This window comes from Rutidosis leptorrhynchoides, chromosome 7, assembly GCF_046630445.1.
Source record: "Rutidosis leptorrhynchoides isolate AG116_Rl617_1_P2 chromosome 7, CSIRO_AGI_Rlap_v1, whole genome shotgun sequence".
NCBI classification, from domain to species: domain Eukaryota; kingdom Viridiplantae; phylum Streptophyta; class Magnoliopsida; order Asterales; family Asteraceae; genus Rutidosis; species Rutidosis leptorrhynchoides.
The window spans coordinates 138,889,797-138,961,885 of NC_092339.1; positions in this window are offsets into that span (position 1 = coordinate 138,889,797).

Below are 72,089 nucleotides of genomic sequence, written 5' to 3' on the forward strand. Positions count from 1 at the left end.
TCAGATAAGAATAGTTATGAGAATATATTCAGAAATATCGAGGATATTTAAAATGAAAGATACGATAATATCTTTGAATATCTAAGATCAGAGGATGACGAAAACTATTTTCCGCAAGAGTTTAGAGTAAGGAGCAAGATATTCGCTAAAGACTTCAGCAGGCATTGAATCATTTGGATTCTTTGAAGTCAAACTTATTCTTTGTGATTTGTCCATGGCTTCTTTCATAGTTTCGCATAATCCGCTTTTCAGTACTAAATTTTTCTATCGAGCGTTCCTAACACTCCATTCTTTATCATTAAACTTTTGACAGTTTAAGGTCATTTACAGTTGTCTACAGTTTCTGCTACTTCATTCAGCTTTTTCAACATTCGGAGTATTGATTTGTAGACTGGGTGCTTTTCAGAACTTCAGAATGGAACGTCATAATTCTAGGAGATAAATATTATATGTATACATATAACTGTTGATGTAGACATGCTGTGAGGTTTCAAAATACTGATTGCTGATTCTCGGTATTTGGTACGAAAATTCTTGTTACCAAATGCAGATGAGTAGATAATAGGATTTCAATGAATATAATAACTTTTCATAAGGTCGAAGATCAATGAAGTTGCTGGTAAGTTTACTGCTAATGTGGTGAGATATAAACAGTTTCCCGGTATCGATGACGAAAGACAACTTATATATCAGGGTTATAATAAGCTAATCCGAGTGAAAAGTCGAAGTTGACTTGTTGAAGCTGTGACAAAATTGTCTAATTTGAAAAGGGATTGCAAAGTTATTTTGGGTAATAATGACACTAAAGAAATTAGCACAGCTACGCGTTAAACGTTTACTCAGTTTCCGAGAGTTTTTCAGGTGCAATACTATATGCATCAATCTTTCTTTCTCGTATATGAAGTGCGGTTGGTTTATCCTCTTGATTGAGGTGTTTTCAAGAATCCTGAAAGGTTTGAACGCAGATTGTAATCGTCAAAATACAAATGAGGTTTAAGATGAAATCAAGTGGCAAACTTGAAGAATTGTTTAGTTTCATATGTTATAATCAATATTTTAATTCATTTTAATTGTCCAATCTTATTAGTCCACAGTCGATAGTCCGCAGTTGACAGTTCAATAATCCATATAAAGTTTAATATATAATATTCGAATTAATTAATACGTATCGTGACCCGTATTCATCTCAGACTCGATCACAACTCAAAGTATATATATTATTATAGAATCAACCTCAACCCTGTATAGAGAACTCAATCATTACTGCATATAGAGTGTCTATGGTTATTCCAAAATATATATATATATATATATATATATATATATATATATATATATATATATATATATATATATATATATATATATATATGAGTCTATATGATATGTCAAAACCTTGTATACGTGTCCCGATATTTAAAGTGCGTAAAATAAATACAGAAATTAAATGACGATAAATAAAGTGCGTAAAGTAAATAACAGAAATTAAATGACATTAAATAAAATTGCGAGAATTAAAATTGTGATAAAATAAATTGCGATAATTAAATTGTGATAAATAATATGTAATATGGAATTAACAGTTAGCTAGGAACAGTTAGTTAGGATTTTGTTAGCGTGGTTTCTTAACAAAATTTCATATTGTCAATTAGTCTGTTTCTAATCAATTTTTATTGTGTCGATTATTTCTTCATTATGCCACTTGTTGGATTCTGATAGGTCAAAATCCAAATATAAAATTGAATGAAAATAGTTATTGTGTGGTGAACGGATTCGTATATCGGTGGATGTAAGTAGGATAGTATATGACTGTTGAAACAGATTCTAAGAACATACAATGTAACTTATTAATGTGAAATTTAAATATTCCTCGGGTATTACCTACCCGTTAAAATATTTTCACCATTAACAGTTTGTACAAGAGAATTTTTAATTACAATCTTTATGAAAACATATATACATATATATTTTCTTCAGATGTATTCATGGATTTAATGAGTTAATATGATATTAAACTCATTTGCTTTTCGGTTAGAACTAGAATAAATAATCTCTAAAACTTTAGAGATTACATATTCGGCATGTCGAACGAAGATAAATGAGGTAGAACGATACGTAGAACGAAGATCATACTCAAAGTACAGATGATGATATTGAAGCATGGATTGTTGATGGTACTGGTGCTGTTATTGATGGTACTATTGGTGCTGGTGATGTTGCTGAAGCTGGTACATTTTGTACCATATTCTCCGAATTGATTATTCGAGCGCGAAGTTCGTTGACTTATTACTCCAGGATGATTATCGGTCGAAACGAGCGGATGAATAAGGTTCAAAATTGTGGATAGAATATAATCTTGTCGAGTTACCCTGGAAATGAGACGGAAAATGGTGTCTCGAATAGGTTCGCCGGTAAACGCTTCAGGTTCATTGTCAAGAGGTGAATTCGGTTGGTGGAAGGGATTGCCTTCTGCGCGTTTCCATTAATTAAGTCAACTACGAACCCATCAGATGAATTGATAATGGCTGATTGGTTGATACATGCCGGTGACGCTGTTTTCGGAGCTTAGGTGAACATCTATGTCGGAATAGCTGTCGGAATAACTATCGGAATAGCTATCGGAATCTGAGGGACTCGAAGTGGTTGCAGGATTCATCTCGTACGATTAGATGAAGGATTTTCGATAAGAAATAGATTATAGGAATTAGATTAGTACCCTGCAATACATACTTACATATGCATATATAATACTAAAATCCCATAAGTTACGGAGGAAACTACGGAAGTTGTCAGGAAAAGTTACAGTAACAGATACGCTAAGACATGAAGCAGCAGATACGCTAAGATATGAATTTTGTCTATACATTATTCATGCAGTCAATGCAGTAAAACGTGTCTAGACTAAGAATGATAAGCAAGTGATTCTCTAAGAATGATAAGCAGGTAATTTTTGACACGAAATGATAAGCAAAACTTTTGACATGCAGATACGGTCGAAGTCCAAACTCACTAATGCATCCTAACAACTATCAGTTAGACATACTAATGCAAGACCTGGTTCACTAAGACCACCGCTCTGATACCAACTATGAAAACCCATCCTAATCCATCCAGACGAAGTCCATATCGATTATAAACGATTCACAACAGTTGATTACATCGCGAGGTACTTGACCTCTATATGATACATTTTACAAACATTGCATTCGTTTTTGAAAAGACAATCTTTCATTTCATCGAAAGTTGAGGGCATGCATACCATTTTATAATATATCTACTATAATTGACTTAATAATAATCTTGATGAACTCAACGACTCGAATGCAACGTCTTTTGAAATATGTCATGAATGACTCCAAGTAATATCTTTAAAATGAGCAATTGCACAGTGGAAGATTTCTTTCGTACCTGAGAATAAACATGCTTTCAAGTGTCAACCAAAAGGTTGGTGAGTTCATTAGTTTAACATAAATAATCATTTTATAATTTTAATAGACCACAAGATTTCATATTTCCATTTCTCATAAACATACGTCCCATTCATAGAGACAAAAATATCATTCATATGGATTGAACACCTGGTAACCGACATTCACAATATGCATATTAGAATATCCCCATCATTCCGGGATCCTCCTTCGGACATGATATAAGTTTCGAAGTACTAAAGCATCCAGTACTTTGGATGGGGCTTGTTGGGCCCGATAGATCTATCTTTAGAGTTCGCGTCAATTAGGGTGTCTGTTCCCTAATTCTTAGATTACCAGACTTAATAAAAAGGGGCATATTCGGTTTAATAATCCAGCCATAGAATGTAGTTTTAAGTACTTGTGTCTATTTCGTAAAACAGTTATAAAAGTAGCGCATGTATTCTCAGTCCCAAAAATATATATTGCGAAAACATTTAAAAAGGGATTAATGAAACTCACCTAATGTATTTTGTAGTAAAAATACATATGACAATATTGAACGACGCAGGGTTGGCCTCGGATTCACGAACCTATATCATTTGTGTATATATATTAATATACATAATCGTAATCGAATAAATATATATAACTTTTTTAGTTATATCATCTTTATGTTAATAACTTATATGTTCTATGTAATTATTATATATATTTTAACTAAATAAGATATTAAATTTGTTATGTTTTATATATTAATATATATATATATATATATATATATATATATATATATATATATATATATATATATATATATATATATATATATATATATATATATATATATATCATTTATTTGTTAAAACAGTATTTTAACAATATCAATATAATATTTGAATTAATACAATGTTAATACCAATATTAAATATAATGATAACATTAGTAGTTTTAATAAGATTGATAATTTAATAATAATGGTAACAAAATTAATAATTTAGATATCATTACATAATACTTAATAATAATAATAATTATAACAATCTTATTACTAGTGGTAATCCTAATAATAATACTTTTATTCATAATAATAATAATAAGTCTAAAATGATACTAATACTAATATTTATGAAAATAATAATAATTTGTATTATTTTCCTAATACTATTATTAATAAACCTTTCCATCATAGTGACAATAATATTGAAGTTTTGAAATTACCAATAATATCAGGATAATACTCATAGTAATAATAATAATAGATCTAATACTTTTAATTATGATAATAATAAGAGTAATTATGATACTTATAATAATATTTATAATGTTAAATTGTATTATGTTCATAATAACGTTAATAATAATAATAATAATAATAATAATAACAATAAAAATAATGACAATAATAATAATGAAATAATAATAATAATAATGAATAATAACAACCTTTGAAGAAAGCCCTAAAAAAAACGTCGCTGACGGGACTCGAACCCAAGACCTCTCGAACACCCGAACTAACACTTAACCATTGAGCTGCGGTTCATATATCTATTTAACTCTACCCAGTAATATATTAAAAATATCCTAGTCTGTTTCCCTTTTCTTTCTTCCCTTCCATTGAAATCAATCGACCAAGATCATTCAATTACTCCTCACGATTTGATTTTTATAATTTTGTGACAAAACATAACAGCGTATAACTGCTATATCGAATTAACAATCATCAGATAAAAAAAAAAAACACAGCCTCAATATCTGAGGTTCTGCTCGTCGCTAGCAAAAGAAGAAAAAAAAATGATTTTTGATTTGTGGTACATTTTAGCCAAAGGTTACAACATCAATTACTTTTCAAATTACACTTAGAATCTATAAAAATTATCAATTTAGTTTGATACCTAAAAATAAGTACGAATTTCTTCATGAACAAATTCATTGACTTTTTGATAAATAACTTTGACTCCAAAATTAGCGTTCGTTATGACGAATTGATAGCTCAATCTTTACAGAAAATTTGAGTGAATGCTTCCTAACAGAACTGTAATTCTAATTTTTTAAATTGATTTGAATTTAGACATTTGATAAAAAATAAAAAAGTAATACAGAGGTATCGAGCTGTGTAACCCTTTTGTTTCTGTTTTTAAATTTTCAATTTGCAAAATAGATAGCATCTTAGAAGGTTATAAATCGAATAATTGATGCAGAGACAAGATTTGATCAAAAGTTATTTTGTAGTGACAATTTTGAAATCGTGGTTTGTCATATGCAGAAGAAAACGAGAGAGAGGAAAAAAAAGGCAATGATATAAGACAGGTTCATTCATCCAATTTTTTTAATACATATATACAATTAATATGGATAATTATAAAATATAAAGTAAAATATATTAATAATAACACAGACTATTTATTAATAATAAGATACTACTACTAATAGTATTAAATGATAAAATAATTAATAATATTAATGTACCTAATAATACTAAAAGTAATAATAAGATTAATCATAATATCAATATAATACAAATTATAATAAGAATAATGTTAAAAGTAATAAAATAATGATAACAAAAAATTATAAATGAGAATGATGATTTTTAGTAAATATAATATTAAAATCATAATAATAACTAAATTATAAATTTTACTACTATATATAATAATACTAGTATTAATAATGATAACAATAATATGATAATATAAATAATAACAATAATGATAATACAAATAATAATTAGGATATAATAAGTTACATATATCAAATCTCATATCTATATCTTTTGTATTTGAAATAATAATAATATCAGTAATATGGATAGCAATATTAATATTAAACTTAATATTAATACTAATAATGTGAATAACAATGTAACAACTTTTAAACTTAAAATTTTAATATATTAACTTAATAATTTGTTAAGTATGTAATACTTAGTTTATATAATAAGATAATTGAACGTTTAATATTTATGTATTTTATATATACAGTACAATACATATAATATTAATTACATATAAATGTCATTTTAAATAATACTTTAGTTGTGTTTATATATTAATTTATATTTTAAATTATATCTTATTATTTCAAATTAATATATACACTTTTATTTAGTTATATATATGTATATATATAAACAACAATTGTTCGTGAATCGTCGAACACAGTCAAAAAGGTAATTGATTACATGAGTTAAATTCCAAAACTTTTAAGACTCAATATTACAGACTTTGCTCATTGATAGTGCTCCAAATGAACATATATTTAGTAGCAATATCCTCCCAATATGTAAATTATTTAGTTATAATTGTCCTATTTTAAGTTGTAATCATTTATATTAAATAAGTGCGAAGACAAAAGGCGAAAACGACGATTTGAAGACGCAAATGACCAAAAAGCTCAAATGTACAAGATACAATCCAAGTGGTTCAATTTATTGATGAAAAACGTCTAAAAATGACAAAAGTACAAGTTTTGGAACGCAAAGTACAAGATATTAAATTATACGAAAGGACGTTCGAAAATCCGGAACCAGGACCTGAGCCAACTATCAACGCTCGAAGCAACGGACCAAAAATTACAAGTCTACTATGCACAAGAATATAATATAATATATATATAATTATATAAATTATATATATATATTATATATATTTATATATTATGTCGACAAAGAAGAAAACAAGCAAATGTTGCTGGATCCAGCTGGCCATGCGATCGCATGGCCAGAAGGCACATATCCCATGCAATCGCATGGCCCGATAAAGTTGGTCAGGTCCTATAAATAGCCATCTTATTCGACAAGTTTTAAAAATAATAATAATAATAATAATACTCCTCTAATAATAATAAATATATATATATATATATATATATATATATATATATATATATATATATATATATATATATATATATATATATATATATATATATATATATATTATAGTATAAGGTAGTTTTATATTAGATTAGTTTTGGGTTATGCAAAGGTTATTTTACGGGTTTTAAAGTCGGAACTCTGTCCGTGTAACACTACGCGATAAATAATCAATGTAAGCTCTGTTCTCCTTTTTAAATTAATGTCTCGTACTTAAATTATTATTATGCTTATTTAAAATGAAGTAATCATGATGTTGGGATAAAAATATTAAAATTGTGTAATTGGGCTTTGTACCATAATTGGGGTTTGGACAAAAGAACGACACTTGTGGAAATTAGACTATGGGCTATTAATGGGCTTTATATTTGTTTAACTAAATGATAGTTTGTTAATTTTAATATAAAGATTTACAATTGGACATACCTATAAATAACCATATACACTCAATCGGACACGATGGGCGGGATATTTATATGTACGAATAATCGTTCATTTAACCGGACACGGGAATGGATTAATATTCTATGGACTTATTAAAACAGGGGTGAAATTATGTACAAGGACACTTGGCGTAATTGTTAACAAAGTATTAAAACCTTGGGTTACACGCAGTCGATATCCTGGTGTAATTATTAAACAAAGTATTAAGACCTTGTTATAGTTTAAGTCCCCAATTAGTTGGAATATTTGACTTCGGGTATAAGGATAATTTGATGAGGACACTCGCATTTTATATTTATGACTGATGGACTGTTATGAATAAAAACCAGACGGACATATTAAATAATCCAGGACAAAGAACAATTAACCCATGGGCATAAAACTAAAAATCAACACGTCAAACATCATGATTACGGAAGTTTAAATAAGCATAATTCTTTTATTTTCATATTTAATTGCACTTCTAATTAACGCACTTTTTAATTATCGTATTTTATTTCATCGCACTTTTATTTATCGCAATTTCATTATTGTTATTTACTTTACGCTTTAAATTAAGTTGTATTTATTTTTAATATTTTACATTAGGTTTTAACTGCGACTAAAGTTTTAAAATCGACAAACCGGTCATTAAACGGTAAACCTCCTTTTATATTATTATTATATATAAAAATATATATTTTGTACAAATATAGTTGTTTAAAATATAGTGTAAAATAAGTCGTCTCCCTGTGGAACGAACCGGACTTACTAAAAATTATACTACTCTACGATTAGGTACACTGCCTATAGTGTTGTAGCAAGGTTTAGGTATATCTCATCTGTAAATAAATAATTAAAACTTGTGTAATCTGTATCGCTTTTCGTATCAAAAATATATAGTATTTCACGTACACCTCGCACGACATCAAGTTTTTGGCGCCACTGCCGGGGAATTCGGCGAAACACTATATTTTATAAATATATTTGTATATCATTTTTAGAAAAACAATTTAAAAAAAAAAATTAAAAACACTCGAGTCCTGTACTGTAGCAGCCCAGTGTCTGGCCCGATACCCTAACCCATGCGATCTCATGGCTGGATAACTTAGGACTCATGCGATCGCATGAGCCCTGCTGACACGCCAGAGTTGACTGAGTACTGCATTAATTACGGATTATAATTATTATTATTATATTTAAACCCTAATTAGGTTAGATTAGTTAAATATTTAATTTAGTTATTTATTTAATTTGTTTTTTTAAGTTTAATTAGTTTTATAAAATATAAAATTAATACTTTTATAAAATAAATAATATAAAAATAATATTTTTATAAAAATTGTATTTTCATAAACTTTAGTTTTATTTTTATATTTTGTACCTTTTTAATCGTTTTAGTGTAATATTTGTATTTTTCGCTCATACTTAGTTTTAGTCATAGTTTTTGCCATAGTATTTTTATTTCTAGATTTTTAGGCTTTGCCGTAAAATCCCTTAAGTGCTTTTTCTTTAGACTAAGATTTAGGTGCTTTAGATATTTGAGACGCCGTTCTAAGTTTTTAGTACCTTTTTAAGTTTTTGCCATTTGGGATATAGTATTTCTTTTAAGCTTTAATATTTTTTTAGACGCAACTTTTAATTCTTAGTTTTTAATTTTTTTTTTTAAGTTTCGACGCGCTACTTTCTAATTTTTATTTTTTGACGCCTATTATTTTTCGACCTTTTATTTTTCAACATTTTTCGACGCGCTCTTTTTCTTTCTTATTTCTCGCCATTCTAGTTTTAGGACTTAGAATTTTCTCTATTTCTTCTCTAATAATTCAAAACGAAAAATTATTTTAAGCGGTTAAATTGATAGACATCCAAATTTTCTGCTTCGTAGTAATAGTTGGATTTGTTAGTGGCTGAGTTGTGAGCTTCGGATTTAAAGGGTTCTGGCTCCCTGCTGCATCTATTGGCTATTCAAAACGTGGGCAAAAGCAGAAAAGTCTATTAATTTGATAACTTATATAATTTTTATTTTATTTTATAACTAATAGGATAATTAAGTAAATGCACCACATTGTAGCTAAAATTTAGTAAAAAAAAAAAGAAGCGCATTATGGAAAATCTCGAGAATATTTTGGAAACTCTTTATAACATCCGAAATCAATTTAATCAATACTCTCAAACGGGTGTTGATGACAATTCGTTCGGTCAATCTTGGATCACGAATGACGAAACAATAACTGGTTGTGAAATCTGTGGAGATTATCACTCAACATGGGAATGTTATTATTACGTTCCTATGGAAAATTATGCACCCATGGAACCTGAATGGAATGATTATGAAGAATACAATTCAAATTGGGATTATTCCCAAGAATATATCCAAACTCAACAACCAGAAGACGAGGAGAATTATGTGTTTGAAAATCTTTTAGACAATATGAAAATCAAACTCGAAGAACTTGATGCTCAAAATGAACAAATAAGAGAGTTTGTAAATCGGCAAGCTGAAACTCTATCAAATTACACACCTGTTGATCTGAGGAGTCGTGTGCAAGAAAATCTCATAACATCAAATTTTGATGAATTCGAGAGCTCCGAAATCACCAATTATCTCGATGATACTTTTTATTCAGCTTTGCCAATTTCACAACATATCGACACATTAGCCTCTACCGACAAAATCAACGATCCATCAATGGATGAAGAAGAAGAAGTAAGGGTGACAAATTGGTACTCTTGGAAAAATGATAACGTTGAAAATTTTACCCCCGAGACCAAAATGGTGGGACCGATTAATGAAGAAGAATTTGCTTTGATCCCGAAATTCACCATTCCATAACCTTCCAACCCAATATTCTCAATAGACGAGTCATCTACCAAAGATGAACTACAAGCTGTAATAGATATTGACACCTCGAATTTCACCCAATTGGGTAATAGAGGTGAAAACTTTGATCCCGAGAATAAACGGAAGAAAATGTTAGGAATTATCCACCCTATAGAAATATGTATGTCGGTGTATATCGATCCATTTGACCAAGAACCAGAAAAGAGACATATCCATTTACTAAAACTTACAGCTAAAAAAGAATTAAGTAGTGACGATCGGGTGGGTCTAAACTTTAAACCCATTGATATATTTTATACCACCCGAGATGTAAATAACTGGCTCACTATTTTAATTCGTGGAACTTATTTTACCGACTTCACATGTCGTCAGCTAAGTATGGGGAAGTCTAACCCCACTTAACGTTAAATTAGGGGTTCGGGTTAGTGCATAACTCGTTAATAAAAATTCATGATGAGTTAGGGTAAAAGACGTATTTTCAAATATTAGATAACAGTTCAGAAAAGCAACCGTTTTTGAAGAAAAACATGTGTGATAAAACAAGAAGGAATGAACGATGAGGCACGCCATCTATCATTCGATGAGCTTTGTAATTACAAACTGGGTATTTTTAATCACTTTTCTACACTTATCACCCTCATGAATTTATAACTATAGTCTGATTTCATGCAAATGAGGGCATTGCATGATCTCAAGTGTGCAATGCCCTCAAGTGTGGAGAAGGGTTATAAATTCTCTCGGGTTTATACTTGGCTTATTTTCTAAATATTGTGAAAATTTTAAAATTTTTCAACTAAATGAATTCAAAAGCATGTTTATACATATTTATGAACGATAAAACTAGGTGTTAATGCCGAAATTATTGTTACCTCAGAAATGACATAAATTGAGAAACAACTAAAACGCTAGAATTTATTTATTAAATATAAAAAGACGCATGATAAAAGCCAAGTGTGGGGAGAATGTACCAAGTTATTCAATTAAAAACTATCTATCATATGTTTCTGTAAAGTTATTGCATGTGCTTCTGTTTTGGACTAAATTAACTGTTTTACCCAATTTATTGTAATTCTTTTGAAAGAATAGATGGATCTACACGATGAATCAATTCCATCATTAAAAGGAAATAAAGTCTTTCGAAAAAGACACGCGCTTCTTGATTTAGGTCAAGAAGTTGTCGTCCAGACCAACTGTTGGTTGATAAAAAATCTAGAAAAGTCATCTCTAAAATCAGCAGGAAATCCACGGACCTCAGCATAAAACAGGGTCGCCAAGTGGTCAGATTTATCCTAACCATGAGTAGGATTTATCTCGTACAATGGGGGGGGCACCGTGCAAATTAGCTTGATAAGACTAATAAATCAGATCCTCAGAAAGGATAATCTCCTTTAAAGATCAAAAATCAGCTTTTAAGACTGATATTACTCAATCCTAGAGATGGACCTTAAAGATTGAGAATTACAAACTCATGGAATTCAATGATATCTAAACTCGAGCTTGAACGAGAAAATATTTTGATCAAATTATAAACCGATTTGTTTTCTGAAAACCCATTTTCAATGCGTTCATTACCATTGAACGTAAAATCCTAGGAATTCACCTGGAATTCATTAGGTCACCTGAACCAAATCGGGTGTCAACCGTAAGAACGGTGGTTGCATGGCATGGTCAAAGACAGGACCTTGTATTGCTCCTACAAAGGATAGTAATTGCATCCGACATGTCATAGACCATGAACAAATGCATGTCATTAGACATTGCCTTAACAGTTTCTTGTTCATCGCTTTCCTTTACAACCGGACGGTAGTTTACCGAAAGGTAATATACGGAGCAAGTAATCTGGACGTGTTGCTTTCCTAATACAAGGTTAGCAAGTGGGTGACACAAAACCGCAAATGTTGAGCTAAAATTTTCAATTATGAAACTCACAAAACCCACAAAAATAATTTGCAAACACTGGTGACGGGTTATTCCGGAAAACTTATCTAGGGTAAAAGCTAGATTGAATTTTCAAAAGATCAAATGTTTTCATAAAGATCCAATTTCCTTAAAGGATCTAAATTTTCATAGTCATGTGGGACTGTAAACCACATCGTTACTATCATTTTTATACCGCTGTATTAAAATCACTGATGTATAAAGTGTGAGAATAAAAAAAGTGATTCGAGTGAAGTGTGATTTTATTTCAAGTTATGTATTGCTTGAGGACAAGCAACGTTCAAGTGTGGGGATATTTAATACTGCTCCAAATGAACATATATTTAGTAGTAATATCCTCCCAATATGTAAATTATTTAATTATAATTGTCCTATTTTAAGTTGTAATCATTTATATTAAATAAGTGCGAAGACAAAAGGCGAAAATGACGATTTGAAGACGCAAATGACCAAAAAGCTCAAATGTACAAGATACAATCCAAGTGGTTCAATTTATTGATGAGAAACGTCTAAAAATGACAAAAGTACAAGTTTCGGAACGCAAAGTACAAGATATTAAATTATACGAAAGGACGTTCGAAAATTCGGAACCGATACCTGAGCCAACTATCTACGCCCGACGCAACGGACCAAAAATTACAAGTCTACTATGCACAAGAATATAATATAATATATATATAATTATATAAATTATATATATATTATATATATTTATATATTATGTCGACAAAGAAGAAAACAAGCAAATGTGGCTGGATCCAGCTGGCCATGCGATCGCATGGCCAGAAGCACATATCCCATGCGATCGCATGGCCCGAAAAAGTTGGTCAGGTCCTATAAATAGCCATCTTATTCGACGAGTTTTAAAAAAAAAATAATAATAATAATAATACTCCTCTAATAATAATAATATATATATATATATATATATATATATATATATATATATATATATATATATATATATATATATATACATACATTATAGTATAGGGTAGTTTTATATTAGATTAGTTTTGGGTTATGCAAAGGTTATTTTACGGGTTTTAAAGTCGGAACTCTGTCCGTGTAACACTACGCGATAAATAATCAATGTAAGCTCTGTTCTCCTTTTTAAATTAATGTCTCGTACTTAAGTTATTATTATGCTTATTTAAAATGAAGTAATCATGATGTTGGGATAAAAATATTAAAATTGGGTAATTGGGCTTTGTACCATAATTGGGGTTTGGACAAAAGAACGACACTTGTGGAAATTAGACTATGGGCTATTAATGGGCTTTATATTTGTTTAACTAAATGATAGTTTGTTAATTTTAATATAAAGATTTACAATTGGACATACCTATAAATAACCATATACACTCAATCGGACACGATGAGCGGGATATTTATATGTACGAATAATCGTTCATTTAACCGGACACGGGAATGGATTAATAGTCTATGGACTTATTAAAACAGGGGTGAAATTATGTACAAGGACACTTGGCGTAATTGTTAACAAAGTATTAAAACCTTGGGTTACACGCAGTCGATATCCTGGTGTAATTATTAAACAAAGTATTAAGACCTTGTTTCAGTTTAAGTCCCCAATTAGTTGGAATATTTGACTTCGGGTATAAGGATAATTTGACGAGGACACTCGCATTTTATATTTATGACTGATGGACTGTTATGGACAAAAACCAGACGGACATATTAAATAATCCAGGACAAAGAACAATTAACCCATGGGCATAAAACTAAAAATCAACACGTCAAACATCATAATTACGGAAGTTTAAATAAGCATAATTCTTTTATTTTCATATTTAATTGCACTTCTAATTAACGCACTTTTTAATTATCGTATTTTATTTCATCGCACTTTTATTTATCGCAATTTCATTATCGTTATTTACTTTACGCTTTAAATTAAGTTGTATTTATTTTTAATATTTTACATTAGGTTTTAACTGCGACTAAAGTTTTAAAATCGACAAACCGGTCATTAAACGGTAAACCTCCTTTTATATTATTATTATATATAAAAATATATATTTTGTACAAATATAGTTGTTTAAAATATAGTGTAAAATAAGTCGTCTCCCTGTGGAACGAACCGGACTTACTAAAAACTATACTACTCTATGATTAGGTACACTGCCTATAGTGTTGTAGCAAGGTTTAGGTATATCTCATCTGTAAATAAATAATTAAAACTTGTGTAATCTGTATTGCTTTTCGTATCAAAAATATATAGTATTTCACGTACACCTCGCACGACATCACTCATCGTGTCAAAACCATATAAGATTCAAGTTTTAAATTTGGTCGGAAATTCCCGGGTCATCACAGTACCTACCCGTTAAAGAAATTTCGTCCCGAAATTTGAGTGAGGTGGTCATGGTTGACAATAAAAATGTTTTCATGACGAATATGAGTTGATAAATAGAGTTTTATCATCAATGAGTAATATGGATAAAATGATTCGATTAATCGAAGAGCACGAATGAAGCTATCACAACAGATTGAGATAGAGATTTAACTTTTGGCGTAGTCACGGTGGAAATTAGAAAAATAAGGTGCGTCTTAGCTTTTGACGTTGACTTGGTTGAATTCCGGAATTTAAGGGATTTAAAGAAAATCTTCAAAATCTAAAAGATTTGATTCTTCAGCGAGTAAGGAAATTAAGATCTCTATAATTAATTACGGTGATCTGCCTCGATTACTCTGACTGATATTTCTATTATAACTTAACTCTTCCATTCCATTATTCTCACCATTCCTATACTTTCCTTCTTGTTTCATACATCTAAAAGATTATGAAAATGCTTAATCCAGTTCTGATCTTTGTCCTTATCCTTACTATCGCAACAATCATTCTCCTTTTCCAACTTCCACCAGAGGAATCTGCTAACTTCTGCTTTGCCCTTGGGGTTATAGTACTTTTAATTCTCCCGTGTCTTTATGTTGCGATAAACATTAATATACACGGTTTGTAGTTTATGTGTTGTTATCGGGCTTTATATCTTCCCTTATACTTTGAAATCCTTGCTTCTGCTTTCTATAATCATTGTCATCCCCAGTTAATACTTCCTCTTATTTGCTGCGATTTATACTCCAATTTCTATTTCGGAGCTTTGTCCCTTCGTTTCTTCCTCTTGCGATTGGGCATCTCTTGTAATGGTCCAGAATTCGTAGATATAAGTTTCAGAATGAACATTGTTAATGTTCTAAGAAAGAAACGGTAATAGTACAATTTGACTTGTCAAATTACCAGAATTCAAAAGAAAGATAGGACTATCAAGAAAATACGTTCTTGATATGTTTGAAGGTTAAATAGAATGTAGGAGTCGTGTAACATGGCACATAATGATGTTAAGACTCTGTGAATCATCACGTTTCATTAGGAACTCAGCATGACTTAATGTAATATAATCACGTTGATCAAGTGTCATTATATTATACTAACTGATGCATCAGTTCCCAACATTACTTCAATAACATTTATATTTTAAACTCGAAAGTTTACAGAATATAGAAACTAACAGTTTCTATATGATGTAACACTGGTAGCACTAATAGATTAATGATTTCAGATAAGAATAGTTATGAGAATATATTCAAAAATATCGAGGATATTTAAAATGAAAGATACGATAATATCTTTGAATATCTAAGATCAGAGGATGACGAAAACTATTTTCCACAAGAGTTTAGAGTAAGGAGCAAGATATTCGCTAAAGACTTCAGCAGGCATTGAATCATTTGGATTCTTTGAAGTCAAACTTATTATTTGTGATTTGTCCATGGCTTCTTTCATAGTTTCGCATAATCCGCTTTTCGGTACTAAATTTTTCTATCGAGCGTTCCCAACACTCCATTCTTTATCATTAAACTTTTGACGGTTTAAGGTCGTTTACGGTTGTCTACAGTTTCTGCTACTTCATTCAGCTTTTTCAACATTCAGAGTATTGATTTGTAGACTGGGTGCTTTTTAGAACTTCAGAATGGAAGGTCATAATTCTAAGAGATAAAGATTATATGTATACATATAACTGTTGATGTAGACATGCTGTGAGGTTTCAAAATACTGATTACTGATTCTCGGTATTTGGTACGGAAATTCTTGTTACCAGATGCAGATGAGTAGATAATAGGATTTCAATGAATATAATAACTTTTCATAAGGTCGAAGATCAATGAAGTTGCTGGTAAGTTTACTGCTAATGTGGTGAGATATAAACGGTTTCCCGGTATCGATGACGAAAGACAACTTATATATCAGGGTTATAATAAGCTAATCCGAGTGAAAAGTCGAAGTTGACTTGTTGAAGCTGTGACAAAATTGTCTAATTTGAAAAGGGAGTGCAAAGTTATTTTGGGTAATAATGACACTAAAGAAATTAGCACAGCTACGCGTTAAACGTTTACTCAGTTTCCGAGAGTTTTTCAGGTGCAATAATATATGCATCAATCTTTCTTTCTCGTATATGAAGTGCGGTTGGTTTATCCTCTTGATTGAGGTGTTTTCAAGAATCATGAAATTTTTGAACGCAGATTGTAATCGTCAAAATACAAATGAGGTTTAAAATGAAATCAAGTGGCAAACTTGAAGAATTTTTTAGTTTCATATGTTATAATCAATATTTTAATTCATTTTAATTGTCCAATCTTATTAGTGCACAGTCGATAGTCCGCAGTTGACAGTTCAATAATCCATATAAAGTTTAATATATAATATTCGAATTAATTAATACGTATCGTGACCCGTATTCATCTTAGACTCGATCACAACTCAAAGTATATATATTATTATAGAATCAACCTCAACCCTGTATAGAGAACTCGATCGTTACCGCATATAGAGTGTCTATGGTTATTCCAAAAAATATATATATATGAGTCGATATGATATGTCAAAACCTTGTATACGTGTCCCGATATTTAAAGTGCGTAAAATAAATACAGAAATTAAATGACGATAAATAAAGTACGTAAAGTAAATAATAGAAATTAAATGACATTAAATAAAATTGCGAGAATTAAAATTGCGATAAAATAAATTGCGATAATTAAATTGTGATAAATAATATGTAATATGGAATTAACAGTTAGCTAGGAACAGTTAGTTAGGATTTTGTTAGCATGGTTTCTTAACAAAATTTCATATTGTCAATTAGTCTGTTTCTAATCAATTTTTATTGTGTCGATTATTTCTTCATTATGCCACTTGTTGGATTCTAATAGGTCAAAATCCAAATATAAAATTGAATGAAAATAGTTATTTTGTGGTGAACGGATTCGTATATCGGTGGATGTAAGTAGGATAGTATATGACTGTTGAAACAGATTCTAAGAACATACAATGTAACTTATTAATGTGAAATTTAAATATTCCTCGGGTATTACCTACCCGTTAAAATATTTTCACCATTAACAGTTTGTACAAGAGAATTTTTAATTACAATCTTTATGAAAACATATATACATATATATTTTCTTCAGATGTATTCATGGATTTAATGAGTTAATATGATATTAAACTCATTTGCTTTTCGGTTGGAACTAGAATAAATAATCTCTAAAACTTTAGAGATTACATATTCGCCATGTCGAACGAAGATAAATGAGGTAGAACGATACGTAAAACGAAGATCATACTCAAAGTACAGATGATGATATTGAAGCATGGATTGTTGATGGTACTGGTGCTGTTATTGATGGTACTGTTGGTGCCGGTGATGTTGCTGAAGCTGGTGAAAGGACCCGTTCATATACATTATAAACGATTCACAATAGTTTATTACATTGCGAGGTATTTGACCTCTATATGATACATTTTACAAACATTGCATTCATTTTTAAAAGACAAACTTTCTTTACATCGAAAATTGACTGGCATGCATACCATTTCATAATATCCACTATCCAACTATAAATTGATTTAATAATAATCTTTGATGAACTCAATGACTCGAATGCAACGTTCTTCGAAATATACTATGAAGGACTCCAAGTAATATCTTTAAAATGAGCAAATGCACAGTGGAAGATTTCTTTAACACCTGAGAATAAACATGCTTTAAAGTGTCAACCAAAAGGTTGGTGAGTTCATTAGTTTATCATAATCATTTATTTCCATCATTTTAATAGACCACAAGAATTTCATTTCCAGTTCTCATAAATATACGTCCCATGCATAGAGACAAATAATCATTCATATGGTGAATACCTGGTAATCGACATTAACTAGATACATATAAGAATATCCCCTATCATTCCGGGATCCTCCTTCGGACATGATATAAATTTCGAAGTACTAAAGCATCCGGTACTTTGGATGGGGTTTGTCAGGCCCAGTAGATCTATCTTTAGGATTCGGGTCAATTAGGGTGTCTGTTCCCTAATTCTTAGATTACCAGACTTTAATAAAAAGGGGCATATTCGATTTCGATAATTCAACCATAGAATGTAGTTTCAATTACTTGTGTCTATTTCGTCAAACATTTATAAAAGCGCATGTATTCTCAGTCCCAAAAATATAAAGGGTAAAAAGGCAAATGAAACTCACTATACTGTATTTCGTAGTAAAAATACATATAACATCATTGAACAAGTGCAAGGTTGGCCTCGGATTCACAAACGTATCAATATTGAGATTCAATATTGCAGGAAAGGTACGTAGACGCAACAGAAATGATAAACACTATATTGACCTCATGAGCATACCCATGAACCATACTCAATCACCTCCATAGCTATAACCCGTAATTTCCTTAATCCTATCCCACTCGAAAAACAATTTCGAAATCACTCGGACAGCACTCCGTCGTAATATTTTATGTATACTAATAATATCTTGAAATAATACGGAGTAAATATATTTATGTAAATCGATTGAGAGAGTTTAGAGAAAAATATTTTCAAGTTTCTATGAAATAATGAAACCTATTGAATTATATTTATAATAGATTTTTGAATTATTAAAGTGAATTATTAAAGTATGAATTATTAAAGTGAATTATTAAAGTATGAATTATTAAAGTGAATTATTAAAGTATATGAATTATTAAAGTAAATTATTAAAGTATAAATTATTAAAGTTAATTATTAAAGTATTAATTATTAAAGTGAATTATTAAAGTTAAAGTAAAGTAAAAATAAAGTAAAGGTAAAGTTTAAGTATAGTAAAAGTATAAAACTATATACGTATAATACGCGTATAAATATATATAATATTAATTTAAATCGTTATATATATTTAATAAAATAAAATATAAATATCGTTATCTTTATCATACTAGTTAAGTAATGAGTTGTCAAAAGTGGTTGTAGATATTTATAAAAGTTATATACGTTTTAATAATAAAGTTCTTTTTAAATTGAAAACGTTTTTGTACGTTTAAAACTAAATAGATCGATCGAGTCTTTATGAGATTCAATCTTCGACTATCCTTTGTCTAGTTCTCAATGATTGACAATTTGTTCTTATTTATAAATCACTTTACCATTTTCCGAATATTGTTAAAATGGAAAGATTTCTCAAATCAACGTGGGCCTTTCAACAGAGACTTGTAATCATAATTTAATATATCTGATAATTCAATCATTTGATCTTATCTTCTAATTCCATTGATAAACATTTTGAAACAGATACAATCATATAAAGTATTTAATCTAATATTTTGTTTACGTTTCAAGTTATAATATATATACACATATACATATATAATCATATTCGTTTAATGGTTCGTGAATCGTTGGAACTTGGTCGAGGTTGAATGAATGTATGAACATAGTTTAAAATTCTTGAAATTTAACTTAACAAATATGGCTTATCGTGTCGGAAACATATAAAGATTAAAGTTTAAATTTGGTTGGAAATTTCCGGGTTGTCACAGTACCTACCCGTTAAAGAAATTTCGTCCCGAAATTTGAGTGGAAAGGTCGTGAATAATAATAAGTATGTTTTCATGATGCATACGGGCTGAAAATTAGAGTTTTATCATCAGCGAATAATTTGGATAAACAATCCATTTATATGAAGAGTACGAATGAAGCTAACATATAAGACTGAAATGAGTAAGTGTAGATTCATCTTATCATTTGACGTAGATATGATTGATTCCCAGATTTCAAGGGATTTGAAGAAAATCTTCTTAATAAGATTTGACTCTCCGGTAATCAAGGGAATTAGGATCCGCTTTAAATACGATCGTCCATTTTAATTGTTTTGTCGAAGATTTTCTTATAAATTCACCTCCTTCGTTTCCTTACAACTCACACCTTCTGTTGATGCATTTTATGCAAATCCCTAGACATCTACCCACGTCCATTGCAGGTACAACAGTTTACAGGCCACCATGATTGCTCGTTATTATCCTATCTGTGTTTGTATGTGGTTACAGGAACTGCAGGAACGAGATTTAGATGTTGGACTATGTTAGACTTAGTCAGACGTACGAGTGAAGCCTCACTAGTACGGCTGATAGGTTCATACGCACGGTTGATGCTGAGCTAAGTCACAATTATAACCTAAATGAGAAGACACTAGTGGGTGATCACCCGTACGGCTGATGAAGCCAACTTGTACGTGTGATGAATGAATCGTATGGGTGAGTCAACAGCAGGGTATATAAAGTCTTATGTTCTTCATTTTAGGTTAAGCCTCTCATTTGTTACACACAATCAGATCTAGTGAGCTCCTTCGATTCTCTCTTAGTCCAAATCACCCAGGTGGTGAATAATAGCTCTAGGTGTTGATCTAATCACACTTGATTTAGTTGTGGTTTGACTAAACTAATAAAAAAAAAACTTAACCTATTCACTAGAGGGTTTGATTCACTTATTCCGCCATTGTGTGAGTTAAATCTGTTGATTTCTAAGTTCCTAGTCATGTTTCATCACCTTCTATTCTTTCCCCCTCAACTCATATTTTAAAGTATTCATCAATATGCACCATCCAGTTCTGATTCTCGATATACTTCTAACTTTCATATCGGTCATTCTTCTTTTTCATCTACCACCGGAAGAATCTATTTACTTCTACTATACTCTTGGATTTATAGTGTTTCTAGTTCTCCCGTGTCTTTATATTGCTATATGCATCGATATATATGGTTTATAATTTCTGGTTTGTCGTTGGGCTTTATATGTTCCCTTATATTTCAAAGTCTCTGCTTCTGTCTTCAATAATCATTATCATTCACAGTTAATGCTCTCTTTTATTTGCTGCAATTTATACCCCAATTTCTATTTCGGAGTTTTGTCCTTTCGTTTCTTCTTCTTGCGATTAAGCACTGCTTGTAATGGTCCAGAATTCACAGATATGAATTTCAGAATGAACATTGTTAATGTTCTAGGAAGGAAATTGTGATGGCACGATCTTGACTTGTCAAATTACTAGAATACCTTGGAAAAGGCCGAATCACCAAGAAATATTTTCTTGATATTTTAGAGGTTAAATAGAATACAAGAGTCGTATAACATGGCACATGATGATGTTATGATCTGTGAATCATCACGTTCCATTTAGAAACTCAGCAGGACTTACTGTAATATAATCACATTGATCAAGTGTCATTATATTATACTAATTCATGCTTCAGTTCCCAACACTACTTCAAAATATTCCTATTTTAAACTTGAATGTTTCAGAATTTAGAAACTAAAATAGTTTCTTTTATGATGTAATACAGATAGCTCGAAGAGGTAAATGATTTCAAATAAGAAAAATTAAGAAAATATCTTCAGAAATATGGAGGATATTTATAATGAAAGATATGATGATATTTTAGAATTTCTAATATCAGAGGATGATGAAGAATATTGTCCGCAGGGGTTTAGAGTCAGGAGAAAGGTATTCGTTAATGACTTCAGCAGGTACTGAATCATTTGGATCCTTTAAAGTCAGGTTCAGTCTTTGTAATTTGTCCACAGTCACCTTCCTACTTTGCTCAATCCGTTTTCCTGTTCCAAAACTTCTCTTTTTCTGCGCTTTGCCAGCACACTTCATCATTATCATCCAGCTTTTACCGTTTAAAGTTGTTTATAGTTTTTGCTGCTTCATCAGCATTTTTTCCATTTTCGGAGAACCAATTCGTAGTTCGGAGTGTTTTTCAGAAACTTCACATTCAAATTAAGTCCAGAAGATAGACGTTATGTATACACATATAACTGTTGGCGTAGACATGCTTCGAGATTTCAAAATACTGATTGCTAATTCCCAATGATTCGTATGGCAATTCTCATTACAAAATGCGAATGAGTAAATGATGGGGTTTCAATGAATAATTATAATGACTTTTTGGAGAGGCTAAATGAAATGTCCCGTTCTTATTGATTAAAAACGTTCCATAATAATTGATTTCGTTGCGAGGTTTTGACCTCTATATGAGACGTTTTTCAAAGACTGCATTCATTTTTAAACAAACCATAACCTTTATTTCATCAATAAAGGTTTAAAAAGCTTTACGTAGATTATCAAATAATGATAATCTAAAATATCCTGTTTACACACGACCATTACATAATGGTTTACAATACAAATATGTTACAACAAAATAAGTTTCTTGAATGCAGTTTTTACACAATATCATACAAGCATGGACTCCAAATCTTGTCCTTATTTAAGTATGCGACAGCGGAAGCTCTTAATAATCACCTGAGAATAAACATGCTTAAAACGTCAACAAAAATGTTGGTGAGTTATAGGTTTAACCTATATATATCAAATCGTAACAATAGACCACAAGATTTCATATTTCAATACACATCCCATACATAGAGATAAAAATCATTCATATGGTGAACACCTGGTAACCGACATTAACAAGATGCATATATATAAGAATATCCCCATCATTCCGGGACACCCTTCGGATATGATATAAATTTCGAAGTACTAAAGCATCCGGTACTTTGGATGGGGTTTGTTAGGCCCAACAGATCTATCTTTAGGATTCGCGTCAATTAGGGTGTCTGTTCCCTAATTCTTAGATTACCAGACTTAATAAAAAGGGGCATATTCGATTTCGATAATTCAACCATAGAATGTAGTTTCACGTACTTGTGCCTATTTTGTAAATCACTTATAAAACCTGCATGTATTCTCATCCCAAAAATATTAGATTTTAAAAGTGGGACTATAACTCACTTTCACAGATTTTTACTTCGTCGGGAAGTAAGACTTGGCCACTGGTTGATTCACGAACCTATAACAATATATACATATATATCAAAGTATGTTCAAAATATATTTACAACACTTTTAATATATTTTGATATTTTAAGTTTATTAAGTCAGCTGTTCTCGTTAGTAACCTATAACTAGTTGTCCACAGTTAGATATACAGAAATAAATCGATAAATATTATCTTGAATCAATCCACGACCCAGTGTATACGTATCTCAGTATTGATCACAACTCAAACTATACATATTTTGGAATCAACCTCAACCCTGTATAGCTAACTCCAACATTCACATATAGAGTGTCTATGGTTGTTCCGAAATATATATAGATGTGTCGACATGATAGGTCGAAACATTGTATACGTGTCTATGGTATCTCAAGATTACATAATATACAATACAAGTTGATTAAGTTATGGTTGGAATATATTTGTTACCAATTTTCACGTAGCTAAAATGAGAAAAATTATCCAATCTTGTTTTACCCATAACTTCTTCATTTTAAATCCGTTTTGAGTGAATCAAATTGATATGGTTTCATATTGAACTCTATTTTATGAATCTAAACAGAAAAAGTATAGGTTTATAGTCGGAAAAATAAGTTACAAGTCATTTTTGTAAAGGTAGTCATTTCAGTCGAAAGAACGACGTCTAGATGACCATTTTAGAAAACATACTTCCACTTTGAGTTTAACCATAATTTTTGGATATAGTTTCATGTTCATAATAAAAATCATTTTCTCAGAATAACAACTTTTAAATCAAAGTTTATCATAGTTTTTAATTAACTAACCCAAAACAGCCCGCGGTGTTACTACGACGGCGTAAATCCAGTTTTACGGTGTTTTTCGTGTTTCCAGGTTTTAAATCATTAAGTTAGCATATCATATAGATATAGAACATGTGTTTAGTTGATTTTAAAAGTCAAGTTAGAAGGATTAACTTTTGTTTGCGAACAAGTTTAGAATTAACTAAACTATGTTCTAGTGATTACAAGTTTAAACCTTCGAATAAGATAGCTTTATATGTATGAATCGAATGATATTATGAACATCATTACTACCTTAAGTTCCTTGGATAAACCTACTGGAAAGGAGAAAAATGGATCTAGCTTCAATGGATCCTTGGATGGCTCGAAGTTCTTGAAGCAAAATCATGACACGAAAACAAGTTCAAGTAAGATCATCACTTGAAATAAGATTGTTATAGTTATAGAAATTGAACCAAAGTTTGAATATGATTATTACCTTGTATTAGAATGATAACCTACTGTAAGAAACAAAGATTTCTTGAGGTTGGATGATCACCTTACAAGATTGGAAGTGAGCTAGCAAACTTAAAAGTATTCTCGATTTTATGTAACTAGAACTTGTAGAATATATGAAGAACACTTAGAACTTGAAGATAGAACTTGAGAGAGATCAATTAGATGAATAAAATTGAAGAATGAAAGTGTTTGTAGGTGTTTTTGGTCGTTGGTGTATGGATTAGATATAAAGGATATGTAATTTTGTTTTCATGTAAATAAGTCATGAATGATTACTCATATTTTTGTAATTTTATGAGATATTTCATGCTAGTTGCCAAATGATGGTTCCCACATGTGTTAGGTGACTCACATGCTAGTTGCCAAATGATGGTTCCCACGAGGATGTAATTGTAAGCATTTTTGTTAAGTAGAAGTATTTTGATAATTGTATTGAAGTCTTTCAAAAGTGTATAAATACATATTAAAACACTACATGTATATACATTTTAACTGAGTCGTTAAGTCATCGTTAGTCGTTATATGTAAGTGTTGTTTTGAAACCTTTAGGTTAACGATCTTGTTAAATGTTGTTAACCCAATGTTTATAATATCAAATGAGATTTTAAATTATTATATTATCATGATATTATCATGTATGAATATCTCTTAATATTATATATATACATTAAATGTCTTTACAACGATAATCGTTACATATATGTCTCGTTTAAAAATCATTAAGTTAGTAGTCTTGTTTTTACATATGTATTTCATTGTTAATACACTTAATAATATATTTACTTATCATTTAACATAATTAACCAAGTGTATCAATATCTTAATATGATTCATATGTACCTAGTAAGACGTTGTTATAACGATAATCGTTATATATATCGTTTTCGAGTTTCTTAAATTAATAGTCTCATTTTTATGTATATAACTCATTGTTAAAATACCTAATGAGATACATACTTATAATAAAAACATGTTAACTATATATATAACCATATATATGTCATCGTATAGTTTTTACAAGTTTTAACGTTCGTGAATCACCGGTCAACTTGGGTGGTCAATTGTCTATATGAAACATATTTCAATTAATCAAGTCTTAACAAGTTTGATTTCTTAACATGTTGGAAACATTTAATCATGTAAATATCAATCTCAATTAATATATATAAACATGGAAAAGTTCGGGTCACTACAGTACCTACCCGTTAAATAAATTTCGTCCCGAAATTTTAAGCTGTTGAAGGTGTTGACGAATCTTCTGGAAATAGATGCGGGTATTTCTTCTTCATCTGATCTTCACGCTCCCAGGTGAACTCGAGTCCTCTACGAGCATTCCATCGAACCTTAACAATTGGTATCTTGTTTTGCTTAAGTCTTTTAACCTCACGATCCATTATTTCGACGGGTTCTTCGATGAATTGAAGTTTTTCGTTGATTTGGATTTCATCTAACGGAATAGTGAGATCTTCTTTAGCAAAACATTTCTTCAAATTCGAGACGTGGAAAGTGTTATGTACAGCCGCGAGTTGTTGAGGTAACTCAAGTCGGTAAGCTACTGGTCCGACACGATCAATAATCTTGAATGGTCCAATATACCTTGGATTTAATTTCCCTCGTTTACCAAATCGAACAACGCCTTTCCAAGGTGCAACTTTAAGCATGACCATCTCTCCAATTTCAAATTCTATATCTTTTCTTTTAATGTCAGCGTAGCTCTTTTCTCGACTTTGGGCGGTTTTCAACCGTTGTTGAATTTGGATGATCTTCTCGGTAGTTTCTTGTATAATCGCCGGACCCGTAATCTGTCTATCCCCCACTTCACTCCGACAAATCGGAGACCTGCACTTTCTACCATAAAGTGCTTCAAACGGTGCCATCTCAATGCTTGAATGGTAGCTGTTGTTGTAGGAAAATTCTGCTAACGGTAGATGTCGATCCCAACTGTTTCCGAAATCAATAACACATGCTCGTAGCATGTCTTCAAGCGTTTGTATCGTCCTTTCGCTCTGCCCATCAGTTTGTGGATGATAGGCAGTACTCATGTCTAGACGAGTTCCTAATGCTTGCTGTAATGTCTGCCAGAATCTTGAAATAAATCCGCCATCCCTATCAGAGATAATAGAGATTGGTATTCCATGTCTGGAGATGTCTTCCTTCAAATACAGTCGTGCTAACTTCTCCATCTTGTCATCTTCTCTTATTGGTAGGAAGTGTGCGGATTTGGTGAGACGATCAACTATTACCCAAATAGTATCAAAACCACTTGCAGTCCTTGGAAATTTAGTGATGAAATCCATGGTAATGTTTTCCCATTTCCATTCCGAGATTTCGGGTTGTTGAAGTAGACCTGATGGTTTCTGATGCTCAGCTTTGACCTTAGAACACGTCAAACATTCTCCTACGTATTTAGCAACATCGGCTTTCATACCCGGCCACCAAAAATGTTTCTTGAGATCCTTGTACATCTTCCCCGTTCCAGGATGTATTGAGTATCTAGTTTTATGAGCTTCTCTAAGTACCATTTCTCTCATATCTCCAAATTTTGGTACCCAAATCCTTTCAGCCCTATACCGGGTTCCGTCTTCCCGAATATTAAGATGTTTCTCCGATCCTTTGGGTATTTCATCCTTTAAATTTTCCTCTTTTAAAACTCCTTGTTGCGCCTCCTTTATTTGAGTAGTAAGGTTATTATGAATCATTATATTCATAGATTTTACTCGAATGGGTTCTCTGTCCTTCCTGCTCAAGGCATCGGCTACCACATTTGCCTTCCCCGGGTGGTAACGAATCTCAAAGTCGTAATCATTCAACAATTCAATCCACCTACGCTGCCTCATATTCAGTTGTTTCTGATTAAATATGTGTTGAAGACTTTTGTGGTCGGTATATATAATACTTTTGACCCCATATAAGTAGTGCCTCCAGGTCTTTAATGCAAAAACAACCGCGCCTAATTCCAAATCATGCGTCGTATAATTTTGTTCGTGAATCTTCAATTGTCTAGACGCATAAGCAATCACCTTCGTTCGTTGCATTAATACACAACCGAGACCTTGCTTTGATGCATCACAATAAATCACAAAATCATCATTCCCTTCAGGCAATGACAATATAGGTGCCGTAGTTAGCTTTTTCTTCAATAACTGAAACGCTTTCTCTTGTTCATCATTCCATTCAAATTTCTTCCCTTTATGCGTTAATGCAGTCAAGGGTTTTGCTATTCTGGAAAAGTCTTGGATGAACCTTCTGTAGTAACCAGCTAGTCCTAAAAACTGGCGTATGTGTTTTGGAGTTTTCGGGGTTTCCCACTTTTCAACAGTTTCTATCTTTGCCGGATCCACCTTAATACCTTATTTGTTCACTATGTGACCGAGGAATTGAACTTCTTCCAACCAAAATGCACACTTTGAAAACTTAGCGTACAATTCTTCCTTCCTCAATACTTCTAACACCTTTCTCAAATGTTCACCGTGTTCTTGGTCATTCTTTGAGTAAATAAGTATGTCATCAATGAAAACAATGACAAACTTGTCAAGGTATGGTCCACACACTCGGTTCATAAGGTCCATGAACACAGCAGGTGCATTAGTTAAACCAAACGGCATGACCATAAACTCGTAATGAACGTAACGTGTTCTGAAAGCAGTCTTTGGAATATCATCTTCTTTCACCCGCATTTGATGATACCCGGAACGTAAGTCAATCTTTGAATAAACAGACGAGCCTTGTAGTTGATCAAATAAGTCATCGATTCTCGGTAGTGGGTAGCGGTTCTTGATGGTAAGTTTGTTCAACTCTCGGTAGTCGATACACAACCTGAATGTACCATCTTTCTTCTTGACAAACAAAACAGGAGCTCCCCACGATGATGTGCTTGGTCGAATGAAACCACGCTCTAAAAGTTCTTGTAATTGGCTTTGTAGTTCTTTCATCTCGCTGGGTGCGAGTCTGTAAGGAGCACGAGCTATTGGTGCAGCTCCTGGTACAAGATCTATTTGAAATTCAACGGATCGATGTGGGGGTAATCCCGGTAATTCTTTCGGAAATACATCAGGAAATTCTTTTGCTACGGGAACATCATTGATGCTCTTTTCTTCAGTTTGTACTTTCTCGACGTGTGCTAGAACAGCATAGCAACCTTTTCTTATTAGTTTTTGTGCCTTCAAATTACTAATAAGATGTAGCTTCGTGTTGCCCTTTTCTCCGTACACCATTAAGGGTTTTCCTTTTTCTCGTATAATGCGAATTGCATTTTTGTAACAAACGATCTCCACTTTCACTTCTTTCAACCAGTCCATACCGATTATCACATCAAAACTCCCTAACTCTACTGGTATCAAATCAATCTTAAATGTTTCGCTAACCAGTTTAATTTCTCGATCCCGACATATATTATCTGCTGAAATTAATTTACCATTTGCTAATTCGAGTAAAAATTTACTATCCAAAGGCGTCAATGGACAACTTAATTTAGCACAAAAATCTCTACTCATATAGCTTCTATCCGCACCCGAATCAAATAAAACGTAAGCAGATTTATTGTCAATAAGAAACGTACCCGTAACAAGCTCCGGGTCTTCCTGTGCCTCTGCCGCATTAATATTGAAAACTCTTCCACGGCCTTGTCCATTCGTGTTCTCCTGGTTCGGGCAATTTCTAATAATGTGGCCCGGTTTTCCACATTTATAACAAACTACATTGGCATAACTTGCTCCGACACTACTTGCTCCGCCATTACTCGTTCCGACACCATTTGTTCCTTTCGTTCTATTAACCCCTGGTCCGTAGACCTCACACTTCGCCGCGCTATGACCATTTCTTTTACACTTGTTGCAAAATTTGGTGCAGAACCCCGAGTGATTCTTTTCACACCTTTGGCATAGCTGCTTCTGATTGTTGTTGTTGTTGCGGTTATTATTGTTGTTGGGATGATTGTTGTAGTTGCTGTTGTTGTTGTTGTTGGGCCGTTTGTTGTAGTTGCGATTGATGTTGCGATTGTTGGGATAATTGTTGCGATTATTGTTGTAATTGCTGTTGTTGTTGTATTGGTGATTCTTATCACCGTTTTCCTCCCACTTTCTTTTGACTTGCTTCACATTGGCCTCTTCAGCAGTCTGTTCTTTAATTCTTTCTTCAATCTGGTTCACGAGTTTGTGAGCCATTCTACATGCCTGTTGTATGGAGGCGGGCTCGTGTGAACTTATATCTTCTTGGATTCTTTCCGGTAATCCTTTCACAAACGCGTCGATCTTCTCTTCCTCATCTTCGAATGCTTCCGGACACAATAGGCACAATTCTGTGAATCGTCTTTCGTACGTGGTAATATCAAATCCTTGGGTTCGTAACCCTCTAAGTTCTGTCTTGAGCTTATTGACCTCGGTTCTGGGACGGTACTTCTCGTTCATCAAGTGCTTGAATGCTGACCACGGTAGTGCGTACGCATCGTCTTGTCCCACTTGCTCTAGATAGGTATTCCACCATGTTAACGCAGAACCTGTGAAGGTATGCGTAGCGTACTTCACTTTGTCCTCTTCAGTACACTTACTTATGGCAAACACCGATTCGACCTTCTCGGTCCACCGTTTCAATCCGATCGGTCCTTCGGTTCCATCAAATTCCAAAGGTTTGCAGGCAGTGAATTCTTTGTAGGTGCATCCTACACGATTTCCTGTACTGCTAGATCCAAGGTTATTGTTGGTATGTAGCGCAGCCTGTACTGCGGCTATGTTTGAAGCTAGAAAAGTACAGAATTCCTCTTCATTCATATTCACTGTGTGTCGAGTAGTCGGTGCCATTTCCTTCAAAATAGTCAAATGGAACAAGTTAATCATACAGAATATTAAGAGTAGTTAATAGTATTTCGTAGCATAATATGAACTCATTTATAAAAGCTTTTTCTTCATATTAGCGTTTTATAAGTTTAAATTCGGGTAGTACCTACCCGTTAAGTTCATACTTAGTTGCTAATATACAATTCAACTACTACAATTCTATATGAAAAACTGATTATAATAATATTTCGCGTTCAAACTTTTATACAATATTTTACAAACTTACAATACCGCTTATTTTACATAAAGCATGAAATATAGCACACAATAACTTTGATACAAGATAGTTGTGAAGATAATTCTAGCTAGTACACAAGTCGTTCAGCAAAGGCAATAAAGACACGTAATTCATACGTCCAGAAATAAGTCATGCATTCTGGTTTTACTAGGACTACTTCCCATCCTTGGTCTTGTGCAACATAACCGTTATGGCCGTTGATAAGACAGCGTGTTGTAACGTCGTCAAAGGGACGAGGGTTACGTAATGTCCAACAGTCCCATAACAATCTAAAAACCTCATTTCTTACCCCAATTACCGACTCCGTCACTTGTGGAAACGTTTTGTTTAATAGTTGTAGCCCGATGTTCTTGTTCTCACTTTGGTGAGAAGCGAACATTACTAATCCGTAAGCATAACATGCTTCTTTATGTTGCATGTTAGCCGCTTTTTCTAAATCACGAAGTCCAATATTCGGATATATTGAGTCAAAATAATTTCTTAACCCGTTCCGTAAAATAGCATTTGGGTTCCCCGCAATATATGCGTCAAAGTAAACACATCGTAACTTATGGGTTTCCCAATGTGATATCCCCCATCTTTCAAACGAAAGTCTCTTATAAACCAAGACATTCTTGGAACGTTCTTCGAATGTCTTACAAACTGATCTCGCCTTAAATAGTTGTGTCGAGGAATTCTGACCGACTCTAGACAAGATTTCATCAATCATGTCTCCGGGTAGGTCTCTTAAAATATTGGGTTGTCTATCCATTTTGTGTTTTTAAACTGTAAAATAGACAAGAGTTAGATTCATAAAAAAATACTTATTAATACAAGCAATTTTTACATATATCATAAAGCATAAGCACACTATATTACATATATTACACCACACGAATACAACTATCTTATTCCGACTCGCTCGTTTCTTCTTCTTCGGTTTTGGTTCGTTTTGCCAAGTTTCTAGGGATATATGATGTTCCCCTAATACGAGCCGTAATTTTCCACATTGGTTTAGAAAAACCTGGTGGTTTAGAGGTTCCCGGGTCATTGTTACAACTTAAGGACTTCGGGGGTTGACGATACATATAAAGTTCATCGGGGTTGGAATTAGATTTCTCTATTTTTATGCCCTTTCCCTTATTATTTTCTTTTGCCTTTTTAAATTCAGTTGGGGTAATTTCTATAACATCATCGGAATTCTCGTCGGAATCCGATTCATCGGAGAATTGGTAATCCTCCCAATATTTTGCTTCCTTGGCGGAAACACCATTGACCATAATTAACCTTGGTCGGTTGGTTGAGGATTTTCTTTTACTTAACCGTTTTATTATTTCCCCCACCTGTTCTATTTCTTCATCCGGTTCCGATTCTTCTTCCGGTTCCGATTCTTCTTCCGGTTCCGACTCTTCTTCCGGTTCCTCTTCGGGAACTTGTGAATCAGTCCACGAATCATTCCAATTTACATTTGACTCTTCATTATTATTAGGTGAGTCAATGGGACTTGTTCTAGAGGTAGACATCTATCACATAATATCAAACGCGTTAAGAGATTAATATATCACATAATATTCACATGTTAAAAATATATAGTTTCCAACAAAATTTGTTAAGCAATCATTTTTCAAGTAAACACGGTCGAAGTCCAGACTCACTAATGCATCCTAACAAACTCGATAAGACACACTAATGCAAAATTCTGGTTCTCTAAGACCAACGCTCGGATACCAACTGAAATGTCCCGTTCTTATTGATTAAAAACGTTCCATATTAATTGATTTCGTTGCGAGGTTTTGACCTCTATATGAGACGTTTTTCAAAGACTGCATTCATTTTTAAACAAACCATAACCTTTATTTCATCAATAAAGGTTTAAAAAGCTTTACGTAGATTATCAAATAATGATAATCTAAAATATCCTGTTTACACACGACCATTACATAATGGTTTACAATACAAATATGTTACAACAAAATAAGTTTCTTGAATGCAGTTTTTACACAATATCATACAAGCATGGACTCCAAATCTTGTCCTTATTTAAGTATGCGACAGCGGAAGCTCTTAATAATCACCTGAGAATAAACATGCTTAAAACGTCAACAAAAATGTTGGTGAGTTATAGGTTTAACCTATATATATCAAATCGTAACAATAGACCACAAGATTTCATATTTCAATACACATCCCATACATAGAGATAAAAATCATTCATATGGTGAACACCTGGTAACCGACATTAACAAGATGCATATATATAAGAATATCCCCATCATTCCGGGACACCCTTCGGATACGATATAAATTTCGAAGTACTAAAGCATCCGGTACTTTGGATGGGGTTTGTTAGGCCCAATAGATCTATCTTTAGGATTCGCGTCAATTAGGGTCTCTGTTCCCTAATTCTTAGATTACCAGACTTAATAAAAAGGGGCATATTCGATTTCGATAATTCAACCATAGAATGTAGTTTCACGTACTTGTGCCTATTTTGTAAATCACTTATAAAACCTGCATGTATTCTCATCCCAAAAATATTAGATTTTAAAAGTGGGACTATAACTCACTTTCACAGATTTTTACTTCGTCGGGAAGTAAGACTTGGCCACTGGTTGATTCACGAACCTATAACAATATATACATATATATCAAAGTATGTTCAAAATATATTTACAACACTTTTAATATATTTTGATGTTTTAAGTTTATTAAGTCAGCTGTCCTCGTTAGTAACCTATAACTAGTTGTCCACAGTTAGATATACAGAAATAAATTGATAAATATTATCTTGAATCAATCCACGACCCAGTGTATACGTATCTCAGTATTGATCACAACTCAAACTATACATATTTTGGAATCAACCTCAACCCTGTATAGCTAACTCCAACATTCACATATAGAGTGTCTATGGTTGTTCCGAAATATATATAGATGTGTCGACATGATAGGTCGAAACATTGTATACGTGTCTATGGTATCTCAAGATTACATAATATACAATACAAGTTGATTAAGTTATGGTTGGAATATATTTGTTACCAATTTTCACGTAGCTAAAATGAGAAAAATTATCCAATCTTGTTTTACCCATAACTTCTTCATTTTAAATCCGTTTTGAGTGAATAAAATTGCTATGGTTTCATATTGAACTCTATTTTATGAATCTAAACAGAAAAAGTATAAGTTTATAGTCGGAAAAATAAGTTACAAGTCATTTTTGTAAAGGTAGTCATTTCAGTCGAAAGAACGACGTCTAGATGACCATTTTAGAAAACATACTTCCACTTTGAGTTTAACCATAATTTTTGGATATAGTTTCATGTTCATAATAAAAATCATTTTCTCAGAATAACAACTTTTAAATCAAAGTTTATCATAGTTTTTAATTAACTAACCCAAAACAGCCCGCGGTGTTACTACGACGGCGTAAATCCAGTTTTACGGTGTTTTTCGTGTTTCCAGGTTTTAAATCATTAAGTTAGAATATCATATAGATATAGAACATGTGTTTAGTTGATTTTAAAAGTCAAGTTAGAAGGATTAACTTTTGTTTGCGAACAAGTTTAGAATTAACTAAACTATGTTCTAGTGATTACAAGTTTAAACGTTCGAATAAGATAGCTTTATATGTATGAATCGAATGATGTTATGAACATAATTACTACCTTAAGTTCCTTGGATAAACCTACTGGAAAGGAGAAAAATGGATCTAGCTTCAATGGATCCTTGGATGGCTCGAAGTTCTTGAAGCAAAATCATGACACGAAAACAAGTTCAAGTAAGATCATCACTTGAAATAAGATTGTTATAGTTATAGAAATTGAACCAAAGTTTGAATATGATTATTACCTTGTATTAGAATGATAACCTACTGTAAGAAACAAAGATTTCTTGAGGTTGGATGATCACCTTACAAGATTGGAAGTGAGCTAGCAAACTTAAAAGTATTCTTGATTTTATGTAACTAGAACTTGTAGAATATATGAAGAACACTTAGAACTTGAAGATAGAACTTGAGAGAGATCAATTAGATGAATAAAATTGAAGAATGAAAGTGTTTGTAGGTGTTTTTGGTCGTTGGTGTATGGATTAGATATAAAGGATATGTAATTTTGTTTTCATGTAAATAAGTCATGAATGATTACTCATATTTTTGTAATTTTATGAGATATTTCATGCTAGTTGCCAAATGATGGTTCCCACATGTGTTAGGTGACTCACATGGGCTGCTAAGAGCTGATCATTGGAGTGTATATACCAATAGTACATACATCTAAAAGCTGTGTATTGTACGAGTACGAATACGGGTGCATACGAGTAGAATTGTTGATGAAACTGAACGAGGATGTAATTGTAAGCATTTTTGTTAAGTAGAAGTATTTTGATAATTGTATTGAAGTCTTTCAAAAGTGTATAAATACATATTAAAATACTACATGTATATACATTTTAACTGAGTCGTTAAGTCATCGTTAGTCGTTATATGTAAGTGTTGTTTTGAAACCTTTAGGTTAACGATCTTGTTAAATGTTGTTAACCCAATGTTTATAATATCAAATGAGATTTTAAATTATTATATTATCATGATATTATCATGTATGAATATCTCTTAATATGATATATATACATTAAATGTCTTTACAACGATAATCGTTACATATATGTCTCGTTTAAAAATCATTAAGTTAGTAGTCTTGTTTTTACATATGTATTTCATTGTTAATACACTTAATAATATATTTACTTATCATTTAACATAATTAACCAAGTGTATCAATATCTTAATATGATTCATATGTACCTAGTAAGACGTTGTTATAACGATAATCGTTATATATATCGTTTTCGAGTTTCTTAAATTAATAGTCTCATTTTTATGTATATAACTCATTGTTAAAATACCTAATGAGATACATACTTATAATAAAAACATGTTAACTATATATATAACCATATATATGTCATCGTATAGTTTTTACAAGTTTTAACGTTCGTGAATCACCGGTCAACTTGGGTGGTCAATTGTCTATATGAAACATATTTCAATTAATCAAGTCTTAACAAGTTTGATTGCTTAACATGTTGGAAACATTTAATCATGTAAATATCAATCTCAATTAATATATATAAACATGGAAAAGTTCGGGTCACTACACTAAAGTCAAAGGGTAATGAAGTTGTTGGTACATCTGCTAATAATGTGGTGGAATGTAAAAGGTTCCCTGGTAACGATGGTGTATATCTCAAGGTTATAATAAGGTTAGTCTGACTGAAAAGTCAAAGTTGCCTTGCTGGAGCTTTGACAAAACTGGCTACTTTGAATAGGAGTCGCAAAGTTATTTTTGCTAATAAATGCCAAAGAATCTGACGCGGATACGTTGTTTAAACTTTTATTTGTTTTCAATAGTTTTTCGGGTACATAACTATGGGTAACATATGGTTGGATCATCATCTCGATTGCTCATCATTCGAAGTGTCTTCAGAAATTTTTGAAGGGTTTGAACACAAATTGTAATCGTTAACATACATTTGATGTTCTAACACTGTTTTGAAGTCAAAATATAGCTTGTGAAAGATGTAAGGATCTAAGAGTGATGATTTTGGTCATATCTCAAGTTGAATTTTGAGATTTCAAAATCAGAATATGTAATTAAATTTTAAATGAGTATGGTTGTTTTGATTTCTATAAAAGAATGTATATTATTGTGAAAGTAGGGAGTATAATGGATGATTTGCTGAATCAAATTCGAAGAATGTAACATATTAATTGTGAATTTATATATCTCTCAGGTATTACCTACCCGTTAAAAAAAAATTTCAAAATTAATATTTTGTACAAAAGAATTTTATTACAGTCTTTATGAAAATATATATATGTATATTTTCTTCAGATGTAACATAGATTTAATGAGTTAATGTTAAATTAAACTCATTTGATTTACGGTTGAAACTAGAATTGAATAATTCCTAAAGGCTTTAAAAAGTACATAACTTTTACGCAGTATTTCTTTAATGAAATTGAAATTATGAATCAATACTTCGTTATTTGTTGATGTATGATGTTCGGTTCATGGAATTCTTGTGAATTTCGCAAAGTACGAATGATGTTATCTGAAAAGTTTCGGGTACATCGATGATGAAAGTGTAAAATCAAATATATACTTGATTTATTATGAATTGGAATTTGTTGAATTGCGATAGAGATTGTAGTTAACGCTGGTTAAGTTGCGGCCGAAGGACGTACATTATTGCATATTTGTAATATGAATTAACCGAGTAGTTAAGATTCACACACAATAGCTTAGCACGGAAAGATTTATTTCAATATATATATATATATATATATATATATATATATATATATATATATATATATATATATATATATATATATATATATATATATATATATATATATATATATATATATAATACATATAATTTCTTCAGAGGGAATGAGTTAATTCTTCATAACTCGTTGATACAATATACACGTTATTGATTCGTAATGATGTCCACAGTGATTCTTGAACTGACGGAGTTTGTGATGTTATCGGTGTTGTTGAATCGGATGTTGACTGTACTGACAATGCTGGTAACACTGATGGTACTGTTGATGATGTTGGTAAAGCAAGTTTAGCTTGTTAATCACACACCATTTTTGTCAGGGTTTCTACTCTTATTTCTATCATTTTGGTTCGCTTAACTGATTTATGGTTAGGGCTAGATTAGATAATCTCTAAGACTTTAGAGATTACATAATCGCCGCGGAATGTTTCTCCAATGAAGTTATGAATTAATACTTCGTCAGTTATTGTTGTTGGTACTCCTTGGTATCTATGGTGCGTATGACGTTGATGCTCGTGGGACAGATTGTGAAGTTGAGGTTTACGACGCGGTTGTGGTTGGAGGTGGTAATGGTACTGTTGGCGTTGATGATGGTGGTACTGGTTATGCTGCTGATGCTGCTGCTGGTGTTTGTAATCTCTGCACCATATTCTCCAAAGCCACTACCCGAGCGCGAAGCTCGTTGACTTCTTCTATTACACCGGGGTTATTGTCGGTTCGGACGAGTGGATAGATAAAATCTAAAATTTGATGTAATATATAATCGTGACGAGATACTCTGGAAATGAGCGAGAACATGGTGTTTCGGACAGGTTCGCCGATAAGTGCTTCAGGTTCTTCGTCAAGAGGGCAATGTGGTGGATGGAAGGGATCACCTTCTTCTTGTCTCCAATGATTGAGGAGGCTACGAACCCATCCCCAATTCATCCAGAATAGGTGATGACTGATTGGTTGATCTATTCCGGTCACACTGCTTTCGGAGCTTGAATGGGATTCCATTTCGGAATCTGAGTGACTTGAACTGATGACGAATTCCATTTCGTACGATTAGATAAAGGATTTTTTTTTTCCGATGTGAAATGATTTTGGCTAACGGATGGTATTCTAATTACATAGAATATATATATATATATATATATATATATATATATATATATATATATATATATATATATATATATAGATCAAAAGATTTCGTAGATTACGGAGGACTTTGCGGGATATGTCAGGCAAAGTTTAAAGTAACAGATACGATAAGATATGATTTAGCAGATATGCTAAGATATGAATTTTTGTCTATACACTATTCATGCAATCAATGCAGCAAGACGTGTCTTAGACTAAAAATGATAAGCAGGTAATTTCCTGAGGATGATAAGTAGTAAATTTTCGACACAAAATGATAAGCAAAACTTTTGACATGCAGACACGGTCGAAGTCCAGACTCACTAATGCATCCTATCGACTTATCAGTTAGACACACTAATGTAGACCTGGTTCGCTAAGACCACCGCTCTGATACCAACTGAAAGGACCCGTTCATATACATTATAAACGATTCACAATAGTTGATTACATTGCGAGGTATTTGACCTCTATATGATACATTTTACAAACATTGCATTCATTTTTAAAAGACAAACTTTCTTTACATCGAAAATTGACAGGCATGCATACCATTTCATAATATCCACTATCCAACTATAAATTGATTTAATAATAATCTTTGATGAACTCAATGACTCGAATGCAACGTTCTTCGAAATATACTATGAAGGACTCCAAGTAATATCTTTAAAATGAGCAAATTCACAGTGGAAGATTTCTTTAACACCTGAGAATAAACATGCTTTAAAGTGTCAACCAAAAGGTTGGTGAGTTCATTAGTTTATCATAATCATTTATTTCCATCATTTTAATAGACCACAAGAATTTCATTTCCAGTTCTCATAAATATACGTCCCATGCATAGAGACAAATAATCATTCATATGGTGAATACCTGGTAATTGACATTAACTAGATACATATAAGAATATCCCCTATCATTCCGGGATCCTCCTTCGGACATGATATAAATTTCGAAGTACTAAAGCATCCGGTACTTTGGATGGGGTTTGTCAGGCCCAGTAGATCTATCTTTAGGATTCGCGTCAATTAGGGTGTCTGTTCCCTAATTCTTAGATTACCAGACTTTAATAAAAGGGGGCATATTCGATTTCGATAATTCAACCATAGAATGTAGTTTCAATTACTTGTGTCTATTTCGTCAAACATTTATAAAAGCGCATGTATTCTCAGTCCCAAAAATATAAAGGGTAAAAAGGCAAATGAAACTCACTATACTGTATTTCGTAGTAAAAATACATATAACGTCATTGAACAAGTGCAAGGATGGCCTCGGATTCACAAACGTATCAATATTGAGATTCAATATTGCAGGAAAGGTACGTAGATGCAACGGAAATGATAAACACTATATTGACCTCATGAGCATACCCATGAACCATACTCAATCACCTCCATAGCTATAACCCATAATTTCCTTAATCCTATCCCACTCGAAAAACTATTTCGAAATCACTCGGACAGCACTCCGTCGTAATATTTTATGTATACTAATAATATCTTGAAATAATACGGAGTAAATATATTTATGTAAATCGATTGAGAGAGTTTAGAGAAAAATATTTTCAAGTTTCTATGAAATAATAAACCTATTGAATTCTATTTATAATAGATTTTTGAATTATTAAAGTGAATTATTAAAGTATGAATTATTAAAGTGAATTATTAAAGTATGAATTATTAAAGTGAATTATTAAAGTATGAATTATTAAAGTGAATTATTAAAGTATAAATTATTAAAGTTAATTATTAAAGTATGAATTATTAAAGTGAATTATTAAAGTTAAAGTAAAGTAAAAATAAAGTAAAGGTAAAGTTTAAGTATAGTAAAAGTATAAAACTATGTACGTATAATATGCGTATAAATATATATAATATTAATTTAAATCGTTATATATATTTTATAAAATAAAATATAAATATCGTTATCTTTATCATACTAGTTAAGTAATGAGTTGTCAAAAGTGGTTGTAGATATTTATAAAAGTTATATACGTTTTAATAATAAAGTTCTTTTTAAACTGAAAACGTTTTTGTACGTTTAAAACTAAATAGATCGATCGAGTCTTTATGAGATTCAATCTTCGACTATCCTTTTTCTAGTTCTCAATGATTGACAATTTGTTCTTATTTATAAATCACTTTACCATTTTCCGAATATTGTTAAAATGGAAAGATTTCTCAAATCAACGTGGGCCTTTCAACAGAGACTTGTAATCATAATTTAATATATCTGATAATTCAATCATTTGATCTTATCTTCTAATTCCATTGATAAATATTTTGAAATAGATACAATCATATAAAGTATTTAATCTAATATTTTGTTTACGTTTCAAGTTATAATATATATACACATATACATATATAATCATATTCGTTTAATGGTTCGTGAATCGTTGGAACTTGGTCGAGGTTGAATGAATGTATGAACATAGTTTAAAATTATTGAAATTTAACTTAACAAATATTGCTTATCGTGTCGGAAACATATAAAGATTAAAGTTTAAATTTGGTTGGAAATTTTCGGGTTGTCACAGCTGGTACATTTTGTACCATATTCTCCGAATTGATTATTCGAGCGCGAAGTTCGTTGACTTATTACTCCAGGATGATTATCGGTCAAAACGAGCGGATGAATAAGGTTCAGAATTGTGGATAGAATATAATCTTGTCGAGTAACCCTGGAAATGAGACTGAAAATGGTGTCTCGAACAGGTTCGCCGGTAAACGCTTCAGGTTCATTGTCAAGAGGTGAATTCGGTTGGTGGAAGGGATTGCCTTCTGTGCGTTTCCATTAATTAAGTCGACTACGAACCCATCAGATGAATTGATAATGGCTGATTGGTTGATACATGCCGGTGATGCTGTTTTCGGAGCTTAGGTGAACATCTATGTCGGAATAGCTGTCGGAATAACTATCGGAATAGCTATCGGAATCTGAGGGACTCAAACTGGTTGCAGGATTCATCTCGTACGATCAGATGAAGGATTTTCGATAAGAAATAGATTATAGGATGTAGATTAGTACCCTGCAATACATATTTACATATGCATATAATACTAAAATCTCATAAGTTACGAAGAAAACTACGAAAGTTGTCAGGCAAAGTTACAGTAACATATACGCTAAGACATGAAGTAGCAGATACGCTAAGATATGAATTTTGTCTATACACTATTCATGCAGTCAATGCAGTAAAACGTGTCTAGACTAAGAATGATAAGCAAGTAATTCTCTAAGAATGATAAACATGTAATTTTTGACACGAAATGATAAGCAAAACTTTTGACATGCAGATAAGGTCGAAGTCCAGACTCACTAATGCATCCTAACAACTATCAGTTAGACATACTAATGCAAGACCTGGTTCACTAAGACCACCACTCTGATACCAACTATGAAAACCCGTCCTAATCCATCCAGACGAAGTCCATATCGATTATAAACGATTCACAACAGTTGATTACATCGCGAGGTACTTGACCTCTATATGATACATTTTACAAACATTGCATTCGTTTTTGAAAAGACAATCTTTCATTTCATCGAAAGTTGAGGGCATGCATACCATTTTATAATATATCTAATATAATTGACTTAATAATAATCTTGATGAACTCAACGACTCGAATGCAACGTCTTTTGAAATATGTCATGAATGACTCCAAGTAATATCTTTAAAATGAGCAATTGCACAGCGGAAGATTTCTTTCGTACCTGAGAATAAACATGCTTTCAAGTGTCAACCAAAAGGTTGGTGAGTTCATTAGTTTAACATAAATAATCATTTTATAATTTTAATAGACCACAAGATTTCATATTTCCATTTCTCATAAACATACGTCCCATGCATAGAGACAAAAATATCATTCATATGGATTGAACACCTGGTAACCGACATTCACAATATGCATATTAGAATATCCCCATCATTCCGGGATCCTCCTTCGGACATGATATAAGTTTCAAAGTACTAAAGCATCCGGTACTTTGGATGGGGCTTGTTGGGCCCGATAGATCTATCTTTAGAGTTCGCGTCAATTAGGGTGTCTGTTCCCTAATTCTTAGATTACCAGACTTAATAAAAAGGGGCATATTCGGTTTAATAATCCAGCCATAGAATGTAGTTTTAAGTACTTGTGTCTATTTCTTAAAACAGTTATAAAAGTAGCGCATGTATTCTCAATCCCAAAAATATATATTGCAAAAACATTTAAAAAGGGATTAATGAAACTCACCTAATGTATTTTGTAGTAAAAATACATATGACTATATTGAACGACGCAGGGTTGGCCTCGGATTCACGAACCTATATCATTTGTGTATATATATTAATATACATAATCATAATCGAATAAATATATATAACTTTCTTAGTTATATCGTCTTTATGTTAATAACTTATATGTTCTATGTAATTATTATATATATTTTAACTAAATAAGATATTAAATTTGTTATGTTTTATATATTAAATATATATATATATATATATATATATATATATATATATATATATATATATATATATATATATATATATATATATGTATCATTTATTTGTTAAAACAGTATTTTAACAATACCAATATAATATTTGAATTAATACAATGTTAATACTAATATTAAATATAATGATAACATTAGTAGTTTTAATAAGATTGATAATTTAATAATAATGGTAATAAAATTAATAATTTTGATATCATTACATAATACTTAATAATAATAATAATTATAACAATCTTATTACTAGTGGTAATCCTAATAATAATACTTTTATTCATAATAATAATAAGTCTAAAATGATACTAATACTAATATTTACGAAAATAATAATAATTTGTATTATTTTCCTAATACTATTATTAATAAACCTTTCCATCATAGTGACAATAATATTGAAGTTTTGAAATTACCAATAATATCAGGATAATACTCATAGTAATAATAATAATAGATCTAATACTTTTAATTATGATAATAATAAGAGTAATTATGATACTTATAATAATATTTATAATGTTAAATTGTATTATGTTCATAATAACGTTAACAATAATAATAATAATAACAATAACAATAATAACAATAATAATAATGAAATAATAATAATAATAATAATGAATAATAACAACCTTTGAAGAAAGCCCTAAAAAAAAAAACGTTGCTGACGGGACTCGAACCCAAGACCTCTCGAACACCCAAACTAACACTTAACCATTGAGCTGCGGTTCATATATCTATTTAACTCTACCCAGTAATATATTAAAAATATCCTAGTCTGTTTCCCTTTTCTTTCTTCCCTTCCATTGAAATCAATCGACCAAGATCATTCAATTACTCCTCACGATTTGATTTTTATAATTTTGTGACAAAACATAACAGCGTATAACTGCTATATCGAATTAACAATCATCAGATAAAAAAAAAAACACAGCCTCAATATCTGAGGTTCTGCTCGTCGCTAGCAAAAGAAGAAAAGAAAAATGATTTTTGATTTGTGGTACATTTTAGCCAAAGGTTACAACATCAATTACTTTTCAAATTACACTTAGAATCTATAAAAATTATCAATTTAGTTTGATACCTAAAAACAAGTACGAATTTCTTCATGAACAAATTCATTGACTTTTTGATAAATAACTTTGATTCCAAAATTCTCGTTCGTTATTACGAATTGATAGCTCAATTTTTGCAGAAAATTTGAGTGAATGCTTCCTAACAGAACTGTAATTCTAATTTTTGAAATTGATTTGAATTTAGACATTTGATAAAAAAAGAAAAAAGTAATATAGAGGTATCGAGCTGTGTAACCCTTTTATTTCTATTTTTAATTTTTCAATTTGCAAAACATATAGCATCTTAGAAGGATATAAATCGAATAATTGATGCAGAGACAAGATTTGATCAAAAGTTCTTTTGTAGTGACAATTTTGAAATCGTGGTTTGTCATATGCAGAAGAAAACGAGAGAGAGGAAAAAAAAAGGCAATGATATAAGACAGGTTCATTCATCCGATTTTTTTAATACATATATACAATTAATATGGATAATTATAAAATATAAAGTAAAATATATTAATAATAACACAGACTATTTATTAATAATAAGATACTACTACTAATAGTATTAAATGATAAATAATTAATAATATTAATGTACCTAATAATACTAAAAGTAATAATAAGATTAATCATAATATCAATATAATACAAATTATAATAAGAATAATGTTAAAAGTAATAAAATAATGATAAAAAAAATTATAAATGAGAATGATGATTTTTAGTAAATATAATATTAAAATCATAATAATAACTAAATTATAAATTTTACTACTATATATAATAATACTAGTATTAATAATGATAACAATAATATGACAATATAAATAATAACAATAATGATAATACAAATAATAATTAGGATATAATAAGTTACATATATCAAATCTCATATCTATATCTTTTGTATTTGAAATAATAATAATATCAGTAATATGGATAGTAATATTAATATTAATCTTAATATTAATACTAATAATGTGAATAACAATGTAACAACTTTTAAACTTAAAATTTTAATATATTAACTTTATAATTTGTTAAGTATGTAATACTTAGTTTATATAATAAGATAATTGAATGTTTAATATTTATGTATTTTATATATATACAGTACAATACATATAATATTAATTACATATAAATGTCATTTTAAATAATACTTTAGTTGTGTTTATATATTAATTTATTTTTTAAATTATATCTTATTATTTCAAATTAATATATACACTTTTATTTAGTTATATATATGTATATATATAAACAACAATTGTTCGTGAATCGTCGAACACAGTCAAAAAGGTAATTGATTACATGAGTAAAATTCCAAAACTTTTAAGACTCAATATTACAGACTTTGCTCATCGTGTCAAAACCATATAAGATTCAAGTTTTAAATTTGGTCGGAAATTCCCGGGTCATCACAGTACCATACAACACCTTAATGCATATTATTTGTATACATATCAAAAATAAGTTGTGTACATAAATCATCATCACGCATAAAATGATACTTGAATAAAAGAAATTACTACGGATTTATATTTACATCAAATTAGTAAAAATATTACAAAATCTAAAATATATATACCATAAAATTCTAACATATCATATGATTTGTGCAAAAATACCCAACTCATACGCCCAAAAACAAGACATGCATTTCGGTATCGGCCATTGAGTTTCCCACCCATCATGAATTGGAGTATAACCATTGTTGCCCTTGATAGGGCAGCGTGTTGCCACATCATCAAAAGGATGGCGGTTGAATCTCCATAACCCCCCCCCCCCCACACCAAACCTAAAACCTTAGTTCTCACTGAAACCACCACATCCGGCACTACCCATGGTGGGAATGTTCGATCAAGAATTTGGAATCCGATGTCCTTGTCCTCTATTTTGTGAGAGGCGAACATGACCAAACCATAAACATAACATGCCTCCTTAAGTTGCATGTTCGAAGCTTTATTTAATAAACGAAGCCCTTCATATATGTAATTACCATCGAAATAACCCCTTAAACCATATAGAAAAAGCGCATTAGGGTTTCCTAAAATAAAACATAGAAGGATCATATTGACTAACTTAGGGTGATCAAACCATAATAAATGCCACAACGTATCAAGAGAAATCCTTTCATAAACCAAAAGATGCTCCGAGTGCTTCAAAAAATCTTTGCAAACCCTCTTGCATCTGAATAACTGGTCGGATGAATCCTGACCAACTCTAGATAAGATCTCCACAAGCATATCTTGTGAAAGAGCTTCTAGAATGTTCGGTTGACTAACGTTAACATCGATTTTTTGTTTTTTTGCGATATGACTATCCATTTATGTTTTTTGATTGATCAAAGTAAAAAATATGAAAATTTTCTAGTTTTGTGTTTGGTGATAGAGAGATGTTTATGTAGTAGAAGGATATGGGAAAAGTCACCAGAAGGGAGAGAAATATTCAACTTGCTGTCTTTTTTTAAAGCTGATTTTTGGTGCATTCAAATGACGTCATAAGTTGCCACATGTGCACTAATGATGATTTTATTTTCTTATTTTTTTTAACAAAAGGAAGAACATTTTATTACTCCAGATAACAAATATTTACACATGCCAACGTTTTATTGTATGAGATATGGGATAGATTTTGTTTTTTTTTTGAAAGGAAATTTTTTTTTGATATATCACAAATGTTTACACATATAACTATATGAACTAGTAACACGAACGGACGACCACGAATGGACGAACACGAAATATTTACAAAAGACCATGACAAAATTTTGATGTTATAATGGCATCCCCTAATGATGCAAACCTAACATGTGAATAATTTGAAATATTTTTAAAATCTCTAAGCGTCACAAAGTTTTTGACACTTCAAAGCATTTATGTGTTACAACTTACAAATGTCAAAAATAAAATCATCAACTAGATAAATAATAATTTTATTTGTTTGGAAAAATACTCGTGTGATGTAAGACTCAATGTTTTGGCGGGTTTTTTTTTTTAAATTTTATATTTGAGATATTTTAGTGTACAATATTTCATTTTCGCTCAAAAGAAACCTAAAAAAAACTTTCATTATATTTTTAATTAATAGTTCTAATAAAAAAAAAAACTTACAAGAAAGCTCTCAACAACCACCAAATCCTCCATGATGAAATCAGGTTTTTGTTTCTTCTTGATCAGCATTTACCTTTCTTTAAACTTATCGATACACTTTATAAGGGTTTATCGATATCAAAACCTGATTGATTTTACTTAGGGTTTACTCTGTTGTTTTTAATACACTTTAAAATGAACCAATTAATGGATCTGCATGAAATTATGTTCTTTATTTGCACATTAGGGTTTATATGCATCTGTTTGTTTGCAGGTGTAATCAATTTACAACTATACACATATATGCAGGTGTAATTAATGCCACGAGGTCTATTAATAATTTAGGGTTTATATGCATCTGTTTGTTTGCAGGTGTAATCAATTTACAACTATACACATATATGCAGATGTAATTAATGCCATGAGGTCTACTATGAATTTAGGGTTTATATGCATCTGTTTATTTGCAGGTGTAATCAATTTATAACTATACACATATATGCATCTGTTTGTTTGCATCTTTTAAGGAAACAATGATCTGTTCGCATACTCCTTCAATTTATCGCAAAAGCCCTTTAGATGAAATAGAAGTATCTGATGATAGTCCAGATCGATGTTGTAGTCATCAGTGAAAGTGACAAATGTTTGAGTGACTTAGAGGCTCACTAACCATAGACATCAGAGTTCTTTCTCTCAGGTAACAAGCATTTTGAAAGCGACAAATGTTTTTACTCTGCTTGTTCCTGAGAGAAATAACTATGATCTCTATGGTCTGATTATGGAATTGTGACTCAATGCATTGCTAACATGAGGGTCAATGATCAGTATTTGACTAATGTACTGCTGAAAAGGGGAAGTGATTCTCACACACTGCTTTTTGATCCAGTATTTGACAAATTCAGTTTTTTATATCCATATTATTGACAAATAATTATAAATTGTTTAACAAATATAATGCTAATGTGATTTAGATGCTGCCTAAGGAGTTTAATGATATCCCGAAACTAAAGGCAGATTGCAAATATGAATGTCTCGATCTCAACGAAAAAACTCATATATGAGGTTGAAGCAGACCAAAGGTGTAAGGAAGAAATTGTTTGTTTGTGGAGGTTGGTATAAGTTTGTGAATACAACTGGCTACTATTCGGAACATAGGTGTCTGATTGGGTTCGGCCGCAACGATCTGAGGTTTTTCATGATCCTGGATGGAACTCACCCGGTTGAATGATTTATTTAGATTTGGTATCTTTTGTATTTTGATGGTTATGTAATTATTAAACACTTTAGGATAAAACTTATGGTAGCTTTATAATTGTGGAATAGTTTGTCATGTAATTGGACTTTATCATATGGCCATCGATGAATGATGGTAATTTTTGGAACATGCAATGCTCTCCCGTGAAAGGTGAATGCATAATGAATACCCATTGAAACACTTGCAAACATTTCTTAGACGCAAAGCGCGTGAACCACTTACATCTTGTTGTGAACAATTAAACACATAATTTGAAGCCAAAACACTTTCATTATGAATGAAACATCATTAATTAAATCATTAACTAACATCATTCATTAAAATTAAAATACCTAAAATAATACTGATCGAGTACATAATACTACTCCGTAATTAATAGTATGAGGTGGTAAAGTGTAAATTAATACGGAGAGTGTGTACAGATGACTGATGTGAAAAGGTTCTCAGGCAAAATAGTTCCCACTTTTTCATTTTCAACCGATCTCTTCATTTTCAACCGATCTCTTCATCCTCGAGTTACCAGACACTTCAGTAACAGGTTAGGGTTTTATATAATCTTGAAGAAATTTTTCCTTCATAAAATTAATTATTTTGTTGATCGTGTTATGATTGTGTGAATAGGTTTATATACTTGTTTATATTGTTGATTAGATTCCATGTTTAAGGTTTTTACATGAACAGTTTTAAAAAGAATACATATTTTGGTGAAATTGACTATTTGTAGTTATTTTGGACATTAAGTTTTTTTAAATAGAACTGATCTTGCATGTATTCAGTCTCAAAGTATATGCATAAATAGATTAACTGCTGTCAATAGAAATTAGTTTAAGTATATAAATAGATTCCGAGTTCTTGAGTTACAGACGTTAGTTTAAGTATATAAATAGATTCTGAGAATACGTTAGTAAGATTTAGCATTTTATAGTGTGTACAAAATAATTAGGTTAATATGTTTTTGAAATAGTCATTTTTGTTGAGTATTTGATCCATCCACATTCTTTATACATGGACATTTCTAAGTACATGCATGGATCAATATCAAAATATTTGATATATATTGTTTTTAGCTTTTCAGACAGAACAGATTCATCATGTACTTAAGCATGGATTAGGCGATTCCTCCTTCGTTCATCCATATAATACTCGAGGCAGATGAAAATGAAGTGGTATGGGTTTTTCATCAATAGTAGTAATAGTCTTAAACTTATATTCTCATCGGGCTTATAAATAAAAGATTTATAATCATATTGTTTTGTTTTGTTTATGACAGCAACTGCCATATCATTGGTTTAGATATTATTATGAGCTCATGAAGCCTAGGCATAACGTTTGGATACACACTCTACAGGGTTATGCTTCTGAAGTTGGTTTTCGATGCAATGAGGATCGACAATTGTGGCTAAGCACATGGTAGAGTAAGGTCATCACAGATCTTAAGTTTAAAAAGGGTGATATCCTTTGTTTCACTGCCATGGACAAAGAAAATTATGATTTGGTCATCTATGGTCCAGATATGGCTCCAAGGAATTTTTTCAACCCTTCCAAACAAAGTGGACCTATGACTAAAATTCAGAGTACAGTCTTTGACACACAACCATACAGGCGATTCCCTTCGTTCATGATTTTTTTCGCCAATCTTACTGATGCAATAATGGTATGGTTTTTCTTCAATAATACCACAATTTTAAATTACATTTATTATTAAAAACTTAAGAATTTTTTAATTTCATTCAGTTTCATTAATTTAAATATTATTTTATATAGACACTGCCAGAAGTATGGGTAAGAGCATTTCGTGGGAGGTCACGGCCCAAAGATTAGATTACCATTCATTTTCAAGGATGGTATAAAAAATATGTGGCATACTTGTGGATGAAGATGAGTGTCTTATATGGTCAGATTGGGAATCGGTGGTTAAGGAGCTTCAAATGTATCCATGTGATTGTATGATTTTTTATGCAATCGATGATCTTAATCTACAGCTTGTGCTTTATAATCAACATGGTAGTGAGAAAGGTCATTTATTGTATGGGATGATGAATCATATCGATGAAGCTGTTGAATGGCAAAAACCATGTTTAAACAATCCTGTTCAACCTAATGAGTGTGGTCCAAGCAAAGTTTAGATCATTGAGATTGATGACAGTTCAGATGAAGAAGTAAATGATGAAGGTGATAAAAAGATGAACGATGTCCATGTTGGTCAGCCACCTAATCTTGGAGAGATTCCCGTGCAGCCAGATCATCATCATCCTTTTCATGTTTTTGATCACAAAATTTGCGGTGGCAAAGTTTGGGTACGTTACTTATCTCAACTTATTATATATTAATTAAATGTTCTCTTATTTTGTTTAGTATGTATTGTTAATTGAGTTTATTATTTTTATATAGATGCTTTTTGTTAATACATATTTATTCACCCTAAACTATTTTCATACTCTTTTATTTATACATGTAATGTAATGTAATACATTTTGTTTAACGTCTTCCGGAGGAAGTTATTGTACTACCTGGTCTTGAAAGTGGCAATCGCGTCAATTGCTTTAACCAGAATGGAGATCGATGGAGATGGCTTTTGTGTGAGGAGATTGGGAAGAAGAAGCCTAACTTGTGTGTGTCAATTGGATTTCCACAGTTTCGGGAAGATAATGGACTAAAAGCCGGTGATCAATGTTTGTTCAGTTACATAATCAATGAGCATGCTTTCTATCTCCTTCATGTTTACAACAATGAAGATGATTCAAACAATTCAGATGTTTAAGTTTATGATATAAACTAAGAACCATGTGTTTGTGTTTAGTTGTTGTAATTTGTATGTATGTGGTAGAACAATGTCATGTTTTGCTGGGTTAAACAGTAAGTAGGCATATTTTGTACCTTGGCTTATGTTGAGGGTATTTTGTAGTATTACGCTGACTTTAATACTAAACTGTACACTACCATTTTCCTAAATAGCTTAACAAAACACAATTTGAGGCTCGCTTTGAATGGAAGAGTCTAACAATGAGCCTTTCACATTTTTGTATACCAAATACGAGTTAAGAAGTGACTTTATACAAACTGAATTTGTAATAACCATCATCCAAAAAAACTGCGACATCGCGCCGTCCAAACATTCTGTAGTTATTAAACGCTTTAGGATAAAAGTTATGGTAGTTATTAAACACATAATTTGAAGCCAAAACACTTTCATTATGAATGAAACATCATTAACTAACATCATTAATAACATCACACCAAAATAGCAAGAACAGTTACATACATTCATCTAACTATCGAAATAGCAACTAAAACACATAAGACAGCCACAATTGCTATCATAGCTAAAAACAACTTATCATACATTCATCTAACCTTTAATGCTGGGATTCCATGAGGGGAAGCTTTAGAGAAAATGGCACAGGTTCGAGTCCCGGGGGGTGCAGATTATTACCTTTGACTCTTGGGTTTGCCTTCGGGCAGTAGGTCGGCCTGCCATTGTGCCTGCTGTGTGGTGCACATGTGCAGTGATCGATCCCTTGTACGTTGGGTAATAGTCCGAGCCTCCGGAGGATGCCTTCGGGATAGGCTCGTGCCTGCCGCTCATGGGAAACTCAGTGGAGGGTTTTACAGGCATCCGACCCTTGCGGGGTGGGTTGCCAAAAGGTAACACAGGGTTAAGGTGTCCCTGCCAATCTACACTTTTTAGAGAACTTATCATAAACTTTCAGTTTTGTCTTTAAAATAGCTACTTCTTCTGTGAGTTTCGAATCTTCAACATCATGAATTCGAGGGTCCAATTTCTTAGTTTCCAAATGCATTTTGTATAGCAGATCTTTGTAATATGGATTTAGAAGCTCATCATCAAGAAACATAAAAAATTTACACTTTCTTTGTTTATTCTGCAAAAGAAACAATCAATTGGGGAAAAAAATTAAAAACTTAAAATTAGGGCAAATTGAGCACTTACAAATATTGGACACACGACGAATCTTCTTCCTGGGTTTGCTTGAGTCCATGCAATTCCATCATGTACTCGATACCTACAATCACAATATTTTCTTCCTGGCATTGGATTCGTGTTGTTTGAAGAGTACAACCAATGAGCACCCATGGTTTGAGACTTGAGTTAGCTAGGTTTGAAAAGTACTGAGTAAATAAAAAAAAGATAACAATTAATGCTTTAACTATTGATCGACGATCATGTTTTTGGGCCATGTTGTTTGGGCCAAACAAATAAAAAATGAATTCATTAAATATGGGCCAACCACGATTCCCAGCTGAAAGTCCGATCTGTTATACACACATTTTTAACAAAAGTGAAATAATACGACTTAAATAGTAAATGTCATAAGAGCATTTTTTTCGCAACCACAATTTAAGGGTCCTATGATAATTAGGACCTTAAATACCCAAACGTCCTATTCTTATGACCTTATATCTTGTTGGTCACTCATTATGAGACACCAACACGATAATGTCCTAATAAGTCCATTTTCTCGCAACCACAATTTAAGGTTCCTATGATAATTAGGACCTTAAATACCCAAGCGTCCTATTTTTATGACCTTATTATCTTGTTGGTCACTGATTATGAGACACCAACAAGATAATGTTCTAATAAGTCCATTTTTATGCAACCACAATTTAAGGGTCCTATGAGAACTAGGACCTTAAATACACAAGTGTCGTATTGTTATGACCTTATATCTTCTTGGTTACTAATTATGAGACACCAACAAGATAATGTCATAATAAGTCGATTTTTATGCAACTACAATTTAAGGGTCCTATCAAAATTAGGAGCTTAAATACCCAAAGGTCCTATTGTTATGACCTTATTATCTTGTTGGTCACTCATTATGCGACACCAGCAAGATAATGTCCTAAGAAGTCCATTTTTATGCAACCACATGTTAAGGGTCCTATGATCATTAGTACCTTAAATATCCAAGCGTCCTATTGTTATGACCTTATTATTTTGTTGGTCATTAATTATGAGACGCCAACAAGATAATGTCCTAATAAGTCCATTTTTATTCAACCATAATTTAAGGGTCCTATGAGAATTAGGACCTGAAATACCCGAGTGTCCTATTATTATGAACATGTGTATCAAATAAATGACTCACGCGTCCTACGATAATATGACCAAAACGTTATGTGTCCTATTATATAGATTTTATTACACCAGTTTATACAATCATATCATAGTGTGACTCACCTTCTAAGTGTCCTATAAAAATATAGAATAATAGGACCCCAACTAATAATGTGTCATATTAAACACCTTTATAGGACCAAGATTATAGGCGTATCTAATAATATGACCCAAAAATCATGTGTCCTATTCTGTAACTTTTTAAGACCCCACTTTATAAGCGTAACATGTTTTAGGACATCACTACTTTTGCATATATCTAATGAGACCCCCAGAATTGCTCCATTCCAAACTAGGGTTTCTAAGGACGCTTTTTTAGCGGGGTCCCAGACGAGGGGTCCTAAGATAACAGTTTTCTTGTAGTGTTTTAAAAATAGAAAAATGACTTTGTCGATGTTGAAACTATTTCGAATGGCCGCATCCTTTTAGGAAGTCTTGCTCGTAGTGCTTTTCGCTAGTCATCGTGCGAAAATGGATCCAATCTTTAACCAAAATTGCTTTATCACATTGGCCACATAATTCAGCATAATTATGTGGCAAACATAATGCGTTCAAAAATTTGTTCTGCGACCATGAATTATTATCGAAACAAAACTATAGTCAAATATATTCGTATTCAGTATGAAATTTTAAAACAAAAACAATAATAGAGTTATGGATTGAGAGATATCAAAAAGTGCCAATAAAATCTTTGAACTATTAAACCAAGATGTCGCAAAAAGTGTAAGGATTTATGGAAAGTGGGGCGATATTAACCTCAGAAAGATTCTCAATGTACCGAAATTCAATGTTACATAAATAACAAGTATCAAAATGGTATTTTAATATGCATAAAAATTCAAATGCAAAGGTAATAATTATCAAAATGTCTGAAAGTTCAAAATGCACCTTTTAAAAATAGCAAAACAACTTTTTCGGCGTTGAAACTATATCGAATGGCAGAAACCCTTTAGGAAGTCTTGCTAGTAGTGCCTTTCTTTAGTCATCATGCGAAAATTTTTCCAAACTTCAATCGAAATTGTTTTATCACATTGGCCACATAAGTCTGCATAATTATGTGGCAAACATAATATGTTCAAAAATGTGTTTTGCGGCCATGAATTATTATCAAAACAAAACTATAGTCAAATATATTCGCATTCACTACAAAATTTTAAAAAAAAACAATAATAGAGTTATGAATTGAGAGATATCAAAAAGTGCAACTAAATAATTAAACCATTAAACCAAGATGTCGCAAAACATGTAAGGATTTATGGCTATTGGGTGATATTAACCTCAAAAAGATTCTCAATGTACCTAAATTCAATGTTACATAAATAAAACGTATCAAAATGGTATTTAAATATGCATAAAAATTTAAATGCAGAGGTAATAATTATCGTAAAATCTGAAAGTTCAAAATTCACCTTTTAAAAATAACAAAACGACTTTTTTGGCGGTGAAACTATTATAAATAGCAGCAACCCTCTACGAAGTCTTTCTCGTAGTGCCTTTCTCTAGTCATTGTATGAAAATTGGTCCATTCTCAACCGAAATTGATTTATCACATTGGCCACATAATTCAGCATAATTATGTGGCAAACGTAATGTATTCAGAAATGTGATCTGCAGCCATGAATTATTATTGAAACGAAACTATAGTTAATATATTCGCATTCAATATCGAATTTTAAAACATAACAATAATAGAGTTATGGATTGAGAGATATCAAAAGGTGCCACTAAATATTTGAACAATTAAACTAAGATGTCGCAAAATGTGTAAGGAATTGTGGCTAGTGGAGTTATATTAACCTCAAAGAGATTCTCAATGTACCTAAATTCAATGTTACATAAATAATAAGTATAAAATATGTATTTAAATATGCATAAAAATTCAAATGCAAAGGTAATAATTATCAAAAAATCTGAAAGTTCAAAATTCACCTTTTAAAAATAGAAAAATGACGTTTTTGGCACTGAAAGTGTTACTGATGGAAGCAACCCTATGGGAAGTCTTTCTCGTAGTGCTTTTCTCTAATCATCGTGCGAAAAAGGATCCATTCCTCAACCGAAATTGATTTATCACATTGGCCACATAATTCAGCATAATTATGTGGCAAACGTAATGTGTTCAAAAATGTGTTCTGTGACCATGAATTATTATCGAAATGAAACTATAGTCAAAATATTCGCATTCAATACAAAATTTTAAAACTAAAACAATAATAGATTTATGGATTGAGAGATATCAATAAGTGCCACTAAATAATTAAACAACTAGACCAAGATGTCGCAAAACGTGTAAGGATTTGTGGCAAGTGGGGTGATATTAACCTTAAAAAGATTCTCAATGTACCTAAATTCAACGTGACATAAATAACAAGTATCAAAACGGTATTTTAATATGCATAAAAATTTAAATGCAAAGGTAATAATTATCAAAAAATCTGAAAGTTCAAAATGCACCTTTTAAAAATAGCAAAATGACTTTTTCGGCGTTGAAAACTATATCTAATGGCAAAAACCCTTTAGGAAGTCTTGCTAGTAGTGCCTTTCTCTAGTCATCGTGCGAAAATGGATCCAATCTTCAACAGAAATTGTTTTATCACATTGGCCACATAATTCAACATAATTATGTGGTAAACGTAATGTGTTCAAAAATGTGTTTTATGGCCACGAATAATTATCAAAACGAAACTATAGTCAAATATTGTAAGACTCGAATATTTTACATACATAAAGTGTATATATAGTGTACATAAGTATGGTGGAAGTGTAGTGTCACCTGGTAGTTCACCTAGAAATTTAGTGTCATTTAGAACTTCACCTGGAAGTGTAGTGTCACCTGGAAGTTCACCTGAAAGTTCACCTGGAAGTTTAGCGTCACCTGGAAGTTCACCTGGAAATAATTCATTTTAATTAAAGAACAAGGAGGGGCAAATGAGTCTTTTCGCGTATGAATGGATCTAGGGCATTTATCATCAATTTTGGGTTGGTTGAGAGTCATAACCACCCAACACCAACCTCATCTTCTCTCCCATTTACTCTAGAGAGAGATTAGAGATAGAAAGTTAGATCTTGTGAGATTTGAAGCGGTTTTGGCTAGATCGAATTGCCTCCTTTCATCTTTAGTTTTGTAGTGGTAAGTCTCTATCTCATTTTTAAGAGTTAATTTGTGTTTAATGCGTTTAATATGAGGCTAGGTTGTGTTAAACCCTAACTAGTGAAAGATTTGGGGTTTATGGTTTGGTTTAAAGTGTAAGAACCAAATTAATGAAGATTTTGTGTTCAAAGGTTCAAGTGTTAGTGTTTATGAACTTGTAGTGTGGAAGTTAAAGATTAACTTGTTGAAAAAAGGGGTTTTTGTGTGTTTAACTTGCAAAATCTTGAATTTGACCATTTGGGTGTCAAAATGAGTTTTGTGTATAAATCGGGATAAAATGCCTTTAAGTATCAAAAGAGGTGTAATTAGACATTTCGGGAATGCGGGAAGTAGTCTCGTTACTTGGGACTTTGGAGTATCGTTAAAAGTGTAAAAATGCGTATTTTGCACTTTGTGTCGATTTTGGGCGGGTCAAGAGTCAAATGGCCTAGACATTGATGATTATGATATTGTAATAGGTTGATTTCATTATCGGTTGAAGCATACTAGCTTGAAATCCTTTAATCGACGAATAAGGTGAGTGGAATAATTATGCATGTATGTATATGGTGTATTTATTTGCGTGCTATGGTATGAACCACGGAGCCGGTAGTGCCATAGCATGTGCGAGTGTTCTATGATGTGAACCACGGAGCCGGTAGCATCATGGTGCGTATATTGTAGTGTGAACCACAGAGCCGGTAGCACTATGGTACGTGTGTTGTCGTGTGAACCACGGAGCCGGTAGCACTATAGCACGAGTTGTTGAGGTGTGAACCACGGAGCCGGTAGCGCCTCAACGAGAGTATGACTCGAGTTGTGATGTGAACCACGGAGCTGGTAGCATCATGAGAATGCCTATGGTGTGAACCACAGAGCCGGTAGCACCATGATGCGCGTGTGGTTAACCATATGGTTGGAGTTGTGTTGTAGTGTAACATATTGTATTGTTCCGATTATATGCTATTGATTATGCTAGTTCCGATTATATGCTATTGGTTATTTATAGTGACCCGACAAAATCGTCATTGACGGTGTTGCTACTTAGGTCCCGTTACGTGGTCATAAGTCTTTAAAACAACGTTTAACCAAAATATGTCGCATTCATTTCATATGTAAAGGTGTTTCAAAGTTTACAAAGTAGTTCAACGACTAATACAATACAACATTTTTAAGTACAAATGAAACTTATGCGACACGATTTAATGTATAGTCAAAAGACGCTCCATGTATGCAAGTATACTCGACATGCAAGCAAGAAACAAAATAGAGTGCGGAAGCATTTAACACATATCGTTCAAGGACCTGAGAAAAACATAGAAAATCTGTCAACGAAAACGTTGGTGAAATCATAGGTTTAGTAAGTGAGTACGTAAGTAAGTAAGTGGAACCACGAGATTTATAACGTTGAAGTAATAGTAAAATCATTCTAAAAATTGTTATCATGAGAACCCAATTATCAAGGCTTAACTAACATTACCCCATCACATAGTGTTAGAACCTACACTTATTCTCGAAAATATATTTCATCTGAATAACGGTAGCGAACCGTCTGAATGAGGGTTTGTGAAACCCATATGGCCATACAACATAAGTTCTCGCTTACACCTGGCAAGTGTAACTAATGATAATCGAATTAAGGCATTTTTGTTCTAACTCGTACATAGAATATTTGTTTCCGTAATTGTGTTCACTTTGTAAAACGAAACGTTTATGTTTTCTCATCCCAAATGTAAGTTTTAAAGAGTAAAAGGGGGACTATGATCTCACCTTGAGTGCACGAATGTAAATGTACTTCACAAGTAAACGTGTGCAAGAAAGAATGCTAGTCTCGACCTAAAAAATAGGTTGTATCAATATGGGTAAACATGAAGTCGGTCAAAGTTGTTCAATTAGTCCTATGGCTCGTTACGACCCGATTATATAGCATGAATCAAATTGTCACGTTTCATGCAAGGTACAAGTATAAAAGCGAGTTAAAACGATTGCATAAGTATTTGGTTAAGTTTGATTAAAAGTCAACTTTGGTCAAGTCAAAGTCAACGAAAAAGTCAACACATTCGGGTCGGGTCTTGAACTATTTTTTTGAGCTAATTATTCATATATAAGCATGTTAGAACAAGTTACATGTTAATCGGAGGTGCATAGCATAGTTGGAATTAAACAAAAAAGTGCGAAGTTGAACAGCCCCTGAACACGGCTTATGTCGCGACGCGACATTGTGTGGCCGCGCCGCGCCAATTTTAACTACCCATCCTAAAACAATCTTTTTGTTTTAAGACTCTCAAATAAAACAGAAACGAGTAAGATTCAGTTGAATTAGATTATGTAACAGAAATCAAGAAAAAAATAATAATTTAAAACTGTAAATAGTCATGTTCTTGAGTTTTTATTAACTCAATATCTGAATTCGATTATTAGAATGTTTTAGAAAAAATTTATAACACGAAAAAGGTTGTAAATAGCTCATAGAAACTTTATCAACCATCAATTTAATTTGAATCATAACTGATAACGTGAATTCGATGGAAGAAATATGGTTGACTTTTTATTTCACAAACTTTGACTCAGAAATTAAGATTTGATTTGAGAAATTGGATCGTAATACTTTGCAGAAAGTTTAAACATATCAATCCAAATATATCTGCATTATTACTTTTTGCAAATTCATTTGAAATCGAGGTTTTTTTTGTAATTTAAGTAAGAAACGGGGTAAAAAGAGGTGTAAAGGATATTTCGGTTTAAATTCGTGGAATGCAGTGGATAATGTATAATGTGCCAGTTGTGAAATCATGTTGAATCACTAATTGATCAAATTTGTAAGGTAGTAAACATGATATCGACTGGTAACAAATTATAGATCTGACTATATTTTCACATATATATCTGTATAATTGTTAGTATACATCGTATATTTATATAATCATCTGTATATGTATTCATATATAAATATATAACTGTATGAGTATGCATAAAATTTTGTTTTTCTAAATCTGTTACTATATATGTATATATACATTTATATAATTCATAAATATTTATAATTAGTAAATATTTTAATATTATTAATAATACTATTACTAATATTACTTATAATAATAATATTATTAATAAAAGACTAGTAATAATAAATGATAAATAATAATCTGATAGTATTAATACTAATAATGATAATTTTAATTACTAATAATGACAACAATATTATTAATGATAATAATAATCTTATTAGTTATATTAATATTAATATTATTAATGCTGATAATAATATGAATAATATAACAACTTATACATGTCAAATTTTATATATATATTTATATCTCATATTTAAATTAATAATATTAATAATACAAATACTAATTTTAATATTAAAATTAGTAACAATAATGAAAGTAATGATAATAACATAACATTTATGTTTTAACTTATAATTACGTATAATATATTACTTTTAAACTATATTAACATTTATTGAATATATAATACCACAATATGTTAATAACTATAAATAGAAATTATATATAGGTTCATATTAATATATATGTAACTATATATATACATATATATATATATATATATATATACATATATATATACATATATATATATGTATATATATATATATGTATATATATATATATATGTATATATATATATATATATATATATATGTATATATATATATATATATATATATTCATTTTAATATTAACTTATTTATTCTAATTATTATTTATATTATGAATCCAATTAACTATATTATATTTATACATATTTATATTTATATTTATTTTTATATATATACCTGTTATTTACACACAAATGTTTGTGAATCGTCGGGAATAGTCAAGGGTATCTGGATATATGAAACAGTTCAAAATTTTTGAGACTCAACCTTATAGACTTTGCTTATCGTGTCCGAAACATATAAAGGTTAAGTTTAAATTTGGTCGGAAATTTCCGGGTTGTCACACCAATAGGCGTGGCCTGGTGCCTGGGCAGATTCAATTGTTCAATTCTCAACCAAACTTCATTTAAACACAAATAACGAATCGTAAACACTTAAAACGCATACCATACATCGTTGGAAAGGTAATTTAATGAGGAATGCAACTAAACACATTTCATAAACCAAAATCATCATTTACAATAATCAAATCCAAGTTGAAAGTTCATTAAATGTCCACCATAAATGCTTTCAAGTTCATAAATGCACTTTGATGATTCGGGAATTAAATGCACACATGTGATATGCCGTTACGTAGGTAATTACGCATACCATAAAACTAAACACTTACAACCAACATTGCAAAGCATTCATTGCATCAAAAGTTCATTTTACTTCTATCAAACCCTAACTCAAAGTCACAAATTTAACAATTATGTTTATGAAGCTTTTCCATGTCAACCTACATACCAAATTGAAGCTAGTGATGCTAGTAACACATTTAATACATGCACGTTTAACATCTAACAACATTTAAGCAACCAAATCTCAAGATTAAGCAAGTCATCTTCTAGTTTAAGCTAGTTACATCAAAATAGCAAGAACAAGCAATTAAATCACATAATCATGTTAGACTTGAGCCATAGACACTAATTAACACACTTTTAAGTTTTAAAGATCAAGAACAAGAAATTTAGTGTTTTTAGAAAGTTATCCAAATGAGATGAAGTTGGTATGGATTTGAAGGGGAAGATGCAAGGATTCCAAATATGTAATCGGATATGTTGTGAGCTTCCTAGATCCGAATTAGATGATGAATCTTTGATTATGTGAGTGGAGACCAAAAAGTGAAAGTAGGAGGAAGAGAGAAAGAGATGAGTGAATGAATGAGTGGTGGTGGTGAGGTGGTTGACTAATTGACCTAGTCACCACTTTGGCCACTAGTCACGATTAGTCCCTCAAGTTTGTAGTCGGGTGCGGGAATTAACCGAACGAATATTTTAATTACACTAGAGTAAACGAGAGATGTTATAATTAAACAATCATGAATATTAGAAATGCTAAGTAACGGAAGATACGAATCTAGATACAAAGAGTATTATATAAAATAAAAAGACGGGCGTTAAAATAATTTAACAAAAAAATGCGGGATGTTACATTACCCACACCTTAAAAGAATTTTCGTCCCGAAATTTAGTTGGAAGTAATAGTCGAAGTCTCTTCCTCGAGACCTTTCATTGTTAATTCTACGAATAAGTGAAGACACTTCCTTATCATTTGGTTTTATCTCTCCCACATAAACTCGGGTTCTCTTTTGGCATTCCAACGAACTTGGACAGTCGGGGTTTTACGTTGTCTTAAGGTTTGGTTTTACGATCCATAATTTCAACCGGTCCTCCTATAAAGTGGAGTTTGTCATCAATAGTAAGCTCATCTAAAAGAATAACAAGTTCCTGTTCCGCAGGAAACTTCTCTAAGTTTGGTATCTGGAAGGTAGGATAAATGGAAACTTAATTGAGTCAAAAGATCTAAATGGTATGTAGCGGGTCCAATACGCCCCAAGATTTCAAAAGGATCAATATCGCGGATTTAACTTCATTCGTTTTCCTGAAACGGATTACACCTTTCCAAGGTGCGACTTTTAACATTTCGCGGTTACCCACTTGGGATTCGAGAGGTTTACGTCTAACATCGGCATAGCTCTTTTGGCTACTACGGGCCGTCTTGAACCCTTCTCGGACTTGAACGATCTTAACGGTTATTTCTTGAATGAGTTCGGATCCGGGGATTCGCTTGTCACCTACTTCGGCCCAGCGAATAGAAGAACAACAATTACGACCATATAAAGTTTCGAAGAGGTGCGGCGTTAACACTCGTATAATAGCTATCGTTGTAAGAGGAAACAACTAAGGCAACAATACAAGTTTGTAACAATCCTTTCCAAGATTGAATTGTACGTTTGCTTGGTCCGTTGAGTTGAAGATGATACGCGGTACTCATGCCTAAACATGTCCCAAGGCTTCTTGTAAATCTAGAAGTGAAACGAGCATTTCGATCCGCGATAATTGACAATGGTACACCGTGTTGGAATAGAATCTCTTCGATGAATAGTTGTGCAAGTTTTTCCTATCTCATCGGTTTCTGAATACGTTTAATAAGGTTTTTCCCCTTCGTGGTGAAAGCTGGTATAGTGTGGGAGTCTCTCTCCATTGAGAGATCGAATGATAAGATTTCCTTATACGGAAGTATGAGTGTAATGATAGGAGGAGTTTTCATTTTCGATGCAGTCGCATCGCGCGTCTTGTAGTCAAATGTTGAGACTTGGTGGAAACGAGATAGTACACGAAGTCATATATATATATATATATATATATATATATATATATATATATATATATATATATATATAGGAGTTGAGTAGTAGCTGGCCGTATATCAGAAGCATAGGGATGATACGTCAAAGAAGAAAGGGGTATCCTTAGATTGTATGTTATCTTGGGTTCCAGTAATATCAGACGGTAACAGTGTAATAATAGAGTTATGTATCGTGGCACGTGGTGATGAGAAGGTTGATCGGGTCCGAAATTAAGTATTCTAATTCTTCATGCAAAATAACGAATTTCTATTTCCTTGATTTCGAGTCGAGAGAGGATGCCTTTCAGGCGTTCACGTAGAAATATTTTTCATATTTGATGTTCCATTATGTGTTACACGAGTTTGGATGGTAAGGTTGGCGTGGATAATCACGTTCAAGGTTCGATCACGGAGAGGCTTAATTCTTTCCTTTTGGCTCAGGCATCGGCTACAACATTTGTCTTGCCCGGATGGTAACGAAGTTCACAATCTTAATCATTTAATGTTTCAGTCCACCGTCATTGTCTCGTGTTGAGTTATTTTTGATCAAAAACGTGTTGGAGGCTTTTTGGTGGTTGGTGAGGATGGTACCTTTGGTCCCACAAAGATAGTGTCTCCACATCTTAAGTGTAAAGACAGCGGTTCTTAATTCAAGTTCGTATGTCAAATAGTTTCGTTCGTGAGATTTCAGTTGTCGAGGAGAGTAGGCAATAACTTTCCTTCGTGGTATTAACACACACCCAAAACCTTGTTTGGAGGCGTCACAACATGCAACAAAATCATCAGTGCCTTCGAAAAGAGATAAGATATGTGCGGTGGTTAACTTCTTCTTAAAGATGTGAAATGTCAATTCCTATTCGACAGACCAAAAGAACTTCCTTCCTTTCGTGAGTTAAAGGACGGGTAATACCGGAAAAGTCAGAAATGAATCTTCGGTAATAACCGGCGAGATCCACAAATTTACTAATATGAGTCAGAGTCGTGGGGGTTTCCCAATTACGTATGGCTTTGATTTCTGCGGGATCGACTTTAATACCTTAACTACTAATAACATGGTCTAAAATTTGGACTTCGTTAACCAAAATTCACACTGGGAGAATTTGGCATAGAGTTGTTCCTTCTCTAGAGTTCGAGCGTAAGACGGAGATGTTGTTCGTTTTCTTCCTCGCTTGAATAGTTTAAGACATCATCTATGAATGTGATAACGGATTGGAGGTCGATTTTGAAATATACACGAGATCCCTGTAATTGATCAAGAGGTTATTGATACGAGGAAAAGGATGTCGGTTCTTAACTGGAAATTTATTTAGTTCACGATAATCAATACACATGTAGGAAGTCATTTTCTTTTTAACGGATAGGATTGGAGCTCCTTAATTCTATAGTCATCAAGTCCAATTCAAACTCTTTACCTAATAAGTTTAACGTATATCCCCGATAAAATTTGTCAGCACGTAATAGTTTTCCGTTGGTCACTTGAATAGTATGAGTAGTATCTAGGGGGAGTGGTGAAACGTAAATGGCATGAGTTAAAGCCTTGGATACAAAACTCTTATCGACACCCGAATTGAAAAAACAAGAAACATAAGAGTTGTTGAGGAGAAACGTACTCGTGACTAGTTCATTGTCATCTCGGGCACCCTTGGTGTTGATGTTGAGAGCTCGACCGCGTGCATTGGGGTTGGCTTTCTTCTTTGGGCACGCATTCTTAAAATGACCCGGTTGGTCACATTCGAAACAAGCACCCGTTCGGTGTACGTTGGGGACCTTTGGAGCGACGGGGGCGGTACTTTTACAATATTTGGCCAAATGGCCACTTCTTCGACACTTGCTGCAAAATGGTTTGCCACACTCACCAAAGTGATGCTTGTGGCACTTGTCACAAAAAGGTAGATTTCCGGCATAACTCTTCTTACCGTCGGAGGTGAAAGGCTTCGAGGTGAAGTTGTCATTGTAGTTGCTTGATTGGGAGGCTTCCCATTTTCTTTTATTGCCTCCTGATTGATCCTCGACCGTTGGTGTTGACGCTTCAATTTCCTCCACTGTTTCTATAGATTTACGGGCCATCGTTAAAGCCTCTTGTAGGTTAGCAGGTTTGGATGACATTACCCTGTGTCGAATGCTCTCAGGGAGGCCATCCATGTAAAGTTCAACTCTTAGGGACTCGGGAGTCATGAGGTTTGGACACATTAAGGCTAGTTCGGCAAATCGTTGATTGTAAGCTTCGAGGTCATTCCGGACCATTTTTAAATTTCTTAGTCCCTGTTCGAGCATTCGAGTCTCTTCGCGTGGGAAGTATTCGGTGATCATTCTTTCTCTTAATTCGGTCCAAGAGAGTGTGTGGGCTTCATCGGTACCCACATATTGTACATACATGTTCCACCATGAGAGAGCAATACCGGCGAAAGTGAGGGTGGAAAACTTGACCTTATTTTGGTCCCGACAATAGCTTATGCTAAAAACGGCTTCCGTTTGTTCAAACCATCGGGTGAGAGCAACCGGTCCCCTGGTTCCATCAAAAGTGGGAGGTTTGCACCCCATGAAGTTCTTGTAGGAGCACCCCTCGTTTGGATTATTGGCTCCATGGTTAGTGTTGTTGTTATTGTTGTTGGAGGAGTTACCGGCCATGGCCGCATCCACGGCGGTGGCTATCATTCGTTGAAGAGCTCGTTCAAGAGTTTCGGAAGGAGTGTTTTGTTGACCTCGGTGAGCCATTGTTCCTTGAAAACGTAAGAATATTGTTGATTAGTATTCTCAATAATACTAATCGTGATATGGAATAAAGATAGAGAGAAAATTTTCCTTGACTCGCCCTAAATTCTTTATGTTATAATGTCGGAACGTCCATATGAGTCACCGTAATATAATCCCGGCAATTATATTACCCTAATTCATTTGTGCATTCGACATTATCTCATAAAGTCAAGATGGCGTGTCAATCAAATTAAACAACGTGAGATTAAGATAAAATAAGAGTTACATACGAATAGAATAGTTTAACTATAAATGCACAAGTAGTCAAGCAAGTCCTACTTCAAGTCTATATGCCAGTTGTAGTCTAGGCTCACTAATGTACCCTATGACTCGGGGTTGACACCAATGAACTCTAAATCCCTACAACCAACGCTCTGATACCATTTGTAGCGACCCAACAAAATCGTCATTGACGGCGCTGCTACTTAGGTCCCGTTACGTGGTCATAAGTCTTTAAAACAACGTTTGACCAAAATATGTCGCATTCATTTCATATGTAAAGGTGTTTCAAAGTTTACAAAGTAGTTCAACGACTAATACGATACAACGTTTTTAAGTACAAATGAAACTTATGCGACACGATTTAATGTATAGTCAAAAGACGCTCCATGTATGCAAGTATACTCGACATCCAATCAAGTAACAAAATAGAGTGCGGAAGCATGTAACTCATATCGTTCAAGGACCTGAGAAAAACATAGAAAATCTGTCAACGAAAACGTTGGTGAAATCATAGGTTTAGTAAGTGAGTACGTAAGTAAGTAAATTGAACCACGAGATTTATAACGTTGAAGTAATAGTAAAATCATTCTAAAAATTGTTATCACGAGCACTCAATTATCAAGGCTTAACTAACGTTACCCCATCACATAGTGTTAGAACCTACACTTATTCTCGAAAATATATTTCATCCGAATAATGGTAGCGAACCGTCCTAATGACGGTTTATCAAACCCATATGGCCATACAACATAAGTTCTCGCTTACACCCGGCAAGTGTAACTAATGATAATCGAATTGAGTCATTTTTTTTCTAACTCGTACGTAGAATGTTTGTTTACGTAATTGTGTTCACTTTGTAAAATGAAACATTTATGTTTTCTCATCCCAAATGTAAGTTTTAAAAAGTTAAAGTGGGACTATGATCTCACCTTGAGTGCACGAATGTAAATGTACTTCACAAGTAAATGTGTGCAAGAAAGAATGCTAGTCTCGACCTAAACAATAAGTTGTATCAATATGGGTAAAGATGAAGTCGATCAAAGTTGTTCAATTCGTCCTATGGCTCGTTACGACCCGATTATATAGCTTGTGAATCAAATTGTCACGTTTCATGCAAGGTACAAGTATAAAAGCGAGTTAAAACGATTGCATAAGTATTTAGTTAAGTTTGATTAAAAGTCAACTTTGGTCAAGTCAAAGTCAACGAAAAAGTCAACACGTTCGGATCAGGTCTTGAACTATTTTTCTGAGCTAATTATTCATATATAAGCATGTTAGAACAAGTTACATGTTAATCAGAGGTGCGTAGCATAGTTGGAATTAAACAAAAAAGTGCAAAGTTGAACAGCCCCTGAACACGGCTTATGTCGCGCCGCGACATTGGGTGGCCGCTGTAACGACCCGGCAAAATCGTCATTGACGGCACTGTTAACTTAGGTCCCGTTGCGTGGTCATAGTCTCTATATGAGATGCGTTTGACCAAAATTATGTCGCATTCATTTAAAACGTACAAGACTTACAAAGTTTATTTTACCAAAAAGATCGACAAGGAGTTTAAGTGTACAAAAGTTATAAAGTGTAAATGAAATAACTTGCCACATAATTAGTTTAAAATCACGGTTTGCTATAAATAGCGAAAGTATGTATGCTTAAAGTTTGAATCCAAAAGCGCTATCCCTAGCGTATGCATGTATTCTTGACTCCAAGCAAGTAATCAAAGTGTGCGGAAGCATGTATCAAGTAGCCAAGTATGAACCTGAGAAACATATAGAAAACTGTCAACGAAAAACATTGGTGAAATCATAGATGTAGTAATAAACGTTATTTTTGAACCACAAGATTTAGTATCTCCATAAAATTGATCTTCCAAAAGTTGCATTCCAAAAGTTTGTTCGCGAGCACCCAATTATCAATGCTTAACATTCCTTCCATAGAACCCCATCACAATAGTGTTAGAACATACACTGTTTCTCGAAAATATATTTCATTCGTAAACGGTAGCGAACCGTTTGAATGAGGGTTTGTCAAACCCATATGGATCCATACAACATAAGTTCTCGCTTACACCCGGCAAGTGTAACTAATGATAATCGAATTGAGGATTTTGTTCTAAACTTGCTGTAGAATGTTTGTTTCATCGGACTTGTGTTCAAAACATAAAAGTAAGTAGTACAAGATGTAACAAAGTATATGTTTCTCAGCCCAAGATTTAAAAGTATAAAAATTGTTGAAAAGGTGGGACTATGATCTCACCTCGAGTGCACGAGTATAAATGTACTTCACAAAGTAAACGTGTGCATGATAGTTGCTTAGCCTTGACCTAAACAAGTAAGTTGTATCAATTAACCGATTACGACACAAGGTCGGGCAAAATGTGTTCAATTAGTCCTATGGCTCGTTACGACTCGAATATATAGCATGTGAGTCACGTTATCAAGTTTCATGCAAGAATCAAGTATAAAAGCACATTAGAACGATTGCATAAGTGTTTTGTTAAGTTTGACTAAAAGTCAAACTTGGTCAAAGTCAACGAAAAAGTCAACGGGGTCGGGTCGGGTCCCGAACTATTTTTCCGAGCTTAGAAATCATATATGAGCATGTTGGCCAAGTTTCATGTTGATCGGGGGTGCTTAGCATACTTAGAATTAAGCGAAAATTGACATTTTTGGGCAGTCTGCCTCAGATGCGCCGCATCTGAGGCAGATGCGCCGCATCTGCATCTGTTTTGGCAATTCTGGGGCAGTTTTCACTTATACGATTTCAATTTCAAACGATCATAACTTTTGACTCGTTAACATTCAAAACACGTATCTTATATCGTTGGAAAGGTAATTTAAATAGGAATACAACTAAAAATATTTCATGAATTAGTTCCATCATTAACAACAATGAAAACCTCAATAAATGATCGTTAAATGTTCAAAATCGAAGTTTCGAGTTCATAAAACGCATTTCTTGACTCGGGAATCCAATTTACACATACGATACGCCGTTTTGAAGGTAATGAAACATACAATACAACTAAACACTTACCAACAATGTTTCATGGCATTCAAATCATCAAAAGTCCATTTTAAGAGCTATCAAACCCTAATCAAAACTCACAAAATCAATATTCATGTGTTTGAAGTTTTCTTAATCAACCTATATATCAAAACGAAGCTAGTGATACTAGTAACACAATTAAAACATGAACTTTAATAATTTAACAACATTTAATCACCCAAAAGTCAAGATTAAGCACACCCATTTCAAATGTTCAAACTAGTTACTCAAAACAACAAATCGAGCAAAAAAAACATGTATTCATGCTAGACACGAGCCATAGACACTAACTAACACCATTTTAAGTATATAAAATGAATTTAGAGAAATTTAGTGTTTTAGAAATGTTACTCAAACGAGATGAAGTTGGTTACAAAATGTAGAGGATGAAGAGAGGATCACGAATATGTAATTTGTTTTGTGATGAACTTCCTTGATTGAATTTAGATGATAAATCTTTGATGTTGGGGTTTGAGAGAAAATATGGAAGTAGCAAGAATGAGGGAGGTGGAATGGATGGAGGAGAAGGCCACTTTGACTATTTGACCTAGTCAAATTTTTGCCCACTTGGCAAGTTTAGTCGCTCAAGTTTCAAAGCGGGTGCGGGAATTAACCGAGCGAATATTTTAAAACGCTAGAGTAAACGAGTGATGTTATAATTAAATAACGGGAATATTATGAACGTTAGTCAACGGAAAATACGAATTTAAATAAGGAAAGATATTATTTAAAAAAAAAGACAGTGTTAAAAATAAATTTAACGCAAAAACGCGGGATGTTACATTACCTACACCTTAAAAGAAATTTCGTCCCGAAATTTAGTTGGAAGTAGTGGTTGTTGTTTCTTCTTTGAAACCTTGCGTTGCAAATTCTACGGTTACGTGAAGGTACTTCCTTGGGCATTTCAACGAACTTTGACAGTCGGGATTTTTACGTTGTTTTAAAGTTTGGTTTCACGATTTATAGTTTCAACCGGTCCTTCTAGAAAGTGAAGTTTATCGTTGATATTAAGTTCATCGAAGAGGATAACAAGTTCTTGTTTCGCAAGACACACCTTTAAGTTTGATACACAGAATGTAGGATGAACGGAATTTGTTTGAGTCGGAAGTTCGAAACGGTAAGCAATGGGCACAACACGCCCCAAGATTTCAAAAGGATTAAAAATTTCGCGGATTTAGCTTTCTACGTTTCCAAAACGAACTACACTTTTTCAAGGTGCGACTTTTAACGTTACGATGTTTCCCACATGGAATTCGAAAGGTTTACATCTAACATTGGCATAGCTCCTTTGGCGACTACGGGCCGTCTCGAGCCTTTCTCGGATTGGAAGGATTTTAACGGTTACTCCATGAATGAGTCCAGGTTCGGTGACTTGATTATCATTTACTTGGTTCTACAAAAGGAGAATGACGTTTCCGGTCATATAAGATTTCAAAAGGTGTGACGTTAAGACTTGAATGATAACCATCGTTGTAAGAGAATTTGGTTGAAGGCAAAGACTTTTCAAAAGAAATTTTGAAGTTGATAACACAAACTCGTATTACGGTTTCCAAGGTTTGAATCGTACATTTGCTTTGTTCGTCGGTTTGTGGTTGATGTGCGGTACTCATGTCTAAACGTGGTCCCGAGACTTTTTGTGAGGCACTCCAAAATCTAGAAGTGAAACGAGGATCTCGATCCGAGACTAGGTACATTTCTGTAAGGTGTATTCGAACAAGTTTGTTAGGACTTGAAAACGTTAGTTAGAACAAGTTTATCAAGAAATTCGCGCCGCGGAAGATTTATCGGTTTCCGAAAACGTTTGTTAGAGCAAGTTTCTTATCGATTTTTGAAAAACGTTCGTTAGGACTATTCACCCTCGTGGTGAATACTAGTATAACGTGAAGAGTCTCTCTCTCCATTGAGAGTTTAGAATAATGATTTCCTTAAATGGAAGTACGAGTGTAATGCGAGAGAAGTTTCTGCCTCGATGTGAGCATACCAAACAGTTTGTAGTTCGTCGATAAAACTGTGTGAAAACGAGATAGTATACACGTGTAACATACGTCTGATGTTGAAAGAATATTCCATTCATTTGGAAGCATAAATATGGTTCGACAATAATCGACGATGTGTCCCGGGTATGGTTGTTATCAGTATTCTCGGAGTTGTCGGATGTTCAAACAAGAAAAATGAAATCATGTACATGGCACATGGTGGTGATTAGGTTGATCGAGTCCAATCACCATCACGAGTCATTAGAACTTTGGTATGGCTTACCGTAATATAACCACGTTGATCGAGTGTCGTTATATTACGCTAACTCATACCTCCATTCCCACATCACTCCATAGATTCAAGTTCGTGAAATCGTGAAGTTTTAAAATGAACAAAGTGTAACGACGTCTCTAATGTGACTAGTATTAATCGAAAGAATTAGTGCAACTCTAAAGAGGCGTTCCCAGAGGGAAGTGTATAAATGTTTGTTCACGTCAAAGCGGTTCAAGTCAAACAATAATGTATTCCGGTACGAGAAGTGTAACGAATCATGATAACGAATAGTACGCAACCGTAATGATAAATAGTGATGACGATACTCACCTAGAGTAGTGATGGTAGTAACAAGAAGTGGTAGATAGTAACGAACACCGGTGTGACACCGATAGTAAGTTGATACGGTGGCGAATAACAATCTGGGAGACAGAGTTCCCGAACAAGTGTGACCAATGAAGTCATCGTCATCCTTGCGCGTATGAATCTCGAATTTACGTGTGTTACTAGAAAATGGCAGAATACGGATTCGTATGGTGAAAGTTTGGTACCATTAAGAAGTTTGCCTAAGAATGATTCAAGTATAATGCACAAGTAGTCAAGTAAGTGCTATCTATAGCAAATGTATGTCAGAATGCAATGGTTAACTATCCGGTTGTAGTCTAGATTCACTAATGCGTCCTAACGACTCAGACACACTAATGAATATCCTAGGTCCCTACAACTAACGCTCTGATACCATCTGTAACGACCCGGCAAAATCGTCATTGACGGCGCCGTTAACTTAGGTCATGTTGCGTGGTCATAGTCTCTATATGAGACGCGTTTGACCAAAATTATGTCGCATTCATTTAAAACGTACAAGACTTAC